The sequence below is a fragment of the Loxodonta africana genome, chromosome 27, assembly GCF_030014295.1.
Source record: "Loxodonta africana isolate mLoxAfr1 chromosome 27, mLoxAfr1.hap2, whole genome shotgun sequence".
Lineage (NCBI taxonomy): Eukaryota > Metazoa > Chordata > Mammalia > Proboscidea > Elephantidae > Loxodonta > Loxodonta africana.
Window position 1 is genome coordinate 20,151,193 of NC_087368.1, and position 72,089 is coordinate 20,223,281.

Sequence of the window (72,089 nt, forward strand, 5' to 3'; positions counted from 1 at the left end):
TGCCTAATGGACCAAAAGAATTAATTGGTCTTCCAAAATTATTTAATTTATTTTCAAGGCTGGGGAGAATTTTACGCAAGCTGCTACTAATAGATAATAATAACTCATTTATTTCTCTATCGCACCTTTCCTTGGAGCACTCAGAGAGCTTTATTCTCTCTCATTAATCCTTAACAATGCCGCTGAGTCATTAGACTGCCTGAAGATGAGTACTAGTCTCCTGATTTTCACAAGTGGAGCAAAAGAGGCACTGAGAGGTTATGTGATTTCTTCAGAGTCACGCAGAAATCAGTGCTGTGGAAGGAGCCTTGAGGCTCCTGGCAGCATCCAGCCTGTAAGTGACCTTAGTAGACAGTGCCTGGCACCTATCATTGGCAAGGCCCAGTGGGAGATGCAAAGAAGAATATGACAGTGTACTGTCCTTAAGGGGCTTCTTTTTTAGAGTGAGGATAGGAACATAAATTGACTAAGATGGGGCAGAACTGAAATGTCATTTTTTTCTTTTTTTGGTATGTGCTCCAAGTTTCTATGTGGGTAAAACCAAAAAAAAAAAAAAAACCAATTGTTGTCAAGTTGATTTCGACTCATGGCAACCCCATGTGCGCAGAGTAGAACTGCACTCCATAGGGTTTTCCAAGACTGTGACCTTTTGGAAGCATATTGCCAGTCCATTCTTCTGAGGAGCCTGGGTAAATTTAAACTGCCAATCTTTTGCACCACCCAGGGACTCTCAATGTGGGTTGTTGTTGCTGTTATGTGCCATAAACTCATTTTCAACTCATAGTGACTCTATGTAACACAGTAGAATGCCCCAAAGGATTTTCTGGGCTGTAAAAAAAAAAAAAAAAAAAAAAATTTTTTTTTTTTTTTTAATCTTTACAGAAGCAAATCCCCAGGTCTTTCTACTGTAGAGTGGTTGGGTGGATTTGAACCACCAATCTTTCTATTAGCAGCTGAGCACTTAACCATTTGTGCCACCAGGGCTCCTGTCAATGTGGGCAGGACTCATTAATCAGATTAGAATAGACTTCATAGAGAAGGAAGCATTTCCAATCGATCATAAAATATTGGTAAGCAGAACAGGGAGGGATAACAGAAAATACAGAGAAAATTGTTGAGGATTTCTTGGCAGAAAAATTCCCTGATATTGTGAAAGAAGAGAAGATATCTATCCAAGATGCTCATGGAACTTCACATAAGGTAGATCTTAAAAGAAAGCCACCAAGAAACATTATAATCAAGCTTGCCAAAACCAAAGATAAAGAGACAGTTATAAGAGCAGCGAGGGATAAAAGGAAAGTCATCTACAATGGAGAGCCAGTAAGAATAAGCTCGGACTACTAGGCAGAAACCATGCAGGCAAGAAGGCAATGGGATGACATATTTAAAAAATTAAAGCAAAAAAAAAAAAGTGCCTGCCAAGAATCATATACCCATCAAAACTGTCTCTTAAATATGAAGGTGAAATTCAAACATTTCCAGATAAACACAAGTTGAGGGAATTCATAAAAACCAAACCAAAACTACAGGAAATAATAAAGGGAGTTCTTTAGTTAGAAAATCAATAATATTAGGTATTAACCCAAGACTAGAACACTGGGCAGAGCAACCAGAAGTCAACCCAGACAGAGAAATAAAAAAAAACAAAGCAAGATTATAAAGAAAGAAAGAAAAAAAAAAGCCCAAAACAGGGTAACAGCAATGTTATTATATAAGAAGAGACAACATTAAAATAATAAAGAGGGACTAAGAAATGTAATCATACACCTTCCATATGGAGAGGAAGATATGGCAATACAAAGAAAAGTTAGTTTTAAATTTAGAAAAATAGGGGTAAATAATAAGGTAACCACAAAGGAGACAAACTATTCTACTCATCAAAATAAACTACAAGGGAAAAATACAGACTCAGCAGAAACAAAATTAACAACAAATGTGAGGAAAGGAAAATATAAAGAAAATCTACTCAGCACATAAGATCAAGTGGGAAAAAAAAAAACTGTCAACACACAAAAAAAGACATCAAAATGATAGCACTAAATTCATACCTATCCATAAATACCCTGAATGTCAATAGACTAAATGCACAAATAAAGAGACAGAGAGTGGCAGAATGGATTAAAAAACAAGACCTGTCTATATGCTGCCTACAACAGACACACCTTAGACTTAGAGACACAAACAAACTAAAACTCAAAGGATGGAAAAAATTATATCAAGCAAACAACAATCAAAAAAGAGCAGGAGTGGCAATATTAATTTCTGACAAAGTAGTCTTTAAAGTTAAATCCATCACAAAAGGATAAGGAAGGACACTATATAATGATTAAAGGGACAATACACCAAGAAGATATACCCATATTAAATATTTATGCACCCAATGACAGAGCTGCAAGATACATAAAACAAATTCTATCAGCATTGAAAAGTGAGACAGACAGCTCCACAATAATAGTAGGAGACTTCAACACACCACTTTCGGTGAAAGACAGGACATCCAGAAAGAAGCTCAATAGACATGGAAGATATAAATGCCATAATCAACCAACTTGACCTGATAGACATATACAGAACACTCCACCCAACAGCAACCAAGTATACTTTCTTTTCTAGTGCACATGGAACATTCTCTAGAATAGACCACAGATTAGGTCATAAAGCAAGCTTTAGCAGTATCCAAAACATTGAAATATTACAAAGCATCTTCTCTGACCATAAGGCCATAAAAGTGGAAATCAATACTGTGAAAAGCAGGGAAAAGAAATGAAACACTTGGAAACTGAACAATACCCTGCTCAAAAAAGATTGGATTATAGAAGACATTAAGGATGGAATAAAGAAATTCATAGAATCCAATGAGAAAGAAAACACTTCCTATCAGAACCTTTGGGACACAGCAAAAGTGGTGCTCAAAGGTAAGTTTATATCAATAAATGCACACATCCAAAAAGAAGAAAGGGCCAAAATCAAAGAATTATCCCTACAACTTGAACAAATAGAAAGAGAGCAACAAAAGAAACCCACAGGCACCAGAAGAAAACAAATAATAAAAATTAGAGCTGAACTAAATGAAATAGAAAACAGAAAAACAATTTAAAGAATTAACAAGACCAAAAGCTGTTTTTTTAAAAAACTCAACAAAATTGATAAACCATTGGCCAAACTGACCAAAAAAAAAAAAACAGGAGAGGAAGCAAATAACCTGAATGAGAAATGAGATGGGCAACATCACAACAGACCCAACTGAAATTAAAAGAATCATATCAGATTACTATGAAAAACTATACTCAAACAAATTTGCAAACCTAGAAGGAATGGATGAATTCCTAGAAACACACTACCTACTGAAACTAACACAAACAGAGGTAGAACAACTAAATAGACCCATAAAAAAATAAGAGATTGAAAAGGTAATCCAAAAACTCCCAACAAAAAAAAGCCCTGGTCCTGACGGCTTCACTGCAGAGTTCTACCAAACTGTCAGAGAAGAGTTAACTCCACTACTTATACTAAAGGTATTTCAGAGCATAGAAAAGGATGGAATACTACCAAACTCATTCTATGAAGCCACCATATCCCTGATACCAAAACCAGGTAAAGACACCACAAGAAAAAAAATTATAGACCTATATCCCTCATGAACATAGATGCAAAAATCCTCAACAAAATTCTAGCCAATAGAATTCAACAACATATCAAAAAAATAATTCACCATAACCAAGTGGGATTCATCCCAGGTATGCAGGGATAGTTCAACATTAGAAAAACAAATAATGTAATCCACCACATAAATAAAACAAAAGACAAGAATCACATGATTATATCAATTGATGCAGAAAAGGCATTTGACAAAGTTCAACACTCATTCATGTTAAAAATTCTCAGCAAAATAGGAATAGAAGGAAAATTTCTCAACATAATAAAGGGCATTTATACAAAGCCAACAGCCAACATCACCCTAAATGGAGAGAGCCTGAAAACATTCCCATTGAGATCGGGAACCAGACACGGATGCCCTTTATCACCACTCTTATTCAACATTGTGTTGGAGGTCCTAGCCAGAGCAATCAGGGTAGATAAAGAAATAAAGGCCATTCAGATTGGCAAGGAAGATGTAAAAGTATCTCTATTTGCAGGTGACATGATCTTATACACAGAAAACCCTAAGGAATCCTCCAGAAAACTACTGAAACTAATAGACGAGCTCAGCAGAGTATTGGGATACAAGATAAACATACAAAAATCAGTTGGATTCCTCTATACCAACAAAAAGAACATCGAAGAGGAAATCACCAAATCAATGCCATTTACAGTAGCCCCCAAGAAGATAAAATACTTAGGAATAAATCTTACCAGAGATGTAAAAGACTTATAGAAAGAAAACTACAGTACACTTCTGCAAGAAACCAAAACAGACTTTCATAAGTGGAAGAACATACCTTCCTCGTGGATAGGAAGACTTAACAGTATAAAAATGCCTATTCTACGAAAAGCGATCTATTCATTAAATGCAATTCCGATCCAAATCCCAAGGACATTCTTTAATGAGATGGAGAAACAAATCACCAACTTCATATGGAAGGGAAAGAGGCCCCGGAAAAAAAAAAGGCATTACTGAAAAAGAATTACCTGATTTTAGAATCTATTATACCGCCACAGTAGTCAAAACAGCCTGGTACTGGTACAACAACAGATACATGGACCAGTGGAACAGAATTGAGAATCCAGACATAAATCCATCTACATATGAGCAGTTGATATTTGACAAAGGCCCCAAAACAGTTAAACGGGGAAAAGACAGTCTTTTTAACAAATGGTGCTGGCATAACTGGATATCCATCTGCAAAAAAATGAAACAGGACCCACACCTCACTCCATGCACAAAAACTAACTCAAAATGGATCAAAGACCTAAATATAAAATCTAAAATGATAAAGATCATGGAAGAAAAAATAGGGACAATGTTAGGAGCCCTAATACGTGGCATAAACAGTATAGAAAACATTATAAAGAATGTGGAAGAAAAACTAGATAACTGGGAGCTCCTAAAAATCAAACATTTATGCTCATCCAAAGACTTCACCAAAAGAGTAAAAAGACTACCTACAGACTGGGAAAAAGTTTTTAGCTATGTCATTCTGATCAGCGCTTGATCTCTAAAATCTACATGATACTGCAAAAACTCAACTGCAAAAAGACAACCCAATTAAAAAATGGGCAAAAGATATAAATAGACACTTCACTAAAGAAGACATTCAGGTAGCTAACAGATCATTAGCCATTAGAGAAATGCAGATCAAAACTACAATGAGATTTGATCTCATTCCAAGAAGGCTGGCATTAGTCCAAAAAACACAAAATAATAAATGTTGGAGAGGATGTGGAGAGACTGGAACACTTCTACACTGCTGGTGGGAATGTAAAATGGTACAACCACTTTGGAAATCGATTTGGCACTTCCTTAAAAAACTAGGAATAGAACTACCATACGATCCAGCAATCTCACTCCTTGGAATACAAAATAGAGAAATAAGGGCCTTTACACGAACAGATATAGCATATCTACGTTTATTGCAGCACCGTTTACAATAGCAAAAAGATGGAAGCAACCAAGGTGCCCATCAACAGATGAATGGATAAATAAATTATGGTATAAAATGGAATACTACACATCAATAAAGAACAGTGAGGAATCTGTGAAACATTTCATAACATGGAGGAACCTGGAAGGCATTATGCCGAGTGAAATTAGTCAGTTGCGAAAGGACAAATATTGTATAAGATCGTTATTATAAGAACTTGAGAAATAGTTTAAACTGAGAAGAAAACATTCTTTTGTGGTTACGAGACGGGGGAGGGAGGGAGGGTGGGAGAGGGGTCTTCACTATTAGATAGTAGATAAGAACTACTTTAGGTGAAGGGAAAGACAGCACACAGTACAGGGGACGTCAGCGCAATTGGACTAAACCAAAAGCAAAGAAGTTTCCTGAACAAACTGAATGCTTCGAAGGCTAGCGTAGCAGGGGCAGGGGTCTGGGGACCATGGTTTCAGGGGACATCTAAGTCAATTGGCGTAATAAAATCTATTAAGAAAACATTCTGCATCCCATGTTGAAGAGTGGCGTCTGGGTCTTAACTCTAGCAAGCAGCCATCTAAGATGCATCAATTGGTCTCAACTCACCTGGATCAAAGGAGAATGAAGAACACCAAGGACACAAGGTGATTAAGAGCCCAAGAGACAGAAAGGGCCACATGAACCAGAGACTACATCATCCTGAGACCAGAAGAACTAGATGGTGCCTGGCTACAACCGATGACTGCCCTGACAGGGAACACAACAGAGAACCCCTGAGGGAGCAGGAGAGCAGTGGGAGGCAGACCCCAAATTCTCATAAGTCCAGACTTAAAGGTCTGACTGAGACTAGAAGGACCCCAGTGGTCATGGCCTCCAGACCTTCTGTTGGCTCAGGACAGGAACCTTTTCCGAAGCCAACTCTTCAGACATGGACTGGACAATGGGTTGGAGAGTGATGCTGGTAAAGAGTGAGCTTCTTGGATCAGCTGGACACTTGAGACTATGTTGGCATCTCCTGCCTGGAGGGGAGATGAGAGGGTGGAGAGGGTTAGAAGTTGGCAAAATGGACACTAAAAGAGAGAGTGGAGGGTGAAAGCGGGCTGTCTCATTAGGGCGAGAGTAATTGGGAGTGTGTAGCAAGGTGTATATAGGTTTTTGTGTGAGAGACTGATTGATTTGTAAACTTTCACTTAAAGCACAATAAAAATTATTTGAAAAAAAAAATTGGTAAGCTTTGGAAGGCAGCAAAGTGAAAAGAAAACACACAAAGCAAATGAATCAGAATGAGCAAATGGATAGGAGAAATCATGGGATATATCTGAGGAAAAGTAACTTGTTATGCTGAATAATTTGACATATGTAAATGACTTTTAATAGTGCTAGCTTATTGTTGTTAGGCGCCATCGATTCTGTTCCAACTCATAGCAACCCTATGTACCGCAGTTCTGCCCAGTCCTGTACCATCCTCACAATCACTGCCATGCTTGAACCCATTGCTGCAGCCACTGTGTCAACCCATCTCATTAAGGGTCTTCCTCTTTTCCACTGTCCCTGTACTTTACCAAGCATGATGTCCTGGCTTCTAAGGAGCATTCTAGTTGTACTTCTTCCAACACAGATTTGTTCGTTCTTCTGGCAGTCCATTGTATATTCAATATTCTTCGCCAACACCACAGTTCAAAGGCATCAATTCTTCAGTCTTTCTTATTCATTGTCCAGCTTTCACATGCATATGATGCAATCAAAAATACCATGGCTTGGGTCAGGCTCACTTTAGTCTTCAAGGTGACATCTTTGATTTTCAACACTTAAAGAAGTCCTTTGCAGCAGATTTGCCCAGTGCAATATGTCTTTTGATTTCTTGACTGCTATTTCCATGGGTGTTGATTGTGGATCCAAGTAAAATGAAATCCTTGACAACTTCATTCTTTTCTCTGTTTATCACGATGTTGCTTATTGATCCAGTTGTAAGGATTTTTGTGTTCTTTATGTTGAGAGGTTATCCATACTGAAGGCTTTGGTCTTTGATCTTTATCAGTAAGTGTTTCAAGTCCTCTTCACTTTTCAGCAAGAAAGGTTGTGTCATCTGCATAATGCAGGGTGTTAATGAGTCTTCCTCCAGTCCTGATGCCCCATTCTTCTTCATATAGTCCAGTTTCTCAGATCATTTGTTCAGCATACAGATTGAATAGGTATGGTGAAAGGATACAACCCTGATGTACACCTTTCCTGACTAAATGATTCAGTATCCCCTTTTTCTGTTTGAACAACTGCCTCTTGATCTATGTACAGGTTCCTCATGAGCACAATTAAGTGTTCTGGAATTCCCATTCTTCACAATGTTATCCATAATTTGTTATGATCAACACAGTTGAATGTCTTTTATAGTCAATATAACACAGGAAAATATCTTTCTGGTATTCTCTGCTTTCAGCCAGGATCCATCTAACATCAGCAATGATATTCCTGGTTCCACATCCTTTTTGAAGCTGACCTGAATTTCTGGCAGTTCCCAGTCTATATACCATTGCAGCCGCTTTTTCATGATCTTCAGTAAAATTTTGCTTGCGTGTGATATTAATGATATTGTTCGATATTTCCGCATTCAGCTGGATGACCTTTCTTGGGAATAGGCATAAATATGGATCTCTTCCAGTTGGTTGGCCAGGTAGCTGTCTTCCAAATTTCTTGGCATAGACGAAGTGAGCACTTCCAGCACTGCATCCTTTTGTTGAAACATCTCAATTGATATTCCGTCAATTCCTGGAATCTTGTTCTTTGCCAATGCCTTCTGTACAGCTTGAACTTATTCCCTTAGCACCATTGCTTCCTGATCATGTGCTACCTCTTGAAATGGCTGAATGTCAACTCATTCTTTTTGGTATGATGCCTGTCTGTATTCCTTCCATCTTCTTTTGATGCTTCCTGCGTCGTTTAATATTTTCCCTATAGAATCCTGCACTATTGCAACTCGAGGTTTGAATTTTTTCTTCAGTTATTTCAGCTTGAGAAACGCTGAACGTGTTCTTGCCTTTTGGTTTTCTATCTATAGGTCTTTGCACATGTCATTATAATACTTTGTCTTCTCAAGTCACCCTTTGAAATCTTCTGTTCAGGTCTTTTACTTCATCATTTCTTCCTTTTGCTTTAGCTGCTCAATGTTTGAGAGCAAGTTTCAGAGTCCCCTCTGACATCCACCTTGGTCTTTTCTTTCTTTCCTGTCTTTTCAATGACCTCTTGCTTTCTTCATGTAGGATACCCTTGATGTCATTCCACAACTCTTCTGCTCTTTGGTCATAAGTGTTTAACGCGTCAAATCTATTCTTGAGGTGGTCTCTAAATTGAGGTGGGATATACTCAAGGTTGTATTTTGGCTCTCGTGGACTTGCTCTGATTTTCTTCAGTTTCGACTTGAGCTTGCATATGAGCAATTGATGGTCTGTTCCACAGTCGGCCCCTGGCCTTGTTCTGGCTGATGATACTGAGCTTTTTCATCGTCTCTTTCCACAGATGTAGTTGATTTGATTCCTATGTATTCCATTTGTTGAGGTCCGTGTGTATAGTTACCATTTATTTTGGTGAAAAAGGTATTTGCAATGAAGATGTTGCTGGTCTTGCAAAATTCTATTATTTGATCTCCAGCACTGTTTATATCACCAAGGCTGTATATTCCAACTACCAATCCTTCTTCTTTGTTTCCAACTTTCACATTCCAATCTCCAGTAATTACCAATACATCTTGATTGCATGGTTGATCAATTTCAGACTGTAGAAGCTGATAAAATCTTCAATTTCTTCATCTTTGCCTTAGTGGTTGGTGTGTAAATTTGAACAATAGTCATATTAACTGGTCTTCCTTGTAAGCGTATGGGTATTATCCCATCACTGACAGTGTTGTACTTCAGGATAGATCTTGAAATGTTCTTTTTGACGATGGATGCAACACCGTTCCTCTTCAAGTTGTCATCCCCAGCGTAGTATACTATATGATTGTCCAATTCAAATGGCCAATACCAGTCGATTTCAGCTCACTAATGCCTAGGATATTGATGTTATGTTTTCCATTTCATTTTGATGATTTCCAATTTTCCTAGATTCATACTTCATACATTCCATGTTCCAATTATTAATGGATGTTTACAGCTGTTTCTTCTCATTTTGAGTCATGCCACGTCCGCAAATGAAGATCTCAAAAGGTTGACTCTATTTTCAGGAGGCAGCTCTTCCACTGTCGTCTTTTGAGTGCTTTCCAACTTGGGGGGCTCATCTTCCGGCACTATATCAGACAATGTTCTCTTGCTATTCATAAGGTTTTCACTGGCTAATACTTTTCAGAAGTAGACTGCCAGATCTGTCTTCCTAGTCTGCCTTAGTCTGTAAGATCAGCTGCGTGTCTGAGCATACGCCCATGCCCTGAGTTTGGACTTGGAGTTCAAGCATAGCATTTGCTTTGGCAAGTGGAACGTGACCAGATGTGACTCAAGCTGAGGCTTTAAATGTGCTTACAAAGTTTGGCTTACCATATGCCATAAAATTAACATAAAAGATAAACCTCCAACGTCCAGAGAGGATAGGACACATGGATCAGACCTGGACCCAATGCATAGCCTGAATCCAAGTCCAGCTGATCTCCAACCTGAAGCAAAGCTCTCCCAGCTGCCTCACAGATCTGTCAGCAAGAAAAATAAATATACTTATTTTTATGAGTAATTGAACTTTGGAGTGGTTTGTTATGCAACCATATCTGACTAATTCAGTTGGTAATGTCTGGCAGGGGTGGATTATATAAAATCTCAGATAAAGAATGTGGTAAACTCTGTTGTCATCGAGCCGATTTCGACTCATAATAACCCTATAGGAAAGAGTAGAACAACTCCATTGGGTTTCCAAGGCTGTAATCTTTAAGAAGCAGACTGCCACATCTTTTTCCCACAGTGCGGCTGGTGGGTTTGAACCACCAACCTTTCGGTTAGTAGCTGAGTGCTTAACCAGTGTGCTACCAAGGGTCCTTTACATTACCTCAATTTAATGAACATATAACCAAAGCAAACCAGGGCCATTGAGTCTATCATGACTCATGGCAACCCCACGTGTTGTAGTGTAGAACTGCATTCCACAAGGTTTTCAAGACTATGAGGTTTTGGAAGCAGAGCACCAGGCCTTTCTTCTGAGGTGCTTGTGAATGGGTTTGAACCACCAACATTCTGGCTAGTAGTCAAGCGTTTAACCATTTGCATCATCCAGATATTGCTAGTGAACTATAAGAGCCTTTATAACAAGAGCACTTACAAGTAGTTTACAGACTGTTAAGAAGCCTGTGATAGGCTCTAGTTTTCATAAATAGAATAAAATAAAATATTAATTTGATTGTACATGTGTACATTATTCTGAGCCATCCCAAATGGTAAGAACCATTACCCTGGCATGTTTTGAATAAAAGAGTAGCATTGCTAAAACTCAACTTCAGTAAAATCATTTGGGTGAGTGTGTAGAGTGAATGCAGCATTGGAGTTCCACGCAGGAAGATTTTGTCAATGTCTGTGTGATAGACAATGACAACCTATAGTGGATGTGGACATAATGGCAGGGAGAAAATGCATGCAAAAGGATTTGCTTGAGTTCAGTCTATTGAGTGTGACAGATGGTGGGATGATGAGGGTAAGAAAAGTCAAAAGTGACTTGTACCTTTGAGGCAGTTGTTGGTTGTCAGACTGGTGATGTCATTCTCAGAAACATGAAGTCAGAGGAGGATGAGTAGATGGTTTGAATGATGGAGAGATAATGAGTTTCATTTTTAACACATTGAGTTTGAAGTACAGAAAAGGATTTGAGGAACTGGTATAAAAGATAAGGCCCTAGACTCCATTTATATGGTTGTCAAATGCCTTTAAGTGGAGAGTTGCTTTCATGATCAGATGGAAAGGAGTAATCACATATTGTATCTCAAACTTCACAGAGAAGTTTTAAGAAGCAAAATCAATGGATTTCTGCTGGGAGTTGAGAATATGAGATTGAGGATTTTGTTTGCACTGAAATTGTATTACCAGAAACACCAGCAATTTCTTCAAATTGAGAGGGGAGGATTTGTTTGACCATGTATGCCACCATTAGGGGATATTGCAGTTGTACAGCCCTCATATACTGCATCATAGAAACCAAACTTTAAAATTTATTTTGTATTTAAATGCACATACGCACACACACCCACACACATATATGTAGAGAAAGAGAGAGAGAGAGAGATTTACTTCAAGAGATTAGCTCACCCAATTGTGTGGGATGGCAAGTCCCAAACTCTATAGGTCAGGCTGCAGGCTGGAGAGTTCTGCAGGCCTGTATCCCAAGATCAGTGGTCAGGCAATGGAAAAAGTGCACAGTGGAGGAAAAGAGTGAGTTCTGCCAAAATACCTATTTATAGTCTGAAGGCAGAATATACCCTAAGGAAAATCCCTTTCAACCAATTGATTACATCACATTAGACTACACTACGGAAAGTAATTACATTACTGTCTTAGTCATCTAGTGCTTCTATAACAGAAATACCACAAGTGGATGGTTTTAACAAACAGAAATGTATCCTCCCATCGTCTAATAGGCTAGAAGTCTGAATTCAGGTTGCCAGTTCCAGGGGAAGGCTTTCTCTCTCTGTAGGCTCTGGAGGAAGATCCTTGTCCTCAATCTTCGCCTGGTCTAGGATCTTCTCAGTGCAGGAACCTCAGGTCCAAAAGACACACTCTGCACCTGCTGTTGCTTTCTTGGTGGTATGAGGTCCCCTTGTCTCTCTGCTTGCTTCTCTCTTCTTTATCTCAAAACAGATTGACTTAAAACAATCTAATCTTGCAGATTGAGTTCTGCCTCACTAATGTAACTGCCGCTAACCCCATCTTATCAACATCATGGAGATAGGATTTACAACACGTAGGAAAATCACATCAGATGACAAAACGGTGGACAATCACACAATACTGGGAATCAGCCAAATTGATACGCATATTTTTGGGTGACACAATTCAATCCATGACAAATACTTCGCATGTTGGGGATGAGGAGTTGCATTTGGATTCATTGAGCTATCAGTTAGGCAGTTCAAGATGGAACATAAAAATTAGAAGCTACAACAATTATCAATACAAGGCCAGTCTTCATTCATCTCTTGTTGTCGGGTGCCATCGAGTCGGTTCTGACTCATAGCAACCCTATGTACAACAGAATGAAACATTGCCCATTTCCACGCCATCCTCAAAATCATTGCTATGTGTGAGCCCATTGTTGCAGCCATGGTGTCAGTCCATCTCATTGAGGATCTTCTTCTTTTTCACAGACCCTCTATTTAATCAAGCATGTCAGGAGCTGATCCCTCCTAATGACATGTCCAAAGTACCTAAGATGAAATCTCACCATTCTCGATTCTAAGGTGCATTCTGGCTGTACTTCCAAGACAGTTTTGTTTATGCTTCTGACAGTCCATGGTATATTCAATATTCTTCTCCAAAATCGTAAATCAAAGGCATCAGTTCTTCTTTGGTCTTCCTTATTCATCATCCAGCTTTTGCATGCATTTGAAGTCATTGAAAATGCTATGGCTTGGGTCAGGCGAACCTTTGTCCTCAAAGCGACAAAGTGACTTATTTGCTTTTTTCATCTCTATCCTTACTCAATTACCCTTCCCTTGATTATTTTGAAGCAAGTTCAAGACATATTATTTCACATGGAAACATTTCAGTTTATATCTTTAAGAGTTAAGGTCTTCTTTTTTTTTTGTCTTAAACATAACCACAATACCATTATTATACCTAAAAATAAAGATCTTATTGTTACCAAGTATGCAGTCAGGGCTCACATCCCCATTGTCTTAGAGAGTTATTATTATTATTATTTGGGTGCATCAGATATTATAGATTGTTTCGAGCAAAGGAGTAATAGGATCGCTCTGGCCAATATATTAAGAATAGCCTGTAGGGTGGCAAGGATAGGAGTAAGAAGACCAGTTAGAAGCCATTGCTGTCATATAGAATCTAACTAGGACAGAAACTATGGAGATGGTGAGAAATGACTGATTTCTGGATATATTTTAAAGCTGGAGATGGTAGGTTTTCCAAAGAGATTGGATGGAGGATGTGTGAGAGAAAAATCAAGGATGATTATAAGGTGTTTGGATTGACCAGGCTACAGCATGAACAGATTTGTAGGGGGTGAGGACTTCAATTTGGATACATTGAGCTAAGATATCAATTAGGCAGTTCAAGACTGGACATAAAAATTATAGAGCCATCAGCATATTGTCGATATATAGAGAGATGAGACTGGATGAAATCATCAGTATATTTAGTGTAGACTGAAAAGAGATGACCGAAGGCATAGCCCTGGAGCATCCCAAGATTTTAGGTCAAGAGAAAAAGGTGAATTAGCAAAGGATACTGAGCAACAATGAGACCAGTGTTACGGAAACCAAGAGGAGGAAGTGTCTCAAGGAGAAGGCACTTATCAGCGTCAAAAACTACTGTTATGTCAAGTAAAATGAGACCTGTGATACATGATAAGATTACATGTTCACTCATGTAAACACATATTTATTAAAAAAAATTTATTGAAAAGAACAATGATGAATTTGCAAAGCATCTCACAACATGAATGAACCTGGAAGGCATTATGCTGAATGAAATAAATCAATCACAAAAGGACAAATATTGAATGAGACCACTACTATAAAAATTCATGAAAAGGTTTACACACAAAAAAATGTATACATTTATGGAGTACCTACTGTATTCTAAACAGAGCCCTGGTGGCTCAGTGATTAAGTGCTTAGCTGCCAAAGAAAAGGTCAGCAGTTCAAACCCCTGGCTGCTCCAGGGGAGAAAGATGTGGCAGTCTGCTGCTGTAAAGATTATAGCTTTGGAAACCCTATGGGGCAGTTGTACTCTGTCCTATAGGGTCACTATGAGTCTGAATCGACTTGATGGCAGTGAGTTTGGTTTGAGTTTACTATATTCCAGGCACTGCATTAGGAAGTCAGATAAAAATGAGAACAGAATAGTTTCTACCCCTAATCTCCATCCTTACGTAACAGTGAGGATTCAGGCAATTAGAAAAATTATAAAATACTATAATAACTATAATCTTCTTTATATTCCAATTAGTAAACCTATGAAGTAGGGCTAATTTTGCCTTCATTATCCGAGTATTAAACTATAGTATGCTTGTATAAAGATGTGAAAAAAATACACACTAGAATCACTGGCCAATTACCCTTATTTCCTGAATAAATACCAAAGTATTTGGGATAAAGCTTAAAATCCTGAGGGCAGGTTTAATTGACAAGATAATCTTTAAGTCTTAAGCTTAAGAAGAAGAGAAACCTATGAGTAGCTCTAGAAAGGACTTGAGAAAGAGAGCAAGGAAAACTAAAATAAGAGTGAGAGGATAAAATATGAAGTCATGGGTTAGGGAAAGGCCAGAAGGAGGAAGGCTCCAGTGGTCTATGACTGAAGCGGGATTTAGAGGAGGCAGAAACAAATGAGGGAATAGCAAGTGGATTCTTTTTAGAGCTCTAAGACTGGGTTGACATTACATGAGAACTGAGGCAGGGACAATTTTTCTAAAATTCATAAAAATAAAAAAAGGGACTTAATACTAGCCTAGGTTCTAGAATGGGAGTTTGTGCAATTCATCAAAGATTGTAAGAGCCAGAAACTGCTAAACTGACACCTGACTCACAGCAGCCCGATAGGACAGAATAGAACTGCCCCATAGGGTTATTAAGGAGTGGCTGGTGGATTCGAACTGCCAAATGTTTGGATAACAGTTGAGCTCTTAACCACTGTGCCACCAGGGCTCCATGTAGAGCTTAGCACAGAGTAAATGTTCAGTAAATGGCAACAATATTAAAAAAAAAAAAAGGAAGTCTTTATACCAAGGTATTGGTAGTAATTGTCTCTTAATCAGAGGAAATATGCTTGCTTGGCTTTTATATTCTTTGTGATTGATTTTTTTTTTTTCCTTTTCTGAAATAAGTCCATATTACTTTTGTAATAAGAAAAACAATATTGGAAACTTTATTGGAAGAGAAATAAAAACCTACCCATACAGAGTTTATCTAGTTCATATGGAGCTAATCTAAAAGTGTCAGTAAAGTTACACCTGAAGTATGACTGGTGCAATCATCTTGAATGGAATTTTCGAACATGAACAAGACCCCAAGGCCTTCCTGGTACAGTGGCCCCACCAGCACTGATGGTGTCACGGAGTCAGGTACCTTGATGTACCTAATTCTAAGAAAATGTGCACATTTTTAAATAAAATCACAACTTCCCCTTTTTATGTATTCCAACAGCCCTAATTTTGAGTTTTTCTTAAGTTTCTTTATCACCGTCTATGTGAGATAGAGAAAATGATACACAGAAGTATAAAATTTTAAAAGCTACTTTCAAGAAGCTTCTACAATGTATTATTGATAAAGGCAATACTTGAGGAGATTCTTAAATTCAATTCAGAATAATTTGCGTTGAACTATGTTGTGTGCTGCAAACCCAGAAGTGAATAAGACACAGGGACGGTCCCCACCAGGGGAGAGAGAGGCATGTAAGTAAATAAGTGACAGTGTAACAAATGAGGTAATAGGATCAAGCAGGAGTTACCTAGAATTGCAAGGGTAAGCGTGATTAACTTTATCTGTAAGTTCAGGAATTAGAGTATCTATAAGCTGAAGACTAAAAAGAAGGTCTTCAGGCATCAGAAATGGAGATGCCCATTTTGAATAACAAATCCAACTTGACACTTGATAGGAAGAGTTATGAGTAGGGTATTAGCACGTGAGATCAGTAAGTTTAACAGATAGCAAACTCAGAGTTGTACTAAGGAGCTTGATAGGGTACAACTGACTGTGTGGAGAGAAATGGTTAGGAAATCATTGGGCGTCAGCATGTTACATGAACTGGAGGAAGATAAGGTGGGCAACATGACTAAAACTCATCGAAAACCTCTAGACACATAGACTATGTAGTAGGTATGAAGAATGAGCAACTTTTAAGAGATAACAGAGTAGCACATTAAAAAAAGGATAACACAGAGAAATATGAATTTTGTTATATATGATTGGAATAAGCAATGAAACACTGGGATCTACTATTCATGGGCTTCATCATTATTGTGTCAATTAGTGCAGTACGACAATTGCTTTTATATGTCCATTCTAGCCATAGTCTTGTGACTCCCACAAAATGATTGGATGGGCCACAGTCCTGCAAGGGATTGATCAATTTGCTATGTAAATAGAGGCTTGAAAATCTACCCAACAGGACTGAGCACCTTGTGGTCCACGGAGAGGATTGGTTGGTTTTGTCATCTTGTTAGGCTTATATGAGGGCCAATCCCAGAGAGGTTCAGGGGTACCTCACTATACAGTCTGGAGTGGAGCGTATCCTTTGGACTTGGGGTCCCTGCATTGAAAACTTCCTAGAACCAGAAGAGAGGTCCCGCAGGCATTGTGGTGGTAGCCGGAGGCAGCAGTGATGGGAACACAGAATCTGACCTAAACCACAGCATGCCTGTCCAGGGACATAAGAAAGGACATGGGTAATTTGGGGGAAGGGTGAATGGTTCCCCTTTGAGAATTGCTTGTTATTGTTCAATGGTTGTTTCTATGAATAATACTTTGTCAACATTGTGTAAGGGTCTCATGTGTCCAGCTTGATCAGAGATGAACGTAGTGCCTATGGAATGGTTGATGCCGATGGGTGTGCCTGCTTCATTCCTAGCAGTCTTATGGCTGCCTGGAAGTTTAAGGCATGCAATAAGCTTAACTGTATCCCATAACCAGAATTTGCTCCTATAATCCAATGCAATATTCTTATTATTGGCTGATAGAAACAGACGGAATGTATGAAGTGTGCGATAGAACTGTGGCTCAAATCAGATATACCTATCTCCATTTTTAGAAAAGCAATTTAAAGCAACTATTATATGGCTAAAGCGTAATGGATGACATTAGTAAATGAAATAATAGCCACCATTTATGGAGTATTGTTCTATTCTTTTTACATACATTTTCTCATTTAATTCTTATATAGGCCTTATATAGCTATGAAATAAATTGCACAAAGTCACACATGATGAAGGTTGTATTTAAACCAAGGCAGTTTGACTCTAGACCATATATTGTTAACCATTGTACTACATCATCTCTCGAAAATCAGAAAAGATAATATATTGTGGAAGATTATTTAGGATGAAGAAGTACAGGTACAAAACAAAAAGATTACACTTGAATTTTAATTGGGCTTGTTGAATAGCAGAATTTTTGTCTCATGGGTTAGTACGATTATTTCAGATTGCTTATGTGGTCCTTCCAACTTGAGTGGCAGAGAGTACGTGTAGAGTAAAGATGTGTGAGCCGAAATGTTTGTTGTTGGTTTCTAGCACTTCACAGATTCCTGATCCAGTTTTAGGAACGTTTTTGGGATATCCCTGTAAGGAGCAGAAGGGAGACACTACCACGCCACGTTCCCTGAAATGTAGGCATTGTTTACGCCAGTCTTTCTCAAACTTTATGTGCGTCAGAAACAATTGGAGGGCCTGTTAAAACACATTTTTGTGGGCTCTGCCCTGGAGTTTCTGATTCTGTAGATCTGAATCAGAATTTGCTTTTGTAGTTCCAACCAGCTCCCAGGTGATACTGATGCTGCTGATTTGGGGACCATACTTTGAGAACCAATAACCTCTGCTGTTCTCATATTCTTTTTTTGCTTGCAGAAGGTCATGAGTAGCTACCCCGGTCCCTGTTTAACAGCCCAGCCCCAGTGCTGGTTTGATTCACTAACAGCAACAACACGCCACTGGGCCATCCTAGAGATATGGGAAATATTGCCAGAGGTTAGCTATGGGGAAGAGAGGGGGATGATGTGGTTATAATGGGTAACAGAAGGGAGACTTACGGTGATAGTATAACGAGTTGTGTATCTTGTGGTGGTCATTATGCTAGTTTGGACATGTGACAATGTGTAGAGCTATATGCACACAGAGACACCCATTAGTGCATGTGTGGTGAAATTTGAATAAGCTCTTTGGGTCTTCTCAGTGTCAGTTTCTTAGTTCTGATATCTTAATGTAGTTGTGTGGGATGCTGACACTGGAGGAAGGAGTTAAGAGAGTGGTGCCCAGGATTTCTCTGTACATTTCTTAGCAACTTACCATGAATCTGTAATTATTTCAAAATAGAAGAATTTGTTCTTGTTTTTATTTTGTTTTTTAAAGGTTGTGAGTAAAACTGATGAATGATCATAGGTTTCATTCCGTCATCTTTGAACACAGCCACTGTCTTCTCAGTCCTGCATCCTAAAACATGTGGGTTGACCAAAAGTACCAAACAGCATAAAATCTTAGCAGCTCAGGTTGCACATATGACCATAGATTTACATTAAAGAAATTGTTCCCAGCATACCAATATAATGTAACTCATTCATTTTCTGTTCCATTTTTCACATCAGGAATAATGACCTGGAAAGGGGAGGAAAATGGCAGTTGGTGAGAAAAGAAGGGAAAAGAAAATACAGAAAGCAAGGAAAAATTAATACATACGATGAAATTAAAAAAAAAAAATGGCCAAAATCTTTGGATTTAGGTCAATATTTCCTTTTTGCCTCTAGGAAGCCAATATTTATACATTCATTTGGCCATTTCACTTTTAAATATTTTTAATTGTGGTATCTCTTTATGGCTTGTCCCAAAATCTTTTACTTCTGTATCCAATACATAATAAAAGTCATGTCCTTTAATGCCAATAAATGAAAAGTCTAAGTGAAATAGATTTTAAGTGAAATAGATTTTAAAGGCATAGGGAGTGGTTAATAGTTCTACATTAAGCTCCTATAAGCATTTCTCTATTATTCCAACATCTGCTACTTTAATCCTAACATCTATTCTTTTCTTCCATGCTTCAGTGGGAAAAGACTTAGACTGGAAGTCAAAACATTGGAACATATAGCCCTAGCTCTGTTGTTACCTGTGTGAGTGTGGATTCCCTTAGCTTCAGTTTCTTCATCAGTGTCATTCTGAGAAGCAGGAAAAATGGCACAAGAAATCATGTTGTAATGGTATAAAAAATGTAAGGTACTTATTAGTAATAGCTCCTCAGTTTCTGGTAAACTGTCATTGAACCACCGAAGTGTTCAGATTAACCCAGAAGAACACTTTTAAGGACTTAATAAAGCCCTCCTGAAACTCAAAGATAAATCTGTTTGTGGAGTGAAATCATACTTGATTGTAAGCTAGGGAATATGTGGCAAAAGGATCTCATAACCCATGACATTGTCTTATCAGGATGTTTTGTGAGCATGGATGAGATTAAACATATGTAAAGAACCTATCACTAAAAAGAAAATTTAGATACAATAAAATTTAAGGTATAGTTTTGAAAAATAGTCAAGGAACAAAAATATCAAGGATAGGAGAATATAAATTAAACACACTATGATAAATTCTGTACCAGTATATTATTTGGTGGTTATGTACAGAATACTTTCTGTGAGTTGGACATCAGCAATTCATTTCTCTTGTACCATATTGTTACTGGTTTTCAGTGCTTTCTGCTGTGATAATTCTCCTTTGTAGAGTTTCTAACTCTTGCAGGTAAGAAGCTACCATGTTTACAAGCACAATATACCATTAGGTGCCTACACTTTTGATCTCATTGTATTAGTACAAAAGAAATAACAATCAAGTAAATTGTTCTTTCACATCCAGAAATGGCAAAACACTAAACCAGGCCTTAATGCAAGAGAAATGGTGAGCTCTAAAATATTCTACAGCCAAGAATTTAGTGTAACAGGCAGTTTCAGAGTAAGGGAAGGAGATGATGAGTCAAAGATACTGATTCACTAAGCAGCTGCTATTTTGCTGCAGCTCCAGTGAGAAATGAAAAAATCACCTGCTTCACCAATTGGCCAGCACTCTGATGTGGGTGGCTTATGGCCTGACAGGGCCAAGACCCAGAACTGGGCCAATGGTGCAGAATGTCTGACACAATTTGATAGCGAGAAGAGCTCACAGCCATCATCTCAGAGAACCCAGCTAGTGATTTCCTAAAATAGGTCATTGAGTGAAATGGAGCCAAGATAGATCATTTCCTAGAAATGGATACCACATTCTCTATCTGTATGGTGTTGTACACAAATAGCCTGAAAAGTTAAAGGATAATGGAGGGAGAGCCTGAAAAGGCCACAAGATCATGGAAATTGAAAGACAGGTGATGGGGAAAAATGTGAGGATCTTCAGCTTAATAGTGGCAGTAGGAGACATTGGAATAATTCTTGGGTTTGCAGCCTGTAACATCTGGTATGTCCTGTTTTATTCTGAAATGACTGAAAAAAATTTAGTAAAATAAATGTAGATTAATAAAATGAAGTTAGCTGTATAGTAAATCATTCAGATCTGAGAAGGCCAAATTATTCTAATACCAGGATCCCAGACGTAACATTGTTATTGTTAGGTCCCATTGAGTTGATTTCCAACTCATAGTGACCCCATGAGACAGAGTAGAACTGCCCCATGGGGCTTTCTAGGTTGTAATCTTTATGGGAACAGATTCCATGCCAAGATTTTCTCCCTCGGAGCTGGATGGATTTGAACTGCAGACCTTTCTGTCAGTAGCTGAGAGTTTTTCTGTTGCGCCACCAAGTCTTCTTTAGATGGAAGTTGTCCATCTTTAATTCCTGAAGCCTGCTATCTCTTTGATGACTTCTTTCCCTGTGCCAGGCCCTTCCCCATTATCCTGTGACAGCCTGAGCAAAAGAGAAGTTCTAAGATTTTTTTCTGCATGCAAATTTTTTCTGTCCTGGCTGATATGAGAGATTTCCATTGGACAGCTCTAAACAGAGGTCCAAAGATACAACGTAGATTTCTTACTGGAAAGTGAAAAAGTTCATTGCTGCCTTATTATACCTGCACCTGGTATTCCTAATCTTGTTTAATCTGTTCCCTCTGCCTGGAATAATATTTGCTCTCCTCGCTTCTTGTCCTTCAATGTTTAATTCAATCATCTTTTTTTTCCTGTGAGGCCAACTCCCAACCTTCTTCCTTTCTCTAGTCAAGCACTTAGTTACACCTTCTTATAGTCCCTTACTAATTTTTTAATGCCTGGGCATCATTGCCTTTAGTATTGTGTTTTGCTTATACATGGTACTCTTCCCCATTAGACAGAAAAATAAACTTTGGCATTGAGATTAGAATGAAAACTCTCAAGTCACATTTTAGCTGAATAATCTTAGACAAGTTGCTTATGAGCCTTTTTATGCAACAGTGTATTCAATTATAAACCAAAAAAAAAAAAAAAAAAACTCATTGCTGTTGAGTCGATTCTGTCTCGTAGTGACCCTCCTTATAGGACAGAGTGGAACTATTCCACAGGGTTTCCAAGGCTCTAATCATTATGGAAGCAGACTGTCTCAACTTTTTCTTGCAGAGTGGCTGTGGGTTCAAATTGCCAACCTCTTGGTTAACAGGTGAGTGCTTAACCATTGCACCAGCAAATAAAAAAAACTAAACCCATTGCCCTCCAGCCAATTCTGACCCATAGCAACCCTATAAAACAGAGTAGAGCTGCACCATAGAGTTTCCAAGGAGTGCCTCGTGGATTTAGACTTCCAACTCTTTGGTTAATAGCTGTAGCTCTTAACCACCATGCCACCAAGGTTTCTATTGCACCACCAGGGCTCCTGTTCTCAAGTACAATATGGGAATAATAATAATAACAAATACCACTTGTGATTATTGGAAGGATAATGTAAAACCATACAAGTAAAGTTTCCCCCAGATTCCGGGTATATAGTAAGTGCTCTATAAATGTCATGTATTGCTTTTTTTTTTTTTTTAAGAAGCCCTTATGGCATGTTGGTTGAGTGCTCAGCTAACTGAAATGTTGGTAGTTTGAATCCACCCAGCTGCTCTGTGGGAGAAAGACCTCTGATAAAGATTATAGCCTAGAAAACCCTAGAAGGCAATGCTACTCTGTCACATAGGATCACTATGAGTTAGAATAGACTTGACATCACCTAACAACAGTAATATTGCTGTTTTTATTATTTCCTTTGAGGACTTCTGGATATTCACAGAGTCCTTGGCACATGACAGAGTCTCAATAATGTGTGCTGTGAACAGGGAGCCCTGATTTTCTCCTAGTCTTTGGTGAGACATAGGAGCAATGGGTTTCTCTGGTTGGCTAGCAGCATATTGTGGTTGGCTTATGGCCTGAAGTGCCTGGTACCCACATTTGAAACCCTAATATAAAATGGGTGGTACAGTTTTAAGGACAGCAATAGTTTACGCCAGGAGTTCCTTTCCCATAGAAAGGGGGCATGTGACTGCCATGAATCTGAGGAAGTAATAAGATCACAGTTAGGGTGTGATCCAAACACTACCTATCATCAAAGTTTAGACTGAGCAAATGAGCTAACACATGAATCCCAAAGACCAACTATGGGCCAGAAACTGACATTCAAAAAGTGAAACAAACAGAGAGCTGTGGATTGCAGCATTATTAGAAAGCCTAGGCTGGAGAGCTCAGGTTTAGCATTGAGGTAAAGAGTAAGAGGATAAAATTTGGGCTGAGAATCTAGGAATAGGCCACCATGGGCAGGAACACAGAATATGGATTGAATCTTCAAGCTTGGCAATGCCCACTGGTCTTCTCTCCTGGCTTTGGACAGTCTCCCTGGTGTGTGCAGATAAGGAATGGCAGATGGAAGCTGCTTCCCTGGGTGAGGGAGGGTTTTTCACATGGCAATGCCTGCAGAGAAGGTTCTCCTCGTCAGCAAACTAACAAATGATATTAAGTGGCCAAAGCTAATGAAGGATTCCTAAAGGCAAAGACACATTGTGCTAAAATGCTTAGTGAAGAATTAAGTTCAATTATTCTAGCTAAATATACCTTTAAGATCAGGATGCTTATGTGAAATTGCACAACTGGGCCTCCATTTTCGTGATTCTTTTATCAAAGCAGCTTCAATCTATACTCAATTTATTTCCTTAAATTCCTATTTTTCATTGCCATCATCTTTCCTACTCTGCTTTTTTATGCAACTGAGCTTACCTTGTTATAAAATCATAATAGCCGTTGTCCAGTGTAAAGAGCTGACAATTATTTTTCATTATATTCTATACTTGTATTATAGAACCTTCCCACATTCTTTTCTCAACCTCGTCATCCATGATCCATGTGGCTTGAGTAATGATCATATGAATGACATACCTGCCCATAGAGAGAAATCAGATTCTCTCTTCTAGGATTTTGTAATTGAGATTCAGAGACTAATTGCTCCCTGTGGATAACTTGGATTGGAAGGCTATTTAGACTGCTATAGACATTTCTTGCTATCTACATAAAGAAGCATATACAGCTGCTATTCTAGGAGTTTTGGTTGCAATTTATAGAAACCCAGTTTATATTAGTTTAAGCAGAAAAGGACATATATTATGTCACTTAACTCAATAATCCGGAAGTATGTAGTATCAGGAATTGCTGTATCAAGGTGTTTGTACATAGTAATGAAGAACTATTTGCTTTTCAGCTGTTTTTCTTTGTTCATTGTATTCTCTTGTCAAGAAAAATGGCCTACCAGCTACCGTTTTATGTGATCCATAAACCTTTTGATCTCAAAAAGGATGATACTCCTTGTATTTAGAATAGAGTGGGAAGAATTAGAACTCTCCTACACTGCTGGTAGAAAAGTAAAATGGTACAACCATTTTGGAACACAGTTTGGCAGATTCTTAAAAAGTTAAAGTAACACTTAGTATTCCACCCACCCAGGAGTAAATGCCTGCTTCTAGGCATTTACTCAAAATAAATAAAAGAATATGCCCATACAAAGATTTGTACACATATATTCATAGCAGCTCTATTTGTAAGAGCCAAAACCTGGAAACAAATCAAGTACCAACTGACAGTGAATGACTAAACAAATTGTAGTATATCTATATAATGTAATATTATTTATTTATCAATAAAAAGAAACAAACTATTGATAAATGCAACCACAAGGATGAATCTGAAGTTAATTACGCTGGGTGAAAGAAGCCAGATCCCCCCCAAAAGAATACATAGTATACGATTTTTTTAAAACCATTAAATGGTTAAAAAAAAATAAGAAACAACTTAGTTATAACACCTGTATGAAATAGGGGAAGAAAAATGTTGATTTTCTTATAATATAAAGATTTTAAAAATCAATAAAAATTATGAGGGCAACAATAGAAAAATGTGCAAAAGATAAAACTGGACAATTTATAAAACTTTAAATACATATATTTAAATATCACATAAAAATGTTTACTCTCATTAAAATTGTAATGGAAATAAGATCCTGCTTTTTGTTTAACAAATTTACTCTGATTTTTCTTAAAGATTACTTTCAGAAGTGACTAGTACTTTTGAAACTATAGATACACAGGTTTTTTCTTACTGTGCTTGTGTGATTATAAAAATATTACCTTTCTGTGGGGCAATTTGGCAACATGCATGAAGAACTTTTTAGATATTCATAGACTTTGGCCAAAAAATCCATTTGTAGAAATTTATCCTAAGTATAGATGAGCAAAAAATGATAAACACACATGCATATATATGTGCACATGCACATATGTATACACATATATACACACACTTATTTTGTGTTGTTAATGATAATAATTAGTATCTTATTGAATGTCCAAAAATAAATGAGTAGTTAAGTATACTATGGGACATCTATAAGATGGAATATTAAGCAGATACTGAAAAACATATTTTAAAGAGTATTTAATTACAAGAAAATCTTATGGCAATGTTATATGTAAAAGAATATAACACAATATAGTATGACTCTAGTTCTGTCAAAGTAATAGTGAACTCTTACATACACAGCTGTACCTATACACACAGAAAAATCAATTCTGGAAAGAAATAAACCATACAGTTTTGTGTAGTTTTTAAATGAAATTATGGATGATTTATTTTCTTTTTAACTTTTTTTTAATATTTCTAAAATTTTCTACAGAAACATACATCACTGCTAAAATGGGAAATAAATAACAACTTCTTAATTCTGTTAGAGTGTAAAAGTTAAAAGAGATTATTTCTGTCGCTGTAACCAGAAGAACCTGAATAAGTTATAAAATCATAGTTTTTTTTTAGCCCATTAAAATGCTGAGGATTCAAAGAAACCTAAATGTTCCTCAGTCCAGAAAGTAACAAACCTTTTTAGTAAAGACGAGACCCATTGCTTCTTTCAACTCTGGCAGAGAGGAGATAAAATATACTATAGATGTGGTACTCCATGATAACTTCAGATACTGCAGCTAAACTGTAACACAGAAAGATCTTCCATTATTTGGAAAACAGGAAAGTAAAGCATAAAGAGATCTGTGGAACTTTGCTGAGGCTCAAATGCAAAGTCCCACTGAAGCAAAAATGAAGATACCGAAAAAATATTTGAAGACAGTTGTGAGCTGAGACAAATTAAAGCTGTAGCAAAGCCTAGGCTCAGCATAATTATAGGATGAATTGATTCAACCTTCCACATTAGCAGCCTGACAAAAGTGGTTTTTTACAGCTCATGTATACACACACAGTGTCATTTTTTTTTTTTCTTTCTTCCACTTTTTTTTCTTGGTTTCTTGTCTCTCTCTACCTCCCTTCCTTTTCTTCCTCCCAACCACCTGGCATCTTTTTTTTTGGCAACATGTATGAAGAGGTTTGAAAATATTTATGGGATTTGACCAAGAACATCAAAAAAGAAAATGTGATTAATCCTCAAGAGAAGGATGATTTAATAAAAACAAACTCAGAGATGGAGTTTGAAGTTGTCAGAGAGGGATTCTGAAATATTTTTAAAATATCTAGTTGAAAAGACAGGCAAAATTCATGAAGAGATGAGGAATTTCAATAGGGAAATGGAAAGTATTTTTTAAAATGGGAATAATAGATATAAAAATATAATATGGATGAAGTAGTCATTCAATAGGCCTAAGAGAAGACTGGATGTAGCAGATGCCAGTAGAAATTATATAACTGAAACACAGAATGAAAAATTGAAAAGAACATATCTAAATTAGGACAATATCAAATGGTATAATATATGTATTACTGAAGCCCTAGAAGACGAGGAGAAAGAATTGGACAGAAAAATACATTTAAAGAGTAAAAGACCAAAAAATTTCTAATTTATAAAATACATAAATTTATAAAATATAAAATTATGTAAAACTCAGAGAGTTAAGATGCTCAATGAACCCCAAGCAGGATTGATGAAAAAAAAAAAAAAAAAAAACTAAACCTACCAAACAACAAAAAAAAAACTAAACCTACCTAGTTACTTTTTTGTCAAAATGTTGACACCCAAAGAAAAAGGAAAAAAATTTAAAGAGCTAGAGGAGGAGGTGAAGCCAACAAGGCACTATTCACAGAAACATCATGCCTTCCCTCCATGCAAAGACCCAAAAAACTAAGTAAAACAGAGACAAACAATCCTAGAACCCTAAGCGTCAAATGCAGTGATAAGGAATTCAACTGAGCACCAAATGGAGTAAGAAACTGACAGCAAATGAGGAGAGATACTGAGTGGAGGCCCCCTATCAGCTAATGCAACACAAGCTCACCATCTTGGACTCCTCAGTCACCGAAATCTGCAGTCAGGGAGTACAGGAAGGCAGGCCTCTAAGCAGGAGACAGAGTACCCAGCAAGCAGCAATACATGCTTTCCCACCCACCAACCTTATTACCGTTGTTAGGCCTTCACCACTTCCTAGAGAGATGAGGTTGCTTGGCTACTTGGATGCATCCTGCCCCACACTGGCCAGCTCCTTCAGTGTCATTTTATTGTTGGTGTTGTTGCTTTTTCCAGCTTCTTTTGGTTTCTTCTCTCTCTCTCACCCTCTTCTCTTCCTTTCTCTCAAACAACTGGCTCCATGTGTCGTCTCCGTTTCTTCTTGACAAGCTGTGAAGCGCCACTCAGATGGGAAACCAATTCCCTGATCTGTGCCACCATGCCGGTGGGATCACTAGGGGCACTTTTTTTCTTTTTCTTCATTTCTCTGTATCTCCTCTTCCTCTACTTTCCTTCTTTTCCTGTCTCCTAAATACCTGGTGCTGTGTGCCATCTCTGCCCGTTCTAGACCAGCTGTGCCAAACATAGCTTGGAGCCACTTTGGCAGTCTATGCTGCCATGCCAGTGGGATCTCTGGGAGCATTTCTTTTTATCTATTTATTTTCTTTTTATTTTTCTTCATATGTCAGTTTCTCATCTCTCTCTTTCCTTCTTTTCCTGTCTCCTAAATACCTGGCTCTGTATGCCATCTCCACCCCTTCTAGATGGGCTGTGCAGTGTCTAGTGGCTTGGGAGCCATTTCCATGGTCCACACCACCAAGCCAGTGGGCTTCCTTGGGAATTTTTTTTTTTTCTTTTCTCCATTTCTTGTCTCTCTCTACCATCTTTCCCTTGGATGCAACTCTGTTTGAGGAAATATCAGAAAAAAGAATGAAGAAATCCTGAGAATGATGTGAGATACAATCAAAAGCAAAAAAATTGTGAGTGATTGGAGTTCCAGAGCGGGAGTAGAAAACGGAAACCACAGAGAGGTTCATTGAAGAATTGCTGACAGGAAACTTCCCTAATATCATGAAAGATAAAAAGGTGCCCATCCAAGAAGCTCAACAAACTCCATATAGGATAGACCCCAAAAAGAAAATCACTAGGGCATATCATAATCACACTAGTTAAAATGAATGATAAAGAAAGAATACTGACAGCAGCTTGAGAAAAACTAAAGTCACATACTAAGCTCTGATTACTTGGCAGAAACCATGCAGGCAAGAAGGCAATGGGATGGCATATATAAAACCTTGAAAGAAAATAATTGCCAACCAAGAATAATATATCCTGCAAAATTCTTGTTCAAATATGATGGCGAGATTAAGACATTCCCAGATTAACAGAAATTAAGGTTATATGTACAAATCTAACCAAACTTACAAGAATTATTAAAGGGAGTCCTTCTGTTTGAGTACAAACAACAACAGACGACAGCCTGAATCTAGGACACAAGGCTGAATCAGCCAGGTACAAACTTAGGGACTGAACTCTCCAGGATTAATCAAAACTAAAAGATTTACAACAGGGAACCAGAGAGGATAATCTGTAAGTGACAACAAGGTCAGAAAAATAAAATAGGTAAAGAACTTTCTAATGAAGAGGGAGGTAAGGAGATACCAAGTAATACAAGACTGGTTCAAAAGTTTAGGAAGATAAGGATAAACGTGAAAGTAACCACAAAGAAAGTTAAACCTACTCATCAAAATAAGAAAAACAGAAAGCCTCAGTAAACACAAAATCTAAAAAACGAAAGAAATGAAAAAAAAAAATTCCACAAACAAAAAGAATTCAGCATCGGAGAGTAAGAAGAATAAAGAAAAGTTAGCACCACAAAAAAAGCACTACAAAATGACAGCTATAAACTCACACCTATCAGTAATTACACTGAACATAAATGGGTTAAATGCACTCATAAAGAGAGAGTTGATAGAATGGATTAAAAAAAAAAAAACAGGATCCATCAATATCCTGTCTACAAGAGACATGCCTTAGAAATAAAGACATACATTTATTAAAAACCAAAGCATGGAAAAAATATATCAAGCAAACAACTACCCCCAAAAGAGCGAGAGTAGCAATACTAATCTCAAATGAAATTGTCTTTAAAACAAAATCCATCATAAAAGACAAAGAAAGGCATTATATAATGACTAAAGGGATGATCCATCATAAAGACATAATTGCAATAAATATCTACGTACTTAATGACAGGGCTCCAAAATACATAGAACAAACTCTAACAGCACTGAAAAGAGAAATTGACAGTTCCACAATAATATAGTAGGAGACTTCAACACACCACTCTCGGTAAAAGACAGAACATCTAGAAAGAAACTCAACAAAGATACAGAAGAGTTAAAGGCCACAATCAGCCAGCTTGACCTCATGGACATATATAGAACACTCCACCCAACAGCTGCAAAGTACATGTTCTTTTCCAAAGCACATGGAACATTTTCCAGACTAGACCATATCTTAAGCCACAAAGCAAGCCTTAACCAAAATCCAAAACACTGAGATAATACGAAGTATCTGCTCTGATTACAGCAGTATCAAAGTAGAAATTAAGAACAGGAAGAGCAATAAAAAAAAAAAATCAATTACATGGAAACTGAATAACACCCTGTTTAAAAACCCTGGGTAATAGAAGAAATCAAAGATTGAATCAAAAGAGTCCTAGAATCAAACAAGAATGAAAACACATCATACCAAAAACGTTGGGACACAGCAAAGACAGTGCTGAGGTCAATTTATAGTGATAGACACACACATAAAAAAGAAGAAAGGGACAAAATCAAAGCGTTAGCTACACAACTTGAACAAATAGAAAACAGCAAAAGGAGTCCACAACCATCAGAAAAAAGGATATAAAGATCAGAGCAGAAATAAATGAAATAGGGAATAGAAAAACGACAGAATCAATAAAACCGAAAGTTGGTTCTTTGAAAAAGATCAACAAACCACTGGCCAAATTGACAAAAGAAAAACAGAAGGGGATGCAAATAACTCAAATAAGAAATGAAATGGGGACATTACAACAGACCCAACTGAAATAAAAAGTATCATAACAGATTATTATGAAAAACTATACTCCAACAAATTGGAAAGCCTAGAAGAAATGGACAAATTTTTAGAAACACACTACCTACCCATACTAACACAAAATGACGTTGAAAATCTGAACAGACCTATAAGAAGAGAAGAGATTAGAAAGGTAATAACAATTAAAAAAAAAAAAAAAGCTCCCCCCCCACAAAAAAAAACCCTGGCCCAGATAGCTTCACTGCAGAATTCTACCAAACATTCAGAGAAGAGCTTGCACCAGTACTACTCAACTTATTTCATAATATAGAAAAGGAAGGAACACTTCCAAATTCATTCTGTGAAGCCAGCATAACCCAAACCAGGCAAAGACACCACAAAAAAGGGAAATTATATACCAATATCTCTCATGAATATAGATGCAAAAATTCTCAGCAAAATTCTAGCCAGTAGAATTCAGCATCATATCAAAAAAATAACACACCAGAACCAAGTGGGATTCATACCAGGTATGCAAGGATGATTCAAAATCAAAAATGAAGAACAGAATTTCAAATTCTTAGGGAATTCAGATTTTCTGGAGTCATGGAGGCTGGATAAATCCCCAAAACTATTGCTCTGAGATAATGTTTAAATCTTAAAGCTTGTCATGGCTTGAACTTTGTCCCCCAAAAATATGTGTATCAGCTTGGCTAGACCATGATTCCCAATATTATGTGATTGTCCAACATTTTGTCATCAGATGTGATTTTCCTGTGTGTTGTAAATCCTATCTCTATGATGTTAATGAGATGGAATTAGTGGCAGTTATGTTAATGAGTCAGGACTCAAGCTACAAGATTAGGTTGTGTCTTAAACCAATCTCTCTTGAGATATAAAAGACAGAAGCAAGCAGAGAGACATGAAGACCTCATACCACAAAGAAAGGAGCATCAGGAGTAGAGCTCATCCTTTGGACCCAAGGTTCCTGTGGTGAGAAGCTCCTAGTCCAGGGGAAGATTGATGACAAGGACCTTCTTCCAGAGTCAACAGACAGAGAAAGCTTTCTGGGGGAGCTGATGCCCTGAATTTATACTTCTAGCCTACTAGACTATAAGAGAATAAACATTTGTTTGTTAAAGCTATCCACTTGTGGTATTTCCACTATAGCAGCAGTAGAAAACTAAGAGAAACCTTGAACAAAAATACCCCTGAAATATTCTTAAAACTAAACAATAAAATAAAAACAAACAATAGTTTAGCTTAAACAGTAAAGAAAGTCTTTCTTGAGCATTGTGCTCTTTTAAGATCTTTCTCTATAGGATCAAATTGACAAAAACAACTTGAAAGATTAGATAGGGAATGTATGGGGCAGTGAATTTAGGTTAATAGGGGAGGAACAAATCAGAAAAGAAAGGCAAGGATGGTTACACAATTTAAAGAATTGTCACTTGTACATGTAAAAATCGTTGAATTGGTGTATGTTCTGATGTGTATATTCACAACAAAAACAAGAAAAAATAAAATGTAAAAATCCTGAAATAAAAATCCAAAGGGAGAAATTTCTCTGCAAAAATGTTGGTCATTGGCTCTGGTTTGCAAAAGGGCAGGACAGATATCTGAAGTCTACCTGAGAGCAGTGTCAGGGGGATACTGTTGCTGGCTCATATTGGCTAGCAACAGCTGATATTGTTAAACACAGCCATTATTAAAATATAATTACATAAAATTACAATTAAATAAATTATATTAAAAACAAAAACAAATAAACAAAAACCCCACAAAACATTTTAGCTAAAAATGCACAGAATAAAAGAATACTAAAAAAATACTGGATTCACACAAAAGAGTGCCAGAAAAGAGAAACAGAAACAAAGAACATAGGCAAACAGAAAACAAATCCCAAGATAGTAGACTTGAACCCAAACATTTCAATAATTTGAATAAATATAAATTGAATAAATTCTCCAATTGATGGGTAGAAAATGTCAGACACTAAAAAATAAGACAACTATACTCTGTTTAAAAGAAACACACTTTAATTATCAGAACACAGGCAGTTCAAAAGTAAAAGGATGAAAACATACACCATACTAACTCTACACATAAAGTTGCTGTGCTTTATTGATTTCTAACAAAGAAGACTTCAAAGCAAAGAGAATTACCAGAGATAAAGAGAGATATTTTATTTCTACGTAATGATCAATTTATCAGGAAGACCTGAACAACTGCCCCCTTTGCCGTGAGATCAATGCTCCAATATGAAATAAAAATTGTCAGAACTAAAGGCATGAATATTCGCATTCACAATCCTGATTGAATATTCTAGCACATCTCTCAGTAATTGACAAAGCAGCTAGACAAAAACACAATAAGGAAAAAGATTTGAACATTGCTCCCAACTTGAACTAATTGACATTTATATAATACTGTACTATATGACTGCAAAATACACATATTTTACATATGCACATGGAAAATAACAAAGATCTTTTACTGGCCCATAAATTTAAATGAATGAAAAAATAAATGATATCTGAAAATAAGAGTATTAAATTATAAATCAATAACTAAAAGACTTCCAGAAAATTCCTCAAGAATTTAAAATTAAGCAACACTTCTAAATTACCCTGGGGTCAAAAGTAAATCCCAGGATAAATTATTAAAGCACTGAAAGCCACCTTTAAAATGAACATTACAAAAGAAAACATTAAAAAAACACACCCAGCATAAAGATAGACACAAAAAGCCATAACAAAATATTGATATGTCAAACATAGAAATATAAATAAATGACTCAGTGGAATTAATTCCAGGAAGGCAAGGGTTTTTTTTTTTTTTTTTTTTTTAACCTTAAAACAATCAAGCAATATAGTTTTTTTTTTAATGTAAGATAAATATATACATTATCATTTCAATAAGTATAGAAAAGCAACATAATATTCATGATTAAAAAGAAAAAAATTCTTAGCAAATTAAGGCTAGAAGTGAGCTTCCTAGGTCTGAAAAGGGGCAGCTAATAAAACCATTAGTTAACACTTTCCTTACTGGTCAAATATTGAATGTTTTTCTCCCAAAGTCTCAAACAAGGCAAGCATGCTGACTGTCACCATTTCTATTCAACATTGTAATGGCAGTGCCGGCCAGTCCAATAAGACAAGAAAAAGAATAAAAACCATAAGAATTGGAAAGAAGTAAAACTTTATTTGCAGATAACTTTGTATTTTGAACAGCTGCAACACAAATACTAGAACTAATAAGTGAATTTAACAAGGTTGTATGATACAGGATCAATATAAAATAATTGTATTTCTAGGGTCACTATGAATAGGAACCAACTTGGTGGTACCTAACAACAATAGCATATGTGAGCAGCAAACATTTGGAAAATTAAATTTAAAAAGCAATTTCATTTGCAAAAGCATAAAATAATTCGGAATAAAATTAATAAAATATGTGCAAATCTCCAAGTTGAAAACTGAAAGCCTTGCTGAGAGAAAGTAGAGGCTTAAATAAATGGAAACACACTGTACATGGGTTGAAATAATCGATATTGTTAAAATGTCAAGTCTCTCCAGATTAACAAAAATATTCCAGGCAAACAGAGGCAGAATTCAAACAGAAATTTTCATAGAAATTGACAAACAGATTCTAAAATTTATTTGGAAAAGCAAAGGACTTAGAAAAGTGAAAACATTGCTGAAGAAGAAAAAAAAGATGAGATGACTCACATTACCTGATTTCAAAACATATCATAAAGCTTCAGTAATCAACACAGTAGGACACTGGTTAAAAAAAAAGATTGACATATGTCGATGAAACAGAGTAGAGATCCCCAAACTAAACATATGTAGTAAATTGTTGTTTGACCTAAGTGACAGCAATCCAACGTGGAAAGAAAAGTGTTTTCCAAAAACTTGTGCTAGATCAACTGTTAAGCCATTTGGTAAAAAAAAGAACCTCCACTCCTTCCTAGCATGACCAATAAAAGTTAATTTGAGGCTGATTATATTTTTTTGTGAGTGAGTAAAATGGAACAGGTACTCTGGAAAACTTTGTGGCAATTTCTCATAAAGTTAAAACATAAGCGCTAAATCTACAAGGTAACTAAAAGAAAATATGGTAGAATGTATTTGCATTCTTTGGGTAGGCAAAGATTTCTTAGAGAAGACAAAAAAAAGCACTTGCCAAAAACAATAATAAGAAATTTGACTTCATAAAAATTAAGAACAACTATTCATCTTAAGGCACGTTTACAAAAATTAAATGGGAAACCTCAGCATTCAAGATAATTTTCACAAGAAATATTTCTGACAAAGAACTTACATCCAGTATACATAAAGCAAGCTCTCACAGGTATGTTGTTGTTGTTGTTGTTAGATGCCATCGAGTCACTTTTGATACATAGGGACTCTTTGTACAATAGAACGAGGCACTACCTGGTCATGGGCCATCCTCACAATCATTGCTATGTTTGAACCCATCTTTGCAGCCACTGTGCCAATCCATCTCGTTGAGGGTCTTCCTCTTTTTCACTGACCCTCTACTTTACCAAACGTGGTGTCCTTCTCCAGGCACTGATTCCTCCTGAAAACATTTACAAAGCTCATGAGATGAAGTCTTGCCATCCTTCATTCTTAGGGGCATTTTGGCTGTACTCCTTCCAAGACAGACCTATTTATTCTTTTGGCAGTCCATGATATATTCAATATTCTTTGCCAACACCATAATTCAAAGGCATCAGTTCTTCTTCAGTCTTCTTTATTCATTGTCTAACTTTCATATGCATATGAGGTGACTGAAAACACCATGGCTTGGGTCAGGCACACCTTAGTCCTCAAAGTGACATCTTTGTTTTTTTTAACATTTTCAAGGGGTCTTCTGCAACAGATTTGCCCAATGAAATACTTGACTGCTGCTTCCATGGACATTGATTGTGAATCCAAGTAAAATGAAATCCTTGACAACTTCAATATTTTTACCATTTATCATGATGTTGCTTATTGCTCCAGTTGTGAGGATTTTTGTTTCCTTTATGTTGAGGTGTAACCCACACTGTAGGCTGTGGTCTTTGATCTTCACGCATAAATACTTCAAGCGCTTTTAGCTTTCAGCAAGCAAGACTGTGTCATTTGCTTATCACAGGTTGTTAATGAGACTTCCACCAATACTAATGTTGTCTTCTTCTTCATATACTCCAGCTTCTTGGATTATTTGCTCACCATATAGGTTGAATAAGTATGGAGCAAGTACGCAACCCTGATTCATACATTTCCTGTTTTTAAACCACGCAGTATCCCTTTTTCCATTCAAACAACTGCCTCTTGGTTGATGTACAGGTTCCTCATGAGCATAATTAAGTGTTCTGGAGTTCCTATTCTTTGCAATCTTATCCATAATTTGTTATGATCCACACAGACGAATGCCTTTGCATACTTAATACAATACAGGTAAATATCTCTCAGATATTCTTGGCTTTCAGTCAAGATCCATCTGACATCAGCAGTGATGTCCCTCATTCCACGTCCTCTTCTGTATCTGGCTTGAATTTCTGGCAGTTCCTTGTTGATGGACTGCTGCAACTGTTTTTAAATTATCTTCAGCAAATTTTATTTGCCTGTGCTATTCATGACATTGCTCAATAATTTCCGAATTTTGTTGGATCACCTTTCTTTTGAATGGACACAAGTTCGGACCTCTTCCAGGCACTTGGCCAGATAGCTGTCTTCCAAATTTCTTGGCATAGATGAGTGAGCACTTCCAGCGTTGAATCTGTTGAAATATCTCAGTTGGTATTCATTCAATTCCTGGAGGGTTGTTTTTGCCAATGCCTTCAGTGCAGCTTGGACTTATTTCTTCAACTGTCTCTTGGAGTAGATTAACATCTACCTATTCTTTTCCATAAAGTGACTCTGTGTATTACTTGCATCTTCTTTTGATACTTCCTGCTTTGTTCAATATTTTGCCCACCGAACCTTCACTATTGCAACTCAAGCCTTGAATTTTTTCATCAGCTTTTTTAGTTCGAAAGATGGAAAGCGTGTTCTTCCCTCTTGGTTTTCTAAATCGAGGTCTTCGCACATTTCATCACAATACTTTACTTTGTTGTCTGTTCAGCTCTTTCACTTCTTCATTTATTCCTTTTGCTTGAAGAGCAATTTTAAGAGTCTCTTTTGTCATCTATTTTGGTCTTTCTTTCCTTTATTATCTTTTAAATAATCTTTTGCTTTCTTCATGTTTGATGTCCTTGATGTCATCCCGCAACTCATCTGGTCTTCAGTCATTAGCGTTCAATGCGTCAAATTGATTATTGAGATGGTTTCTAAATTCAGGTGGGTTATACTCAAGGTTGTACTTTGACTTTCACAGACTTGTTTCAACTTTCTTCAGCTTCAATTTGAACTTGCATATAAGCAATAGATAGTCTGTTCCACAGTCAGCCCCTGGCCTTGTTCTGACTGATGTTATTGAGCTTCATCATCTGTTTCCACAGATGTAGTCAATTTGATTCCTGTGTCTTCAATCTGGCTAGGACCACATATATCATCATCATTTATGTTGTTGAAAAAAGGTATTTGCTATGAATCAGTCATTGGTCTTGTGAAATCCTAAGTATCTCATAAGTATGTAAGTATATATATTACATCATAATTAAATAATATATATACTTCTATTTAGTATATGGAAATGCTGGCAGCATAGTGGTTAAGTGCTATGACTCCTAACCAAAATGTTGGCAATTCGAATCCACCAGGTGGTCCTTGGAAACTCTATGGGGCAGTTCTACTCTGTCCTATAGGGTTACTATGAGTTGAAATTGACTAGAAGGCAATGGATTTGTTTGTTTGTTTTAATTTAGTATATATAAAGCACTTCCTCATTACCAAGAAACTCAATAGAAAAATGGGCAAAAGACATCTAGAAATATTTAGATAAAGAAGATATATAAACGGGCAATAAGCACATGTTATCACTGGTTGCTAGTGAATTGAAAAAATAAACTCACGATGAAATAACACTACGTACATACAGGAATGTCTGAAATTAAGAAAGACTGACAGCATCAATATTGGCAAAGACATGGTGTGATTGAAACTCTCCTATTTCTGGTGCGAGTGGAAAATTGTGTATCTCTTTGGAAAACTATTTTGATAGTTTCTTATATAATTAAACATTCATCTACCCCATGATCCAGTAATTCTTCTCCTAAGTACTGCCCAAGAATACTGAAGACATATGTCCACAAAAACGACTTGCACAAGAATGCTCATTGATGTTTTATTCATAATATTAAAAAATGGGAAATAATCCATCAGTAGTTGAATGGATAAACAAATTTTGGAGTAATCATACAAATGGATATTACTCATCAATTTAAAAAAAGAATTAATTTTTAATATATGCAACAACATGGGCGAGTTTCACAAATAGTATAATAAGGAAAAGAAGGCCTTCCCCCCAAAAAAGCACAAACACAAAGTCCGTATCATTATTCTATTTATAGAAAGTTTGCTCAACACTAATTTATACTGGTAGAAATCAGGAAGTGATTGGGGATGGTACTGATTGGAAATAGGCATTAGCATATTATCTGAGGGGAGAAAAATGTTCCAGTAGGTGGTGGTTTTATCGGCATGTGCAATTGTCAAGACTTCTTGAAGTAAACTGTGCAATTTATTGTTCGTAAAGTGTCCTTAAACTGAAGGAAAAAGAAATAATAGATACCTTTTTAAAGGTAGAATTAAGAGGACAAAACAATCAACAAAGCCTCAGCTAAAGATAACCCAACCCAGTGCTGTCGAGTCGATTCCGACTCGTAGCGACCCTATAGGACAGGGTGATCTTTTAATCTGTTTGTAGCTGGAACTTTCAGTCAGCTTGGAGTAATCAGCCAGAACTGCAAGTTGGTGCGCCTGAATTCCTATTTTACTTCCGGCTGTGTGACCTTAGGAAACCCTGGTGGTATAGTGGTTAAGTGCTACAGCTGCTAACCAAAGGGTTGGCAGTTGGAATCCTACAGGTGCTTCTTGGAAACTCCATGGGGCAGTTCCACCCTGTCCTACAGGGTCACTGTGAGTCAGAATCAACTTGATGCCACTGGGTTTGGTTTGGTGTGACCTTAGGCTAACAACTTAACTTTTCTTGACTTTAACCTGTAAAATGAAATTGGATTAAATTCCCTTCACATATTCTTCTAATGCAATGAAGTAGATTTTAGGAATGTGTTGAAAATCCAGTCTCTTTCAGTGATAAGACACTCAGCCAACTTTCCAAATATCTTACTACTGGATGTTGCTTTTCATGCAGATATTTGTTATTTTAGCGCAGCACTGGATCTATCCCAAACAAAGAAATTGCATATTACTGACTTCTGAGGTGGACTGTTAGCTTTGTCTTTGGCTTGGAAGATAAATAGCTGATCAGGCAAATATCAACATGGAAGCCCTTATTTATGCTTCCCCATTATGACCGGGCAGTTAAGAAACAGAAATAACAAATGTGTCAAAGGTGCAGAATTAAACACTTCCTATCCTATGCCTGGAGATCCTTTCCTGAAATATGATTTGATCATAAGAAAAAAACCAAATTTTATATATATATATATATATATATATATAAAAACAAAGAACCTATCGATGTCGAGTCAATTCCGACTCACCGTGACTCTATAGGAAAGAGTAGAACTGCCCCATAGCGTTTCCAAGGAGCACCTGGTGGATTTGAACTGCTGACCTTTTGGTTGGCAGCTGTAGCTCTTAAATAGTACGCCACCAGGGCTTATGTGTGTGTATATATACATATATAGATATCTCTCTCTCTCTATATATATATGACTATGTGTTGATTTTTAAACAGATATTGGAAGTAGCTGCTTGGAGTTCCAATCCTAGCTTTATGATGTTACTTGAGCCCTTTAAAAAGAAGCCACCTGGCCTTGTTTTTATTATCTTCAAAATAAAGAGGGTTTTCTGGAGGATATTCAAAATTAATTATAGCATTAACAAATCCCATCTCTCCTAGAGTCTCAACACTATCATTAATCCATCACTAATATATGTGGTTATTTTTTTTCTGAAACCCCAAACTAATTTTACTACTCCGCAGGTTAAATTTTTGACTGACTTCCCATCATATCAATGTACCATGCAGAGCTTTGCATCTGCACGTATTACCTGTCTTAGCTGCAATATACACCTGCAGTCTTTTTGAATCATTAAGCATTAGGTGTGGTTCCTTGAATGCACCAGAAAGTCAAATGCCTCCCTGGCTTTGCTCATCTGTTTTGAACTTCTTTCTGCCCGAGAGACCCACCCATACCTTAATGAACTGGCTAATTTCTATTACCTTCAAGCCTCAGCTCAAAGTTTTCCTGTCTTCAAAGAATGATCTGACCTCTTAACTTCCTTCTGCCAAGCCACCTTCTCCCCGCATTACTTTATTTTCCAGTATACTCATAAAACTTTGCATATGTTTATTGAGAGAAGAGACCCCTCATATTTATCTTAAAAAAAAAGATGACTTTATTACCTACCGAAAAAGGGAAAATTGTGCCCCTTGGAAGCAATCTTTCTGAACAAAGCAGAGTCAATCTTATGTAGGATTAGAAATGTGCTGCGTAAGGGCTGGCTGACCTTCAGAAGTAGCAAAGTTTAGGGACTGACTGACTTTCCCATTCATGGATTTTAAAAGGAGGCTGCCACTATGGGGTGGAATTAATGCCATTTATGTGGCTGCTTATTTATAATCTGGGACTAGGGCCAAAGAATATTGTTGTTGTTGTTGTTTTTAGCTGCACCTGACTTGTGGGTACCTCAAGCACACAGGAACCAGACGTTGCTCAGTCCTATGCTATCCCCATGGTCAATTGTGGATCAGAGCGTTGTGATCCATAATAGGGTCTTCATTGGTTGATTTTCAGAAGTAGATCACCAATCCTCTCTTCTTAGTCCCTTTACTGTGAAAGCTCTGCTGAAACTTGTCCAACATCAATACAACACACAAAGTTCCACTGATGGTTGGGTTGTGGCTACACAAAAGAGAAATTTTTAAGTCCCCCCTTAATTATAATACTTAAGATTTTGTGTATTAACCATTGATTTTTTTTTCTGCCCACCAACCTTAAACACCTTAAAGGTAGAAATGCTGCCAAGTTCATCTTTGTATTTAATGTCATTGTTAGTTGGCATAGAGTTGGTTCTGACTCATGGTGGCCCCATATGTGCAAAGTAGAACTGTGTTCCCTCGGGTTTTCACCAGACCTGACTTCCAAGGTACCTCTGGGTGGATTTGAACTGCCAACCTTTCAGCTAGTAGTAAAGGACTTAACAGTTTGCAGCTCCCTGGGACTTCATTTGTATATATTAGATGCTCAACAATGGATTAATGAAGATTTAGAAATATTTTATAATAAAAATTAAAATAGTAAAAACCACATCTACCAATGGAAACACATAGTCTTACTTGGAAATGATGATCCTAACTCAGCTTATGAAAGTATTAAGGGTAAATAGAGCCAAAAATATATGGCAATGGAGAACACCACTAAAAAATTAGTACCAGTTATAAAATTCTGAAATTGGCAATTTGGCAGATTTGTTTTTTTTTTCTAATATCCCCCCTCATCACTTTTTAAAAACATTTCTGAGTTACATCAGTCTATTGTTGGTTGTTTATTTCTCTGTTTATTATTCTTATTGAGAATCCAACTGGTGGGAAACAGGGAGGGGACCCATAACTAGGTGACAGGCAGCCTAAGGATCAAGGAAGTGTTTGGCTTCTTTCCTTTATGTTTAACCCACTGCCATCGAGTCAATTCTAGGAGCTTGAAATCAAGGAAGAAAAGTAAAGCACATGGAGAGATGTCTAAGTTTCTTTGTCATCAAATAGCTTTCTCATGTGAAGACGTGGGAAAATGAAAGCATACTATTCTTACCAGTGTCAGGGGCCACTAGTTGACATATTTGATATGCACAGTCTCACACTTACCGAAAACACCTTGATAGGTGTTTTCAGCACTCTAAACACCTTAATGGGTGTTTTCACGACTGTCTGTGGAAGGTGTTGTACCTTCTGTCTTCCACCTGTAGAGCTATAAGAGTTAAGATTCATCTGGAAAAAAAATGTTGTTTAGAAATGTATCAACTGATTAGCACAGAATCACTTAGACAGGGAGTAAACTTTATGACATTTATGAAACAAGAGGGATAATTTTTAAGAAAGAATAATGAGTCTAAAGGGGGTGGAGAATTAGACAGCTTATGTTAGCATTCAGCTTTATAGCAGCCTTTTTTTTTTTTTTTTCGAACCATGCTTATTCTCTGTCACTCTGTCACTCTTTTCCTACTTGCCTAAATGATAAATTTAGACTTAGGAATTTTGCACTTCTATGAAAATGCTAGTTAGGGAATGAGCTGTATTACTGAGGCCAAATGGTTTTCTCAGTCATTTTGCAAGACCTAGATTATACATTAAGCCATGGGGAAGTATTCCCTCATGCAGTTTTACCTTTATTTGAAACTGCTTTGAGTAGATATAATTGTCCTGATTTTCCTCAGAATTTGTGAACCCACCAACTGATCCCATCAGTCTGTGGAGGGCACTTAGAGAGACCTGGTTGTGGAACATCACTGTTTGTCCTGGCAGAGAAAACTTCCGTAGACACAATCCCTACTTTAGAATTCAATATAGACGTCAACTCTCACACCTAAGTTTTGCTTTGCTTTTGGAAATATTTACACAGCTGGTGTGCAATTTTCAGAATGGGTCTAAATTTCCATATGCCCTTGGGGATTCTGGGACAGTAATGATGTGCCATCAAGAGTTCTATTTACAATCAGAACTTCACTTGTGTTGTTAGATGCTGTCAAGTCAATTCTGATTCATAGCAACCCTATGGACAACAGAATGAAACACGACCTGGTCCTACGCCATCCTCACAATTGTTGTTATGCTTGAGGTCATTTTTGCAGCCCCTGGGTCAATACATGTCCCTCAGGGTCTTCCTTTTTTTCAGTGACCCTCTGCTTTACCAGGCATGATGTCCTTCTCCAAGGATTGGTCCTTCCTGATAACCTGTCCAAAGTACCTGAGAAGTCTCACTATCCTCCCGGCTGTACTTCTTCCAAGACAGATTCTTTCATTCTTCTGGCAGTCCATGGTATATTCAATATTTTTTGCCAACACCATAATTCAAAGAATCAATTATTTTTTGGTCTTCTTTATTCCTTCTCCAGCTTTCGCATGCCTATGAAGTGACTGAAAACACCATGGCTTGGGTCAGGCACACTTTAGTCCTCAAAGTGACATCTGTGCTTTTCAACACTTAGGTCTTTTGCAGCAGGTTTGCCCAAAGCAATATATCGTTTGATTGCCTTTAAAAAAATTTTTATTGTGCTTTAGGTAAAAGTTTCCAGCACAAATTAATTTCTTATTCAAAAATTTATATACAAATTGTTTTGTGACATTGGTTATAATCCCAGCTCCCTCAACCCCCTGGTGCCTGTGTCCATTCTTCCAGTTTTCCTGTCCTTCCTGCCTTCTCGTCTTTGCTTTTGTGCAGGTGTTGTCCATTTGGTCTCATATACTTGGTTGAACCAAGAAGCATGTTCCTCACATGCACTGTTTCGTAGGCCTGTCTAAACTTTGCCTGAAAGGTGGACTTTGGAAGTGGTTTCAGTTCTGAGTTACCAGGGTGTCCAGGGGCCTTAGTCTTTGGGGTCCCTCCAGCCTCTGTCAGATCAGTAAGTCTGACCTTTTCTTGTGATTTTGAATTTTGTTCTACATTTTTCTCCTGCTCTGTTAGGCACCCTCTATTGTGATCCCTGTCAGAGGGGTTAGTGGTGGTAGCCAGGCTCCATCAAGTTCTTCTAGGCTCAGGTTAGTGGAGGCTGAGGTTCATGTGGCTGACTAGTCCTTTGTACTAATACTTTCCTCATATGTTTGGTGTTCTTCATTCTCCTTTGCTCTGGACAAGATGGACCAATAGATGTATCTTAGATGGCCACTTGCAAGCTTTGAAGACCCCAGATGCTATTTACCAAAGTACAATGTAGAACGCTTTCTTTATGAACTACGTTATGCCAATTGACCTAGATGTCCCTGAGACCATGGTCCCCAGCCCTCAGCCCCAGAACCCTGAAGGTGTTTGAATGTGTCTAGGAAGCTTCTATGACTTTGCCTTGGTCAAATTGTGCTGACGTGTATATTGTGTGTTGTCTTTCCCTTCACCAGAGTTAACACCTGTAATTTTTTTTTATTATTATATAGTTAGTGATTTGCCCTCCCAATCCCTCTCCTCCCTTGTAACCATCAGTCTTTTTCTTGAGTTTTTATAATAGTGGTCTCATGCAAGATTTGTCCTTTTGCAATTGACTTATTTCACTCAACATATTGCCCTCCAGATTCATCCATGTTGTGAGATATTTAGGGAATTCATCATTGCTCTTTATCATTGTGTAGTATTTCATTGTGTGTATGAACCATAATGTGTTTATCCATTCATCTGTTGATGGGCTGTTAGGATGATTCTGTCTTCTTGTTATTGTGAATAATGTTGCAATGAACACGAGTGTGCATATGTCTGTTCCTGTGATGGCTCTTATTTCTCTAGGATATATTCCTAGGAGTGAGATTGCTGGATCTCGCAGTATTTCTATTTTTTTTTAAGGAGATACCGTATCATTTTCCATAGTGGTTATACCATTTTACATTTCCACCAATAGTGCATACGAATTCCAATCTCCATGCAACCTCTCCAACATTTCTTATTTTTGTGTTTGTTTTGTTTTTGTTTTTAGAGCCAGCAATGTCAGCATAAGACAGTGTTTCACTGTAGTTTTGATTTGCTTTGCTCTAATGGCTAATAATCACAAGCATTTCCTCATATGTCTGTTAGCTGCCTGAATGTCTTCTTTGGTGAAGTGTCTGTTCACATCCTTTGCCCGTTTTCTAACTGTATTATTTGACTTTTTGCTGTTGAGGTGTAGAAGTGTTTTATATATTTCAGAGATTAGACCCTTGTTGGATGTGTCATAGCAAATTTTTTTTTTTTTTTTCCAATCCGTAGGTTCTCTTTTTACTCTTTTGGTGAAGTCTTTTGATGAGCATAAGTGTCTGATTTTTAGGAGCTCTCATTTATCTAGTTATTCTTCTGGTGTTTGTGCATTGTTAGTTATGGTTTGTATTCTCTTTATGCCATATATTAGGACTCTGAGCATTGTCCCTAATTTTTCTTCCATTACCTTTATCAGTTTAGGTTTTATATTTAGGCCTTTGATCTGTTTTGAGTTAGTTTTGTGTATGGTGTGAGGTGTGGGTCCTGTTTTATTTTTCTACAGATGGACATTCCAGTTTTGCCAGCACCATTTGTTCAAAAGACTGCCTTTTCCCCATTTAATGGTCTTTGGGCCTTTGTCAAAGATCATGTGACCATAGGTGTATGGATTTACATCTGGGTTCTCAATTCTGTTCCATTGGTCAGTGTGTCTGTGATTGTATCAATACCAGGCTGTTTTGACTACCATAGCTGTGTAGTAGGTTCTGAGGTCAGGTAGTACAAGCCCTCCTACTTTATCCTTCTTCAATAGTGCTTCACCAATTTGGGGCCTCTTTTTTTTTTTTTTTTCCTTTTCACATAAAGTTGGTGATCAGTTTTTCCATCTCATTAAAGAATGCTGTTGGTATTTGGATTGAGATCACATTATAGCTATAGATCACTTTTGGTAAGATTGACATTTCCACAATGTTGAGTCTTCTTATCCATGACAATGGTATGTTTTACCAGTTATGCAAAACTTGTTTCTGCAATAGTGTTTTTTAATTTTCCTTGTACAAGTCTTTTACATCCCTAGTTGGATTTGTTCCTAAATATTTTATCTTTTTTTAGGAGCTATTGTAAATGGTATTGTTTTCCTGATTTCCTTTTCGAAGTTCTCTTTGTTGGTGTATAGGAATCCAATGGATTTTTGTATATTTATCTTGTGTTCTGCTACTCTGCTGAATATTTCTATTAGTTTCAGTAGTTTTCTTGTGGAATCTTTGGGATTTTCTATATATCAGATCATATCATCTGTTTTTCAGGGTAGTTTTATTTCTTCCTTTCCAATTTGGATGCCCTTTATTTCTTTTTCTTTGTTACTATTCTAGCTAGGACCTCCAGTCCAATGTAATTAGGAGTGGTGATAAAGGGCAGCCTTGTCTTGTTCCCTTTCTCAGAGGGAATGCTTTCAGCCTCTCTCCGTTGAGAATAATGTTGGCTGTTGGTTTGTATAGATACCCTTTAGTATGCTGAGGAATTTCCCTTCTATACCTATTTTATTGAGAGTTTTTATCAGGAATATGTGTCAGACTTTATCACATGCCTTTTCCACGTCAATTAAGATGATCATGTGATTCTTTTCTTTTGTTCTACTTATGTGGTGGATTACATTGATTGATTTTCTAATGTTCAGCCATCCTGCATAGCTTGTACGAATTCCACTTGGTCATGGTGTATTGTTTTTTGTATGATGCTAAAATCTATTGGCTGAAATTTCATTGAGAATTTTTGCATTTGTATTCATGCAATATATTGATCTGTAATTTTCTTTTTTTGTGATGCCTTTGCTTGGTTTTGGTATCAGGGTTGTGCTGGCTTCATAGAATGAATTTGAGAGTATTCCTTCCTTCTTCTATGCTCTGAAATAGTTTAGGTAGTACCGATGTGAGCTCTTCTCTGAATGTGTGGTATAATTCTCCATACATTGAAGCCTTTCTGGTCAGGAGCTCTTTTTTGAGGGGAAGGGTGTCATGGATTGAATTATGTTCCCTCAAAATGTGTATCATGATTCCCAGTATTGTGTGGTTGTCCTCCATTTTGTGATTGTAATTTTATGTTAAAGAGGGTTAAGGTGGAACTGTCACACCCTTACTAAGGTCACATCCCTGCTCCAATGTAAAGGGGGTTTCCTTTGGGTGTGGTCTGCACCACCTTTTATCTCACAGGAGATAAAAGAAAAGGGAAGCAAATGGAGAGTTGGGGAGTTCATACCACCAAGAAAGCAGTGCCAGGAGCAGAGCATGTCCTTTGGACCCAGGGTCCCTGTGCCTGAGAAGCTCCTCCACCAGGGGAAGATTGAAGACAAGGACCTTTCTCCAGAGCTGACAGAGAGAGAAAGCCTTCACCTGGAGCTGACACCCCGAATTTGGACTTTTAGCCTACTAGACTGTGAGAAAATAAATTTCTGTTTGTTAAAGCCACCCACCTGTGGTATTTCTGTTATAGCAGCACTAGATGACCAAGACAGGGAGATTTTTTTTTTTTATTATTATTATTACCTCTTCAATCTCTTCTCTTGTTATGGATCTGTTCAGATTTTCTATGTCAACTTGTGTAGGTAGGTAGTGTGTTTCTAAAAATGAGTCCATTTCCTCTAGCTTCTCAAATTTGTTGAAGTACAGTTTTTCATAATATTATGTTATAATCCTTTCTATTTCAGTTTGGTCTGTTGTAATGTTTTGGTATGATGTGTTCCCATTCTCATTGATTCTAGGCGTTTTTTGATTCCCTCTTTGATTTCTTCTATTACCCAGTTCTTTTTAAGCAAGGTGTTGTTCAGTGACCATATAATGTGATTTTTTCTTTGCCTTTCCTTTTTTCGTTTTATACTTTTAGGGCATTGTGATCAGAGATAATGCTTTGTATTACTTCAATATTTTGTATTTTACTCAGGGTTGCTTTCTGGCCTAAAATGTGAACTTTTCTGTAGAATGTCCCATGTATGTTGGAAAAGAATGTGTATTTTGCTGTTCTTGGGTGGAGAATTCTATATATGTGTATGAGGTCAAGTTGGTTGATTGTGGCCTTTAGATCTTCTATATGTTTGTTGTGTTTCTTTCTAGATGTTCTGTTCTTTACCAAGAGTGGTGTGTTGAAGTCTTCTACTCTTGTTGTGGAACTATTTCTCTTTTCAGTGCAGCTAGAGTTTGTTTTATGTATTTTGAAGCCTTGTTGTTGGGTGAATAGATATTTATTAAGGTTAGGTCTTCTTTGTAGATTATCCCTTTATTCATTATATAATGTTCCTCCTCATCTTTTATGGTTGATTTTACCTTAAAATCTATTTTATCTGAGATTAGTATTGCCCCTCCTGTTCTTTTTTGATTAGCATTTGCTCTATACGTTTTTTTCCCATCCTTTGATTTTTTAATAAATTTATATCTTTGTGTCTAAGGTATGTCTCTTATACAGAGTATATTCATGGGTTTTTGTGTTTTTTTTTAATCCATTCTGCCACTCTCAGACTCTTTTCAGGTGCATTCAAGCCATTTACATTCAGTGTGACTATCAATAGGCGTGAGCTTATTGCTATCATATTGTTGTGCTTTTGTTGTTGTTATACTTATGTTTTCTTTGTTCCTCTTACTTTCCTGTGCTGAGTTCTTTTTGTTTGTGGATTTTCTTTTCAGTTCTTTCATTTTTATAGATTTTGTACTTACTGAGTCTTTATATTTTTCTTCTTTCTTATTTTGATTTAGAAAGTTTCCAAAATTCCTCTGGAGTTACTTTGAAATTTACCCTTATCTTCCTAAGTTTAAACCAGTTTTTTTATTAGTTGATACTGGCATGACTACCTGTACATTAAAAATTCTATACTTATACCATTTATCCCCGCTTTTTTTTTTTTAATTTTTTGATGTTGTTGTCATTTACAGATTGATGTCTCTTGTTCCTTGTTTTAACTCTTTTAGCTTTTAAAAAAAATATTATTGAGAGGCTTTTGTTTTTGTTTTACCTAGGTTGTCATCTGGCTGATTCTATCCTGTGTTCTAGACTCAGGTTGTTGTTTGATGTTGTTGGTTCTCTAACCGAAGGACTTCTTTTAATATTTCTTGTAAATTTGGTTTGGTTTTACAAATTCCCTTAATTTCTGTTTATCTGAAAATGTCCTAACTGCAACATCATATTTGAGAGAGAGAGTTTTGCAGGATGTATTATTCTTGGTTGGCAGGTTTTTCTTTCAAGGTTTTATACATGTCATTCCATTTCCTTCTTGCCTGCATAGTTTCTGCTGAGTAATCAGAGTTTAGTCTTATTGTTTCCCTTTTGTAAATGATTTCGTTTTTCTCGAGCTGCTCTCAGGATTCTTTGTCACTGATTTTGGCAAGTGCGACTATGACATGTCTTAGTGACTTTCTTTTGTGGTCTATCGTGTGTGGGGTTCATTGCACTTCCTGAATTGTCAGCTTTTCATCTTTCATGATATTTGGAAAGTTTTCTGCTGGCAAATCTTCAACAATCTTTTCTGTGTTTTCTATTTTTTCCCCCTATTCTGGAACTCTGATCACATGCAGCTTTTGCTCTTGATGTCTTAGTCATCTAGTGCTTCCATAACAGAAATGCCACAGTGGATGGCTTTAACAAAGAGAAATGTATTTTCCTCACAGTCTAGTAGATTACAAGTCCAAACTCAGGGTGTCAGCTCCAGAGAAGTCTTTCTGTCTCTGTCGGCTCTGGAAAAAGGTCCTTGTCCTTAATCTTCCCATGGTTGAGGAGCTTCTCAGGTGCAGGGACCCGGGCTCAAAGGACGTGCTCTGCTCTTGGTACTGCTTTCTTGGTGGTATAAGGTCCCCAACTCTCTGCTTGCTTCCCTTTCCTTTTATCTCTTGAGAGATAAAAGGTGGTGCAGGCCACACCCCAGGGAAACTCCCTTTACCTTGGATCAGGGAGGTGAGCTGAGTGAGGGTGGTGTTACAATCCCACCCTAATCTTTTTAACATAAAATTACAATCACAAAATTGAGTGGAGGACAACCACTCGATACTGGGAAGCATGGCCTAACCAAGTTGATACACACATTTTGGGGGGGACATAATTCAATCCATGATGATTGTGTTCCACATAATCCTAGGTTTTCTTAATTTTTTAAATTCTTTTCTCTCATATTTTCGTCAGATAGAGTTGTGTCTGTGGTTCATCTTCAGTCTTACTGATTTTGTCTTCATAGTTTCAAATTTGCTCCTAAAATCTTCTATAAACCAGCCAAACCAAGCCCATTGGTCTGTCAAGCTGATTCCAACTCATAGAGATGCTATAGGACAGAGCAGAGTTTCCAAGGAGCACCTGGTGGATTCAAACTTCCAACCTTTTGGTTAGCAGCTGTAGCTTTTAACCAGTATGCCACCAGGGTTTCCGAAACCTTCTCTAGAGTAATCTATTTCTGAAATTTTGTTGTTTATCTTTTGGTTTTCTAGTTGCTGTTTTTGTATGATATCTAGTTGTTTACTTATTTTGGTATTTTGTTCTTGTATTGTTTTCCTGAATTCACCTGTTGATTTGCCTGTGTTTTTGATTTTGGTTATGTTATTTCTGTTTTTGTCTCTCTTCTCCATGATTTTGTCTACTTTTTCCTTGTTTTTTTCTGTGTTATCTTGATCTATTTCCTAATCTCTTGGAAAGCCCTAAAGACTAATAGCTGGTTGATTGGCAGGAGGGGAGGGGCAGTGTAGGCCCGGTGCAGAATTAGGTCTCAGCACCAGGGGTATTCTAGCTCCAGTGCTGCGGCTTGGGCTGGCAGACAGTGGTGTGAGGTGGCATACAGGGATAAGTGGGAGAGAAAAAGGAAAAGAAAAAAATAGAGAAAGAAAAAAATGGCCTATTGGGTGCTGCTGAGTGAAGATGGGATGTGCCTTGGGGCTGATGGGAAGGGGAGGGTGGTAGCTTACAGGGCTAGGTGGGAAGGAGAAAATTAAGAAAGAAAGAAAAAAAAAAAGCCATACAGTGGAAGGGGGCAGCGTGGGCCTGGGGCCAGGTGCTTATTGTGTGCCCCAGCTGTAAGGGCTGCTGGGATGGGGATGTTCTTGCTTCTACTCACCAGAAGGGTGGGGGGTGGGAAAGCTTGTCTCTCTGGTTAGTAGGTGATCTGTTTCTTGTTGGGAGCTCCATGAAGTTGTTTTCCTATACTTCCTATATGGGATCATTGCTGGTTGTGTTTTATGATGGCCAGGCTGTGCCATGTTAGTTGGCAGGGACCTCCACTTCGTATCCCTTCTAGTTCTCTGTTACCTGTCTGTTTCTTCTTCCATTCAGTGTTTGATCTAGTTCTTCATCCCTTCCTTTGATGCTTAACATTCCATGATTGACATTTGTATCTGTTTTACTTAGTTTTTTGGCTCTTTGCTGCAAAGGGATGCTGTGGTGCATCTGTCTAGGGTGCTGTGATGGCTCCGTCCCATCATTGATTTTTTGGCTGCTGTTTCCATGGACCATGATTGATTGCGGATTCAAGTAAAATGAAATTCTTGACAACTTCGATATTTTCTCCATTTATCATGATGTTGCTTATTGATTTGGTTGTGAGGATTTTTTACTTTTTTTAGAAAAATCGAAATTATGCACTTTTGGACTTTATTTATTCATCTACAAGTTCGGTCCATTTTAATGGTGAAACTATAAAGTAATTTTATTTCAAATTACTTTTCAAAAAGAAAAAATTTTTTTTTAAATTGAAAATCACTTATATCCATGCACATTGAAGAAAAAGTTTTATGCTGATTATTTAAACATTAAAGAAAAAAAGAATAATTATTTTGTACATATTCCAAATGTATGATTTGCTTCTTAGCCATGTGTATTTCTTTTCTTTTCTTTTTTTTATGTTTTAACTGAAAGTTTAAAAATCATGTCAGTCTCTCATACAGAAAGTTATACACACTTTGCTATGTACTCCTAGCTGCTCTCCTCCTAATGAGACAACACACTTCTCCTCTCCACCCTGTATTCCCTGTGTTCATTCAACCAGCTCCTGTCCCCCTCTGCCTTCTTATCTTGCCTCCAGACAGGAATTGCCCACATAGTCTCATGTGTCTACTTGAGCCAAGAAGCTCACTCCAGTTGTGAGGATTTTTGTTTTCTTTATGTTGAGGTGTAATTCATAACAAAGACTGTAGTCTTTGATCTTCATGATAAGTACTTCAAGTCCTCTTTGCTTTCAGCAAGCAAAACGGTGTCATCTGTATATCACAGGTTGTCGAGTCTTCCTGTAATCCTGATGTTGTCTTCTTCATATAGTCCAGCTTCTTAGATTATTTGCTCAGCATACAGGATGGATATGCATGGTGAAAGCATACAACCCTGACACACATCTTTCCTGATTTTAAACTATGCAGTATCCCCTTGTTCTGTTTGAATGACTGTCTCTTGGTGGATGTGCATGTTTCCCATGAGCACAATTAAGTGTTCTGGAATTCTCATTCTTCGCAATATTATCCATAATTTATTATGATCCACACAGGCTAATGCCTTTGTGTAGCCAATAAAATACAGGTAAATATCTTTCTGGTATTCTCTGCTTTCAGCCAAGATCCACCTAACATCAACAGTGATATCTCTCATTCCATATTCTCTCCTGAATCCAGCTTGAATTTCTGGCACTTTCCTGTCAATGATTACTACAACCATTTTTGAATTACCTTCAGCAAAATTTCACTTGCGTATGATATTGTTTGATAATTTCCACACTCTGTTGCATCATTTTTCTTTGGAATAGGCATAAATATGGATCTCTTCCAATTGGTTGGCCAGGTAACTGTCTTCCAAATTTCTTGACATAGACAAGGGAATGCTTCCATCATTTTATCTGTTTCCTGAAACATCTCAATTGGTATTCTGTGAATTCCTGGAGTCTTGTTTTTTGCCAATTCCTTCAGTGAGCCTTGGACTTCTTCCTTCAATACCATTGGTTCTTCATCATATGCTACCTCCTGAAATGGTTGAATGTTGACCAGTTCTTTTTGGATTGCCCATTTGAAGTTTTAGGAAAGTTTTGGCATCAGAATTATTGTATTAGAACTCAGGAATATCCTAAAGAAGGTAATCAACGTGTGTGGCACTATTTTTTGAGAAAGACACCTTGGTGGAATAGTACTGACCTCAAAAGGGTAGGCTTCATGGGCATGCAACATGTGCAGTTGCAAGGGCCATACACTTGGAGGAGTTCTGGCATTTGGTTTAATGTTCAGCTATTTATTGCCTTGAAATTAATATCTGTTTTTATCAATGCATCATGCATTTTTATCTTGTACAAGGTCTCACAGATTATGTAGCTGGTCCTGTCCCTAAAGTCAAGAGAAACCCACTTGTAGTCTGTCTTTTTCCTGAACAACAAAGAGGTGCAGGGGGGAAACATTTGAGTGATATTCTAAGTAGATTAACTAATCTGACACCAAGAGAAGTTGCTTTAATTCACTCAATATGGGGAACTGTACAAAACCTTGTAAGGGAAGGGTAACCTCCTGGAATTTGCAGCTATGCTGACAATGAGAAGCAAAGACACTCTGGATTGTCACTGAAAGACCACATCTTTGAAAGCATCACTGCAGACACTCACAACTTAGGACACATGCGGAAATGAGAAGACTGGCATAGCCTTCCTCCTAGATGTAAACATTCAAGTAAAAATAATGTTGCGAACTACAAAAACAAGAGTAAGGGGCTATCTACTGAAAGCAAAAGTTAGAAATTCCGAGTAGAGCTGGAATCTAGAAGAATGGGGAATGAAATCCAGATGGAGGATTTCTCCTGCCAGGTATGATTTTGGGAATAAGTATCTGAGTTATAATTTCTGTGATTTTTAAAACTTCTGTAAAATGGAGCTGCTTAGAGCTTAAAGAAAGTCAAGGAAAGGCCCTTGGAAAAATACCTGGGATTCAACTTTGCATTTCTATTACCTTTTGTGAGAACTGGCTGGGGAAGGTGTGTTCCTGCATTTTATGCTTTGTGAAAATGTAGGTGTATATATAGCTTTGCATAAGAAAATTCTTCATGAGAAAGGGCTTTAAAGTTGGAAATTTTTAGAGCCAGGATAGCTCTTTCACACAGGAACAAGCAGATTCTTTTTTCAAATAATGTCTAGAAAGTTGACTTGGACTCTGACATAGAAACAGATGGTCTTGTAGACAGTTTGGATTGGAGTGAAAAAGAAATATTGCTTTCCATGAGATGGCCCAGCATTTAAATGAGAGCTGCACCTTAGTCTGAATGCAAGGCTGAGACTTGGCCATGAAAATGAAGACTGAGGCCCAACAACTGTCTTTTTGCCATACCTAGATTGTAAGCTACCCAAGGGCAGGGCAAGGATCTATTACAGTGCTGCTGATAATGAATACACACGAATCATAGTGATAAACATAGCTGTGTCTACGAACAGCAGCCTCAAAAACAATTAAAGGGGAAACAGGCATAAAAATTAGTTTGCTTGCGTAATAAATTGGGATTGCTGTTTTTAAAACTCTGATTAATAGTCAGAAACCCTCATAAAATTGATTAGTGTCCTGCTGCTGTTAAGTTATTAAAACGCTTCTTTGCTTAGATATCATGATGTCTGATGAAGAATTCCTACAAGAGGCTACCATACTCTTGCTCTGCCATTATAATTCAGAGGAGAAATAGATAATTGCAACTAGTATGTGCTTCCCATCTAACTGCTTCAAAAATAAAATGTGATGTAGTATAATTGCTCATTTGTAATAATTTCTCTTCTGTGAATAGGCTTTATATTATTCAGGATGGGTCAGATTATGTTGTTGTAACAAATGACCCCAGAGTCTCAGTGACTGTTCACAAACTATTTATTTCTTGCTTGTAATACCTGCTCAACCCGGGTCTGTGGGGAGCTCTGCATGCTGTGGTGACGTGAAGACCCAAACTTATGGAGCTTCCCTCATTATAGTTTTCTCCATGGAACTATGGTAAAAGGAAAGATTCTTGACATATTGTGCGTTGAATTTCATAGCTTCCACTCAGACATGTCACATGTCGCTGTCAGTAACTTCCCTTTGGTCAAACAAGTCACATAGCCAAGCCAAACTTCAAAGGGGTGGGTGAGTGCAACCCCACCATGTGCCCAGAAGGAGAGGAGGGCTTGAATACTTTTGAAGAACACCAACAACTGCCATAGAATAATAATGCCCACCCAACAAGTTTGTTGTTTATTTATGTATGTAAAGCACCTTAATAGTTATTGGCACAGAGGAAAGGCTCAAGGAATGGCAGTTAGTATTGGAGGTAAGTTTATTAAATGAAATATTCACAGCCATGACTTCTCCGAAAGTTTGGCAGATTAAATAATCCTGCTTAACTACAAAGTTTCTTCAAATGTAACTAAAATTATGATGACAGTTGGAAAAAAATAATAATAAATCCACAATAATAAGGAAAATGGAAGAGGGAATGACAGGAAGTGAAAGATGCCAAAACCTTTTAAAGGTGGAAGTGGATGAACGAGCAGTGACTGACACAGCTAAGCAGATAAAACATGACCATACCTAAAGAGCATATTCCAAAAAGAAACTATTTGACTGAAGCCTTATTCTTAGAATGGCTCAATACCCTGGATCAGGCAATCAGACAATCCAGAATGTACTAGATTGTGGGATTACTGCAAACATATTTGAAATATATGTCTCAGATTTCAAAAAACAAGGGAAATCTTCAAGGCATACTTAAAAGAGGGTAATGAGTCAAAGCCAGGAAGAAAGTATGTATGCCTGATTGGCCCTGGGATATTAAAAAAGAAACAAACCTGTTGTTGTCGAGTCAATTCCAACTGCTGTTGATTCCAACTCCTAGCAACCCAGTAGGACAGACTAGAACTGCCCTATCGGGGCAAATCTTTATGGAAGCAGACTGCCACATTTTTCTTCCGTGGAATGGCTGATGGGTTTGAACCATTGACCTTTTAGTTAGCAGCCAAGCACTTAACCACTGTGCCATCAGAGCTCCTTAATTATAGCATATTAAAACTGCTCCTTGATAACACTTATTTGTGAAGAGTCTCAGAGTTCAGTAAGCAGCCATCTAAGATACATCAATTGGTCCCAACCCACTTGGAGTAAAGGAGAATGAAGAACACCAATGACACAAGGAAATAATTAGCCCAAGAGACAAAAGTGCCACATAAACCAGAGACTCCATCAGCCTGAGGCCAGAAGAACTAGATGGTGCCCGGCTCCCACAAATGACCGTCCTAACAAGGAACACAGCAGAGAGTTCCTGACGGAGTGGGAGAGAAGTGCGGAACAGAACTCAAAATCACATAAAAAGACCAGACTTAATGGTAGGACTGAGATGGGAGGAACCCTAAGGACATGGCTCCCGGGTACTATGTTAACCCAGGTCTAAAGCCATTCCCCAAGACCACTCTTCAGACAAAGATTACACTGAACTATAAAACATAAAATAATACTCCTGAAGAGTGTGCTTCTTAGTTCAGGCAGATACACAAGACCTAATGTGTGACTCCTGTCTAAAGGCCGGGTGAGAAGGCAGGAAGGGACAGGAACTGGTTGAATGGACATGGGAAACCTGTGGTGGAAAGGGGGAGTGTGATGTCACATTGTAGATATTGAACCTAGTGTCACATGAAAATATGTGTATAAAAATTTTGTATGAGCGATTACCTTGAGCTGTAAACTTTCACTTAAAGTACAATTAAAAAAAGCCTGGGGGGGGCCAAGGTGGCTGACTAGGTAGACGCTACCTCGGATCCCTCTTGCAACAAAGACTTGGAAAAACAGGTGAATTGATCACATACATGACAATCTACGAACCCTGACTAACAAACACAGGTTTAAAGAGTTGACCTGAGTGACAGAGACTGAGAACGAACTACAGGGAAGCAGCAACTGTTTTCGGAGCCTGGAGCCAGCATCCCAGCCAAGGAACCTTGGCGCGGGGCTTTGGACTGGGTGCAGGGGAGCTGAGCACTGCATCCTGTGACGGCGCAAACATGGGGCGCAGCCCTACCCCCCTGAACAGGCCTCGGGAGGGAGCCCAGCAGGTCCGCATAGGCGGCGCGGCGATGCAGCTGGCGGAAGGAGAAGTCATGGGGAGGCAGGGACTGTTTTTGGAGCCGGGAGTGCAGCATCCCAGCCGGGGAACCTTGGTGCGGGGCTTGGGACTGGCAGCGGACAAACTGACCACAGCTTCTGAGACAGTGCAAGCACGGGACGCAGGCCTGACCCTCGGGGGCAATCTCTACCCAGCCAGCACACACAGGCGGTGCGCCCCTCTGGAACCTCAGATAAAATAGTCATGCCAAGCAAGATAAGTAACTATGTCTATATTCTGGGGTGCTACTCTCTCCTGTTTTTCTGAACCCTCCCCTCCCCTTCCCAGGCAGCTTCATTAACATTGGAATTTCCTGAGCCAGAGGGAGAACTGCTCAGCGGTTTTTCTTTTCCTTTTTTTTTTTTTTTTGGTCTTTTCCTAACCCATTCTTCTGGCCTGAGAGAAGCAACCACAAAAAACCCAGGGACCAAAAATCCTTCCCTAATTGGACTAAAAACACAGAACCAGCTCCAGCCAAGCATATGTGATCCACAGTCTTGGGCTTTCATCCCTACAGGGAATAAGGTGGCTATTATAATGCAAAGGCATTTCTGATAGGGATCCGACTGCATTTGTTTTAGTGGATTTACTGGAAAGACAAGTTTCCCAGGTATATTAAACAGAGCCCTCACTGACCCACAACAGGGAACTGAGGGCTGAAGCTCCCCCCAGACCACCTAGCCTCCTGCCTTAGGGGTCTAAGGAGGGTGACACCTACCAATCTGTAGAGGTACTTGCATTGGGGGCCTAAGGTACAGCTGCAGAGCCCACCCACCAAGGTTTTTTAGGAACAGAGACACACCTACCTCACTGACACTTGGGGGAAGCCTGTCAGCATCCTGCCCTCCCCCCTGGAGTGTGAACCCCAGCTGCTAATAGAATCTGGTACACACAACTATCACCACCACTTCTCAAGGTGAATAGGTGACAGTGTGCATCACACACTTGATGACCCAAAATCAGATTCTACTCAAGAATAGTGAATGAACTCAGGCATATATATCTGGTAACAGCCCAAACCAGCTGGTAATAGGTCATAAGTAAGTCAAGGGCTACAACAATCAAGACAGCGCAATCTAGTAGCCCATTCACGTATATTGAAAGGAAACAAAACAAGATAAGACTCAGTGAGCAAATATAGAATAAATCACTACAATATCTTAGTGATGGCTCGGAGACAGCAGTCGATATCAAACCACATAAAGAAGCAGACCATGACTGCTTCTACAACCCCCCAAACAAAAGAATCAAAATCTTTCTCAAATGAAGATACAATCCTGGAATTATCAAATACAGAATATAAAAAAACTAATTTACAGAATGCTTCAAGACATCAGGGATGACCTCAGAAACGAAATAAGGCAATCTGCAGAAAAAGCCAAGGAACACACTGATAAAACAGTTGAAGAACTCAAAAAGATTATTCAAGAACATAGTGGAAAAATTAATAAGTTGCAAGAATCCATAGAGAGATAGCATTCAGAAATCCAAAAGATTAACAATAAAATTACAGAATTAGACAACGCAATAGGAAGTCAGAGGAGCAGACTCGAGCAATTAGAATGCAGAGTGGGAAATTTGGAGGACCAGGGAATTAACACCAACATAGCTGAAAAAAAATCAGATAAAAGAATTAAAAAAAATGAAGAAACCCTAAGAATCATGTGGGACTCTATCAAGAAGGATAACTTGCGTGTGATTGGAGTCCCAGAACAGGGAGGGACAACAGAAAACTCAGAGAAAATAGTTTAAGATCTGCTGACGGAACACTTCCCTGACATCATGAAAGATGAAAGGGTATCTATCCAAGATGCTCATCGAACCTCATTTAAGATTGATCCAAAAAGAAAAACACCAAGACATGTTATCATCAAACGTGCCAAAACCAAAGATAAAGAGAAAATTTTAAAAGCAGCCAGGGATAAAAGAAAGGTCTCCTTCAAGGGAGAATCAATAAGAATAAGTTCAGACTACTCAGCAGAAACCATGCAGGCAAGAAGGGAATGGGACGACATATACAGAACACTGAAAGAGAAAAACTGCCAGCCAAGGATCATATATCCGGCAAAACTCTCTCTGAAATATGAAGGCGAAATTAAGATATTTACAGATAAACACAAGCTTAGAGAATTTGCAAAAACAAAACCAAAGCTACAAGAAATACTAAAGGGTATTGTTTGGTCAGAAAACCAATAATATCAGATACCAGCACAACACAAGGTCACAGAACAGGACATCCTGATATCAACTCAAATAGGGAAATCACAAAAACAAATTAGGATTAATTTTTAAAAAAATGCTCAAAACAGGGAATCATTGAAGTCAATATGTAAAAGATCACAATAATCAAAAAGAGGGACTAAATACAGGTGGCACAGAACTGCCATATGGAGAGGGATACAAGGCGATATAGGACAATACAAGTTAGGTTTTTACTTAGAAAAATAGGGGTAAATATTAAGGTAACCACAAAGAGGTATAACAACTCCATAACTCAAAATAAAAACCAAGAAAAACGTACCGACTCAGCAAACATAAAGTCAAATACTATGAAAATGAGGAACACACAATTTACAAAGAAAAAGTCTCAGCACAAAAAAGTAAGTGGAAAAATGAAATTGGCAACAATACACATAAAAAGGCATCAAAATGACAACACTAAACACATACTTATCTATAATAATGCTGAATATAAATGGACTAAATGCACCAATAAAGAGACAGAGAGTCTCAGACTGGATAAAGAAACACGATCCGTCTATATGCTGCCTACAAGAGACACATCTTAGACTTAGAGACACAAACAAACTAAAACTCAAAGGATGGAAAAAAATATATCAAGCAAACAATACGCAAAAAAGAACAGGAGTAGCAATATTAATTTCTGACACAATAGACTTTAAATTTAAATCCACCACAAAGGATAAAGAAGGACACTACATAATGATTAAAGGGACAATTGACCAGGAAGATATAACCATATTAAATATTTATGCACCCAATGACAGGGCTGCAAGATACATAAAACAAATTTTAACAGAACTGAAAAGTGAGATAGACACCTCCACAATTATAGTAGGAGACTTCAACACAGCACTTTCGGAGAAGGACAGGACATCCAGTAAGAAGCTCAATAGAGACACAGAAGACCTAATTACTACAATCAACCAACTTGACCTCATTGACTTATACAGAACTCTCCATCCAACTGCTGCAAAGTATACTTTTTTTTCTGGCACACATGGAACATTCTCTAGAATAGACCACATATTAGGTCATAAAACAAACCTTTGCAGAGTCCAAAACATCGAAATATTACAAAGCATCTTCTCAGACCACAAGGCCATAAAAGTGGAAATCAATAACAGAAGAATTAGGGAAAAGAAATCAAATACTTGGAAACTGAACAATACCCTCCTGAAAAAAGACTGGGTTATAGAAGACATCAAGGAGGGAATAAGGAAATTCATAGAATGCAGCGAGAATGAAAATACTTCCTATCAAAACCTCTGGGACACAGCAAAAGAAGTGCTCAGAGGCCAATTTATGTTGATAAATGCACACATACAAAAAGAAGAAAGAGCCAAAATCAGAGAACTGTCCCTACAACTTGAACAAATAGAAAGTGAGCAACAAAAGAATCCATCAGGCACCAGAAGAAAACAAATCATAAAAATTAGAGCTGAACTAAATGAATTAGAGAACAGAAAAACAATTGAAAGAATTAACAAAGCCAAGAGCTGGTTCTTTGAAAAAATTAACAAAATTGATAAACCATTGGCTAGACTGACTAAAGAAATACAGGAAAGGAAACAAATAACCTGAATAAGAAACGAGATGGGCCACATCACAACTGACCCAACTGAAATTAAAAGAATCATAACAGATTATTATGAAAAATTGTACTCTAACAAATTTGCAAACCTAGAAGAAATGGATGAATTCCTGGAAAAACACTACCTACCTAAACTAACACAATCAGAAGTAGAACAACTAAATAGACCCATAACAAAAAAAGAGATTGAAACGGTAATCAAAATACTCCCAACAAAAAAAAGCCTTGGCCCAGATGGCTGTACTGCAGAGTTCTACCAATCTTTCAGAGAAGAGTTAACACCACTACTACTAAAGGTATTTCAAAGCATAGAAAATGACGGAACACTATCTAACTCATTCTATGAAGCCACCATTTCCCTGATACCAAAACCAGGTAAAGACATTACAAAAAAAGAAAATTACAGACCTATGTCCCTCATGAACATAGATGCAAAAATCCTCAACAAAATTCTAGCCGTTAGAATTCAACAACATATCAAAAAAATAATTTACCATGACCAAGTGGGATTTATAGCAGGTACGCAAGGCTGGTTTAATATTTGAAAAACCATTAATGTAATCCACCATATAAAAATAAATGAAAGACCAAAACCACATGATCTTATCAATTGATGCAGAAAAGGCATTTGACAAAGTCCAACACCCATTTATGATAAAAACTCCCACCAAAATAGGAATTGAAGGAAAATTCCTCAACATAGTAAAGGGCATCTATACAAAGCCAACAGCCAACATCACTCTAAATGGAGAGAACCTGAAAGCATTTCCCTTGAGAACGGGAACCAGACAAGGATGCCCTTTATCACCGCTCTTATTCAACATTGTGCTAGAGGTCCTAGCCAGAGCAATTAGGCTAGACAAAGAAATGAAGGGCATCCGGATTGGCAAGGAAGAAGTAAAATTATCTGTGTTTGCAGATGACATGATCTTATACACAGAAAACCCCAAGGAATCCTCCAGAAAAGTACTGAAACTAATAGAAGAGTTTGGCAGAGTCTCAGGTTATAAGATAAACATACAAAAATCCCTTGGATTCCTCTACATCAACAAAAAGAACATTGAAGAGGAAATAACCAAATCAATCCCATTCACAGCAGCCCCCAAGAAGATAAAATACTTAAGAATAAATCTTACCAAAGATGTAAAAGACCTATACAAAGAAAACTACAAAGTACTACTACAAGAAACTAAAAAGGACCTACTTAAGTGGAAAAACATACCTTACTCATGGATAGGAAGACTTAACATAGTAAAAATGTCTATTCTACCAAAAGCCATCTATACATACAATGCACTTCCGATCCAAATTCCAATGTCATTTTTTAATGTGATGGAGAAACAAATCACCAACTTCATATGGAAGGGAAAGAAGCCTCGGATAAGTAAAGCATTACTGAAAAAGAAGAAGAAAATGGGAGGCCTCACTCTACCTGATTTCAGAAGCTATTATACAGCCACAGTAGTCAAAACAGCCTGGTACTGGTACAACAACAGGCACATAGACCAATGGAACAGAATTGAGAACCCAGATATAAATCCATCCATGTTTGAGCAGCTGATATTTGACAAAGCCCCAGTGTCAGTTAATTGGGGAAAAGATAGTCTTTTTAACAAATGGTGCTGGCATAACTGGATATCCATTTGCAAAAAATGAAACAGGACCTATACCTCCCACCATGCACAAAAACTAACTCCAAGTGGATCAAAGACCTGAACATAAAGACTAAAACGGTAAAGATCATGGAAGAAAAAATAGGGACAACGTTAGGAGCCCTAATACAAGGCACAAACAGAATACAAAACATTACCAAAGATGACGAAGAGAAACCAGATAACTGGGAGCTCCTAAAAATCAAACACCTATGCTCATCTAAAGACTTCACCAAAAGAGTAAAAAGACCACCTACAGACTGGGAAAGAATTTTTGAGACCAGCACCTGATCTCTAAAATCTACATGATTCTGTCAAAACTCAACCACAAAAAGACAAACAACCCAATCAAGAAGTGGGCAAAGGATATGGACACACACTTCACTAAAGAAGATATTCAGGCAGCTAACAGATACATGAGAAGATGCTCTTGATCATTAGCCATTAGAGAAATGCAAATTAAAACTACGATGAGATTCCATCTCACTCCAACAAGGCTGGCATTAATCCAAAAAACACAAAATAATAAATGTTGGAGAGGCTGCGGAGAGGTTGGAACTCTTATACACTGGTGGTGGGAATGTAAAATGGTACAATCACTTTGGAAGTCTATCTGGAGTTATCTTAAACAGTTAGAAATAGAACTACCATACAACCCAGAAATCCCACTCCTCGGAACATACCCTAGAGAAATAAGAGCCTTCACACAAACAGATATATGCACACCCATGTTTATTGCAGCTCTGTTTACAATAGCAAAAAGCTGGAAGCAACCAAGGTGTCCATCAACGGATGAATGGATAAATAAATTGTGGTATATTCACACAATGGAATACTACGCATCTATAAAGAACAGTGACGAATCTGTGAAACATTTCATAACTTGGAGGAACCTGGAAGGCATTATGCTGAGTGAAATTAGTCAGAGGCAAAAGGACAAATATTGTATAAGACCACTATTATAAGATCTTGAGAAATAGTATAAACTGAGAAGAACACATACTTTTGTGGTTACGAGGAGGGGAGGGAGGGAGGGAGGTAGAGGGTTTTTTACTGATTAGTTAGTAGATAAGAACTACTTTAGGTGAAAAAGAAGGGAAGGACAATACTCAATACATGGAAGGTCAGCTCAACTGGACTGACCAAAAGCAAAGAAGTTCCCGGGATTACCTGAATGCTTCAAAGGTCAGCGGAGCAAGGGCAGGGGTTCGGGGACCATGGTTTAAGGGGACTTCTAAGTCAATTGGCAAAATAATTCTATTATGAAAACATTCTGCATTCCACTTCGAAATGTGGGGTCTGGGGTCTTAAATGCTAACAAGCAGCCGTCTAAGAGGCATCAATTGGTCTCAACCCATCTGGATCAAAGGAGAATGAAGAACACCAAGGTCACAGGATAACTATGAGCCCGAGAGACAGAAAGGGCCACATGAAACAGAGACCTACATCATCCTGAGACCAGAAGAACTAGTTGGTTCCCGGCCACAACCGCTGACTGCCCTGACAGGGAGCACAACAGGGAACCCCTGAGGGAGCAGGAGATCAGTGGGATGCAGACCCCAAATTCTCATAAAAAGACCATACTTAATGGTCTGACTGAGACTAGAGGAATCCCGGTGGTCATGGTCCCCAAACCTTCTGTTGCCCCAGGACAGGAACCATTCCCAAAGACAACTCATCAGACATGGAAGGGACTGGACAGTGGGTAGGAGAGAGATGCTGATGAAGAGTGAGCTATTTGTATCAGGTGGACACTTGAGACTGTGTTGGCATCTCCTGTCTGGAGCGGGGATGGGAGGATAGAGAGAGTTGTAAGCTGGCAAAACTGCACGAAAGGAGAGACTGGAAGGGCTGACTCATTAGGGGGAGAGCAAGTGGGAGTATGGAGTAAGGTGTATATAAACTTATATGTGACAGTCTGACTTGATTTGTAAACATTCACTTGAAGCTCAATAAAAGTTAAAAAAAAAAATTATATATGCCATAGCAATTACCAAAAAAAAAAAAAGCCTGAGGTTGGCCAGAGCAAGAGATTTTCCACTTAAAAAAAAAAAACACATATATACATATATATAAAAGAAAACGAAAGTTAATTTGAAAGGAGACAGCTAGAAAAACATTCCAGGCAATTAGAACAGCTTGAGCAAAGGTATAGAGATGTGAAAATTAATGCATTCCCGAAGAAGAGCAGGTAGGTCATTCATTATGTCGGAGGGCGAAGCAAAGTCCTTGGAGGGTCTTGAATGTCAAATTAAAAACTGTGGGATTTATTTTGAATGCCCTGGGAAACCATTGGTGCGTTTTTTTTTTTTTTTAGTACAGAAGGAAGATAATGATGGAGTCTTATAAAAAACTTAATTCAGCTACATAAAGGGTGAATTAAAGAGTAGAGCCTGGGAGTAGAAAAATCTCTCCACACTATATGCTATAAATGACTCAGCTAGGATAATGACAGTGAGAACCACAGCAGTGAACCAATTTAAGTAACTTTTTGAGACAGAATGTGTATGCAGTGAGAGGATGAGGCAGAGGGAGACTATAAAAATTACCTTGAAGTTTTTAAGCTGAGGATTGTGTGGAAAGTGATGCAAATACCCAAGATAGGGGGAAGAAAAGAGGTCCAGCTTGAACAAAGGGGCTGATTGCTTTAGAAGTGTTGAGCCTGAGGCAGCTGAGGAATGTCTAGAAAAGAAAGATTCAATAGGGAGCAGAAAGAGCGTCTGCAGTGAGAAGTCTAAGGTAAGGCTGTAGACATGGAAGTTGATGTCGATGAGACTGGCAAAAGAAAATGGAGACTTAGAAAATATACAAAAAGGAAACCTTGGGTGTTATAGATTGAATTTTGTCCCTTCAAAATATTTGTTGAAATCTTACCCTCTATCCTTTCAATATGATCCTGTTTGGATATAAGGTTTTCCTTGTTATATTAATTAGGTGATACTCAAGTAGGGTAGGCTGTAAACTGAATTACCTCAGAGTAAATAAAAGAACAGAATAGACACAGGGATACACACAGAGGGAGACACCATATGAAGAAAGACATACACTGGCAGATGCATTTACAAGCCCGGGGACTCTAAGGATTGCCGGCTACTAGAAGCTGAAAGAGACAAAGAATAGAGTCTATACATGAATTCCTTCTTCTAGCCTCCTATTGTTGATGTTAGGTGCCGTCGAGTCGGTTCCGACTCATAGTGACCCTACGCACAACAGAACGAAACACTGCCTGGTCCTGCGCCATCCTTACAATCGTTGTTATGCTTGAGCCCATTGTTGCAGCCACTGTGTCAATTCACCTCGTTGAGGGTCTTCCTCTTTTCCGCTGACCCTGTACTTTGCCAAGCATGATGCCCTTATCCAGAGACTGATCCCTCCTGACAGCATGTCCTAAGTTTGTAAGACGCTGTCTCGCCATCCTTGCTTCTAAGGAGCATTCTGGTTGTACTTCTTCCAAGACAGATTTGTTCGTTCTTCTGGCAGTCCATTGTATACTCAGAATTCTTTGCCAGCACCACAATTCAAAGGCATCAATTCTTCTTCGGTCTTCCTTATTCATTGTCCAGCTTTCACATGCATATGATGCGATTGAAAATACCATGGTTTGGGTCAGGCGCACCTTACTCTTCAAGGTGACTTCTTTGCTCTTCAACACTTTGAAGAGGTCCTTTGCTGCAGATTTACCCAATACAATGTGTCTTTTGATTTCTTGACTGCTGCTTCCATGGCTGTTGATTGTGGATCCAAGTAAAATGAAATCCTTGACAACTTCAATCTTTTCTCCATTTATCATGATGTTGCTCATTGGTCCAGTTGTGAGGATTTTTATTTTCTTTATGTTGAGGTGCAATCCATACTGAAGGCTGTGGTCTTTGATCTTCATTGGTAAGTGCTTCAAGTCCTCTTCACTTTCAGCAAGCAAGGTTGTGTCATCTGCATAACGCAGGTTGTTAATGAGTCTTCCCCCAATCCTGATGCCCCATTCTTCAAATAGTCCAGCTTCTCAGATTATTTGCTCAGCATACAGATTGAATAGGTATGGTAAAAGAATACAACCCTGATGCACACCTTTCCTGACTATAAACGATGTGGTATCCCCTTGTTCTGTCGGAACAACTGCCTCTTGATCTATGTAAAGGTTCCTCATGAGCACAATTAAGTGTTCTGGAATTCCCATTCTTTGCAATGTTATCCATAGTTTGTTTTGATCCACACAGTCGAATGCCTTTGCATAGTCAATAAAACACAGGTAAACATCCTTCTGGTATTCTCTGCTTTCAGACGGGATCCATCTGACATCAGCAATGATATCCCTGGTTCCTTGTCCTCTTCTGAAACCAGCCTGAATTTCTGGCAGTTCCCCGTTGATATACTGCTGCAGCTGTTTTTAAATGATCATCAGCAAAATTTTGCTTGTGTGTGATATTAATGATATTGTTCTATAATTTCCACATTCGGTTGGATCACCTTTCTTGGGAATAGGCATAAATATGGATCTCTTCCAGTCAGTTGGCCAGGAGGCTGTCTTCCGTATTTCAGAAGCTGTCTTCCATATTTCTTGGCACAGACGAGTGAGCATCTCCAGCGCTGCATCTGTTTGTTGAAACATCTTAATTGATATTCCATCAATTCCTGGAGCCTTATTTTTCGCCAATGCCCTCAGAGCAGCTTGGACTTTTTCCTTCAGTACCATCAGTTCCTGATCATAAGCTACCTCTTGAAATGGTTGAAACTTGACTAATTCTTTTTGGTATAATGACTCTGTATATTGCTTCCATCTTCTTTTGATGCTTCCTACGTCATTTAATATTTTCCCCATAGAATCCTTCATGATTGCAACTGGAGGCTTGAATTTTTTCTTCAGTTCTTTCAGCTTGAGAAACACAGAGTGTGTTCTTCCCTTTTGGTTTTCCATTTCCAGCTCTTTGTACATGTCATTATAATACTTTGTCTTCTTGAGCCACCCTTTGAAATCTTCTGTTCAGTTCTTTTACTTCATCAATTCTTCCTTTTGCTTTAGCTGCTCGACATTTGAGAGCAAGTTTCAGAGTCTCTTCTGACATGCATCTTGGCCTTTTTTTCTTTCCTGTCTTTTCAATGACCTCTTGCTTTCTTCATGTATGATGCCCTTGATGTCATTCCACAACTCTTCTGTCCTTCGGTCATAACTATTTAACGTGTCAAATATATTCTTGAGGTGGTCTCTAAATTGAGGTGGGATACACTCAAGGTCATATTTTGGCTCTTGTGGACTTGCTCTGATTATCTTCAGTTTCAGCTTGAACTTGCATATGAGCAATTGATGGTCTGTTCCACAGTCAGCCCCTGGCCTCATTCTCACCGATGATTTTGAGCTTTTCCATTGTCTCTTTACACAGATGTAGTCAATTTGATTTCTGTGTGTTCCATCTGGCGAGGTCCATGTATATAGTTGCCGTTTATGTTGGTGAAAAAAGGTATTTGCAACGAAGAAGTCGTTGGTCTTGCAAAATTCTATCATTCAATCTCCGGCATTGTTTCTATCACCAAGGCCATATTTTCCAACTACTAATCCTTCTTCTTTGTTTCCAACTTTTGCATTAAAATTACCAGTAATTATCAATGCATCTTGATTCGATGTTCAATCAATTTCAGACTGCAGGAGCTGATACAAATCTTCTATTTCCTCATCTTTTGCCCTAGTGGTTGGTGCGTAAATTTGAATAATAGTGGTATTAACTGGTCTTCCTTGTAGGCGTATGGATATTATCCTATCACTGACAGCATTGTACTTCAGGATAGATCTTGAAATGTTCTTTTTGATGATGAATGCAACACCATTCCTCTTCAAGTTGTCATTCCCAGCATAGTAGACTATATGAATGTCTGATTCAAAATGGCCAATACCAGTCCATTTCAGTTCACTAATGCCCAGGATATCAATATTTATGTATTCCATTTCATTTTTGACGATTTCGAATTTTCCTAGATTCATACTTCATACATTGCAGGTTCTGATTATTAATGGATATTTGCAGCTGTTTCTTCTCATTTTGAGTTGTGCCACATCAGCAAATGAAGGTCCCAAAAGTTTTCCTCCATACACATCATTAAGGTCGACTCTACTTTGAGGAGGCAGCTCTTTCCCAGTCATCTTTTGAGTGCCTTCCAACCTGGGGGGCTCATCTTCCAGCACTATATCAGACAATGTTTTGCTGCTATTCATAAGGTTTTCACTGGCTAATACTTTTTAGAAGTAGACTGCCGTGTCCTTCTTCCTAGTCGTTCTTAGTCTGGAAGCTTAGCTGAAACCTGTCCTCCATGGGTGACCCTACTGGTATCTGAATACCGGTGGCATAGCTTCCAGCATCACAGCAACACGGAAGCCCCCACAGTACGACAAACTGACAGACACATGGGGGGTCTAGCCTGCTACCTGTGAGAAAATAAATTTCTTCTCTTTAAAGCTTAAAACAAAAAAAAAGAGTCTCACAGTTGCCACTTCAGAGGAGGGAAAGAGCATAGCACAGGTCCACTATTCAGTGAGAAAAGCAAGTAGTTAACTAGTACAGATCATATAATCCCATTTTTCTAAACCATAAAGGAAACCTGTGGGTTTATTTATATAGATCTGTGTCTGTATAAGAAAGAGGTTTTATGAGAAAGAGCTTGGTGGCCATGAGGTAGATACTTTTACTTCTTACTAAATATAACTTTTTTAAAAATAATTTTTATTGTGCTTTAAGTGAAACTTTACAAATCAAGTCAGCCTCTCACATAAAAACTTATATACACCCTGCTATACACTCCCAATTACTTTCCCCCTAACGAGACAGCCCGCTCTCTCCCTCCACTCTCTCTTTTCGTGTCCATCTCGCCAGCTTCTAACCCCCTCTAACCTCTTATCTTCCCTCCAGGCAGGAGATGCCAACATAGTCTCAAGTGTCTACCTGATCCAAGAAGCTCACTCCTCACCAGAATCCCTCTCCAACCCATTGACCAGCCCAATCCCTGTCTGAAGAGTTGGCTTTGGGAATGGTTCCTGTCCTGGCCCAACAGAAGATCTGGGGGCCGTGACCACCAGGGTACTTGTATTCTCAGTCAGACCATTAAGTCTGGTCTTTTTATAAGAATTTGGGGTCTGCATCCCATTGCTCTCCTGCTCCCTCAAGTGTTCTCTGTTGTGTTGCCTGTCAGGGCAGTCATCGGTTGTAGCCAGGCATCATCTAGTTCTTCTGGTCTCAGGATGATGTAGTCGCAGGTTCATGTGGTCCTTTCTGTTTCTTGGGCTCGTAATTACATTGTGTCCTTGGTGTTCTTCATTCTTCTTTGATCCAGGTGGGTTGAGACCAACTGATGCATCTTAGATGGCTGCTTGCTAGCATTTGAGACCCCAGACGCCAGTCTTCAAAGTGGGATGCAGAATGTTTTGTCGATAGATTTTATTATGCCAATTGAATTAGATGTGCCCTGAAATCATGGCCCCCAAAACCCTGCCCTTGCTACACTGGCCTTCGAAGCATTCAGTTTATTCAGGAAACTTCTTTGCTTTTGGTTTAGTCCAGTTGTGCTGATCTCCCCTGTATTGTGTGCTCTTTCCGTTCACCTAAAGTAGTTCTTCTCTAACAACTAATTAGTAAATACCCCTCTCCCACACTCCCACCCTCCATCCTTTCGTAACCACGAAAGAATGTTTTCTTCTCAGTTTAAACTATATCTCAAGTTCTTATAATAGTGGTCTTATACAATATTTGTCCTTTTGCAACTGACTAATTTCACTCAGCATAGTGCCTTCCAGATTCCTCCATGTTATGAAATGTTTCACAGATTCCTCACTGTTTTTTATCGATGTGTAGTATTCCATTGTGTGAATATACCATAATTTATTTATCCATTCATCTGTTGATGGGTACCTTAGTTGCTTCCATGTTTTTGCTATTGTAAACAGTGTTGCAATAAACATGGGCGTGCATATATCTGTTCGAGGAAAGGCTCTTATTTCTCTAGGATATATTCCAAGGAATGGGATTGCTGGATTGTATGGTAGTTCTATTTCTAACTTTTTAAGGAAGTGCCAAATTGATTTCCAAAGTGGTTGTACCATTTGACATTCCCACCAGCAGTGTAGAAGTGTTCCAGTCTCTCCGCAGCCTCTCCAACATTTATTATTTTGTGTTTTTTGGATTAATGCCAGCCTTGTTGGAGTGAGATGGAATCTCATTGTAGTTTTGATCTGCAGTTCTCTAATGGCTAATGATCGTGAACATTTCCTCATATATCTGTTAGCTACCTGAATGTCTTCTTTAGTGAAGTGTCTATTCATATCTTTGCCCATTTTTTAAAAGGGTTATTTGTTGTTTTGTAGTTGAGTTTTTGCAGCATCATGTAGATTTTAGAGATCAGATGCTGGCCAGAAATGTCATAGCTAAAAGCTTTATTCCAGTCTGTCGGTAGTCTTTTTACTTTTTTGGCTAAGTCCTTGGATGAACATAGGTGTTGATTTTTAGGAGCTCCCAGTTACCTAGTTTTTCTTCTGCATTCTTAATAATGTTTTGCATACCATTTATGCCATGTATTAAGGCTCCCAACATTGTCCCTATTTTTCTTCCATGATCTTTATCGTTTTAGATTTTATGTTTAGGTCTTTGATCCATTTTGAGTTAGTTTTTGTGCATGGAGTGAGGTATGGGTCTTGTTTCATTTTTTTGCAGATGGATATCCAGTTATGCCAGCACCATTTGTTAAAAAGAGTGCCTTTTCCCCACTTAACTGTTCTGGGGCCTTTGTCAAATATCAGCTGCTCATATGTGGATGGATTTATGTCTGGATTCTCAATTCTGTTCCATTGGTCCATGTATCTGTTGTTGTACCAGCATCAGGCTGTTTTGACTGCTGTGGCGGTATAATAGGTTCTAAAGTCAGGTGAGGTAAGGCCTCCCACTTTGTTCTTCTTTTTCAGTAATGCCTTATTTATCTGGGGCCTCTTTCCCTTCCATATAAAGCTGGTGATTTGTTTCTCCATCTCATTAAAGAATGTCCTTGGGAATTGGATCAGAATTGATTAAATGTACAGATCGTTTTTGGTAGAATAGACATTTTTATAATGTTAAGTCTTCCTATCCAGGAGCAAGGTATGTTCTTCCACTTCTGTAAGTCTCTTTTGGTTTCTTGCAGAAGTGTACTGTAGCTTTCTTTCTATAAGCCTTTTACATCTCTGGTAAGATTTACTCTTAAGCATTTTATCTTCTTGGGGACTACTGTAAATGGCATTGATTTGGTGATTTCCTCTTAAATGTCAGTTTTTGTTGGTGTAGAGGAATCCAACTGATTTTTGTATGTTTATCTTGTATCCCGATACTCTGCTGAACTCTTCTATTAGTTTCAGTAGTTTTCTGGAGGATTCCTTAGGGTTTTCTGTGTAGAAGATCATGTCATCTGCAAATAGAGATACTTTGACTTCTTCCTTGCCAATCTGGATGCCCTTTATTTCTTTATCCAGCCTAATTTCTCTGGCTAGGACCTCTAACACAATGTTGAATAAGAGTGGAGATAAAGGACATCCTTGTCTGGTTCCCACTCTCAATGGGAATGCTTTCAGGCTCTCTCCATTTTGGGTGATGCTGGCTGTTGGCTTTGTGTAAATGCCCTTTATTATGTTGAGGAATTTTCCTCCTATTCCTATTTTGCTGAGAGTTTTTATCATGAATGGGTTTTGAACTTTGTCAAATGTCGTTTCTGCATCAATTGATGAAATCATGTGGTTCTTATCTTTTGTTTTATTTATGTGGTGGATTACATTAATTGTTTTTCTAATGTTGAACCATGCCTGCATACCTCGTATGAATCCCACTTAGTTATGCTGAATTATTTTTTGATATGTTGTTGAATTCTATTGGTTAGAATTTTGTTGAGGATTTTTGCATCTACATTCATGAGGGATATAGGTCTATAATTTTCTTTTCTTGGGGTGTCTTTACCTGGTTTTGGTATCAGGGATATGGTGGCTTCATAGAATGAGTTTGGTAGTATTCCATCCTTTTCTATGCCCTGAAATACCTTTAGTATAAGTAGTGGTGTTAACTCTTCTCTGAAAGATTGGTAGAACTCTGCAGTGAAGCCGTCAGGACCAGGGCTTTTTTTGTTGAGAGTTTTTTGATTACCTTCTTAATCTCTTCTCTTGTTATGGCTCTATTTAGTTGTTCTACCTCTGTTTGTGTTAGTTTAGGTAGGTAATGAGTTTCTAGGAATTCATCCATTTCTTCTAGTTTTCCAAATTTGTTAGAGTACAATTTTTCATAGTAATCTGATATGATTCTTTTAATTTCAGTTGGGTCTTTTGTAATATTGCCCATCTCATTTCTTATTCAGATTATTTGCTTCCTCTCCTGTTTTTCTTTTGTCAGTTTGGCCAGTGGTTTATCAGGTTAGTTGATTTTTTAAAAAAAACAGCTTTTGGTCTTCTTTATTCTTTCAATTGTTTTTCAAAATGTTTTCTATTTCATTTAGTTCAGCTCTAATTTTTATTTTTTATTTTCTTCTGGTGCC